The 72,089-nt window shown below is 48.3% G+C and overlaps 1 pseudogene; it reads right to left on the bottom strand.

Annotated features, from left to right (window-relative positions):
* Window positions 1-15,769: 15,769 nt before the first annotated feature.
* Window positions 15,770-70,222, bottom strand: LOC142920808 (putative RNA-binding protein 46 pseudogene; annotated as a pseudogene).
* Between the last annotated feature and the right edge of the window lie 1,867 nt (window positions 70,223-72,089).

Raw genomic sequence — 72,089 nt, 5'->3', positions numbered from 1 at the left:
TCCAATGTAGCTACTACCACAGAGGCACTTTAGTTTGTAAACGCCCGGGTACTGTATGTCTGGAACAGCAACTTTTACAGATGGAACCAGATCATGGATTTTATGTACTGTGTTGAATCGGACCTGGATCTTGTGTTTATTCAGGATTTTGGAGATCTTTTTAGTGACCCCTGCAATGTAGGGTAAGGTGATGGTTTTGAGTGGCTCCACAAGAGGATCCTTCTTCATGACTGGAGTGATGGCTTTGCGGATTGTGTAGTCGGAGCAACCATTAGCCCTGCGAGCCTGGTGTACGTGCTTGAGTTCACTGGTAATGTGTTCCTGGACGGAAATGCATTGGGCTCTATGGTATAGAGTCTTGATGAGGGAGTTCTTCTGGGATGGATGGTGGTGGGAATCCGGTTTCAAGTAAGCATCTGTATTTACACTAACCTCTGCTGCTGCAACTTCTCTCAATGGAAAACCAATTCTAGCTAGAACTTGCTTCGCTCTTATCTCGGAAAAAATCAGACTTACATGCACCGAACTCGATCAGTTAGACAAGACACTCTACAAATCACACTTAACATTGACAACAACAATGTCTACATCGGATTGGGAACATGTAGACAATATGACTACCTTTTGATTTAAAGCTTTCGTGACTGCAGTAATTCATATTCTTAGTTTTTTCGGTAAAGTCACGTTGAAAAGAAACAACAAAATAACAAAATATATATAAAACAATAAAAAAATTCTCACGACGTTTCGACCATAACTCAAACGGTCATCATCAGGTGTGTTGGTTTGCATAAATTTATTTTTAAACGGCACATTTATTTATTTATAAAAAAAAACATTGGCGTCACGCGCAGCGATTTGGCAGTTTGCCCAGGACTAGTCCATCTATTTTTTTTTTTTTTTAAAAGAGGAGGGGGGAGACGAAATTTTTTATAATGTATGCTGTCTGAAAGCCACTGTAAGCGTGAACAATCAATTAAGAACTGAAATGATTTATCAAATCTTTCCAATGATTGCTAAGATAGAATCCATCTTCTCGGTTGAAATTGTCTCTGTGCTTGTATATGTGGATAGCCTCATGAAAATAGATGGACTAGTCCTGGGCAAACTGCCAAATCGCTGCGTGTGACGCCAACGTTTTTTTTATAAATAAATAAATGTGCCGTTTAAAAATAAATTGATGCAAACCAACACACCTGATGATGACCGTTTGAGTTATGGTCGAAACGTCGTGAGAATTTTTTATTGTTTTATATATATTTTGTTATTTTGTTGTTTCTCTTCAACGTGACTTTACCGAAAAAACTAAGAATATGAATTACTGCAGTCACGAAAGCTTTAAATCAAAAAAACATTGAGGTAATTTATATTTTAGTTTTTTTATTGGTTTACTATGTAGTATTCATTATATAGTGTAGTGTATACCAAGTTACTGTTAATAGTTCAGATGTGTAGGCTTTGACTTTAACATAGCCATTTCTGTGACCAGTCACAAGCTAATCACTCAGTTATTTCAATGCTAAATTCTCCTGTTTGATTTGTACTAGGTGCATCTGTAGATGTGTAGGCTTTGACTTTACCATAACTATTTCTTTGACCAGTCACAAGCTAATCCCTCAGTTATTTCAATACTAAATTCTCTTGTTTGATTTGCACTAGGTGCCTCTGTGAATGTGTATGCTTTGACTTTAACATAGCCATTTCTGTGACAAGTCACAAGCTAATCACTCAGCTATTTCAATGCTAAATTCTATGCTAATTCCTTTGTCAAGGGGTGCCTCTGTGGATGTGTATGCTTTGACTTTAACATAGCCATTTCTGTGACCAGTCACAAGCTAATCACTCAGCTTTTTCAATGCTAAATTCTATGCTAATTCCTTTGTCAAGGCACTCTGTTTCTTATAACACAGCTTAAAGGTCGCGGTCTGAGCTTGGCTGTGTTCGCTCCAGCGCTGTCCTCCAGACAGTCTCGTCCCTTCACCTGATGAAGGCCGCTTGTGTTGTGACCGAAACGTCATGAGAATTTTATTGTGTTATTTTATTTGATCAATTTATTATTTTGTTCTCATTCTACGTGACTTTACCGAAAGAACCAAAGAATGAACCCAGGCAGGTGCTTAGTTTTGGTGGGGCTGATGGTAATTCCTCCGGTACAGCCATTGAAGGTTTCACGAACTACATGGCCGAAATAGATGTTAAATAATGTGGGAACCAGAGGACATCCCTGTCGCACCCCAAGGTGAATAGGGAATGGCTCTAACTCCCAGCCACGTAGTTTTACCCGGGCCAGCCCACCATCATGAAGGTGCTTAATGGTCGTGAGCAGAGAGTCCAATAGCACGAAGAACAAAGCCAGAGCCCAAGCCTACTGATGGTGCCACCCCTCATGGTGGCAGGAGCCAGCGCCAGTCTACCGGACCTCCCAAATACGGCAGAGATGCAGGCAGTGCCGGGCCACCTTCCGATAGGAGAGTGGCAGCCTCTCCTCCGCAGCGAGCGTTCGAACATTCCACGTGGCCAGCCAGGAGATTGAATCTCTACCCTCGGGGCTCCTCCAGAAACAACGTAAAGCCACTACGTGTGGCAACGTGGCATGTTCGAATGCTCACTGCGGAGGAGAGGCTGCCACTCCTCTGTCGGGTGTTGGACCGGTACTGCCTGGATTTCTGCGGCATTCAGGAGGTCCGGTGGACCGGCTCTGGCTCCTGCCACAATGAGGGGTGGACAGTCCTCTACTCGGGGCAGGAGACTGCCAAACAACAGGGTGTGGCTCTTCTTTTGAACAAAAGAATGAAGGGGGCGTGGGAGCGTGGGGGTGAGGTGTGGGAAGCTCTAATCCCCAGGCTACTTTGGGCTCGCCTTCCCATCAACTGGAGGCGAGGAGTGGTGGTCGTGGTTACTTATGCCCCCACCGAAGATGAACATCCGTGGAGGGATGCAGGCAAAGCCGATGAGTCAGATGCCTTCTATGACCTCCTGTAACAGGTGCTGGCTAAAGTGGCCCCTCGGGATAGAGTCATCTTGTTCGGTACTTCAATGCCCGAGTTGGTCATGATGCTGGTACCTGGTCTGGAGTGATTGCAGGGCATGGGTCAGATCAGCTCAATAACAACGGTAGGAGGCTGCTAGATTTTTGTGCAGTCCATGGGCTTGTAATTACCAACACGCTGTTCCGGCATTGGCGCATCCACACAACATCATGGATGCATGCCGGGTCCAAGCAAGAACATCTGCTGGACTACATAGTGACGGATCAGCGGATGCGAGCCCATGTCCTTGACACCAGGACCTACCGTGGAGCTGATCTGCCCTCTGACCATCGACTAGTCATCTGTAAGATGCGCCTGCCATTCTTCCACTCCGGTGGTGGGTGTACACCCAGGACCCCATTCCAACATAAAGTAGCCTGGTCTCAATTATCTGATGAAAGTTGCAAGCGAGAATTTCATCATCGCTTGCGGCTGGGATTGGCATCGTCCCAGACTCCTCCTGATGTCGAGGGTAAATGGGCGAGGTTTAGGACTGTGACTCATGCAGCTGCAATGGCTGCTTTGGGTACGCGGTCCAGACCTCCCCAGAGACCCTGGCTGACAGAGGAGGTGTTCAGGATGGTTGAGAAAAAGCGACAGGCCCACTGTCATCGGCTACAGAATCCCACGTCAGAGAATGAGGAGGCTTACCGCAGCCTTCGCTCGGAGGTTCGGAGAGCCGTGAGGCGCTGCAAGGATGGGTGGTGGTCGCGGGTTGCTGAGGAGATGGAGTCTGCCTCAGTGGCCCGTGATCACAAATCTCTATTTAACTCCATCAAAAAAGTAACCTGCAGTGCCACACCTATTACCATCATTAGGGGAAAAAACGGTGATCCAATCTCCGACCCCCAGGAACAGGTTCGCAGATTTGCTGAGCATTTCTGTGAGGTCCTGGGGGAGGGAAAATCCCTCAGCCAGGAAAACATCGTGGCACAAAGTGAGGATGACCCTGCTGAGGCTGCGGTGCCTCAAATATTGGAAGAAGTCACCCCCTGTGAGTGGCTGGCTGAGGTGCCATCTGCTAAGGAAGTATTGAAGGCGATCCGGAGTCTGAGACCAGGAAAGGCAGCGGGCAGAGATGATCTCCCAAGCTAAATGCTGAGGGAGGGTGGCGTTTGTGCACAGACTGCCCTATATGACATCATAACAGTCTGGACCACCGGACGGGTTCCGCAGGATTGGAAGGATGCCCTGGTGGTCCCCCTTTTTAAGAAGGGGGACCGCACAGACTGTAACAACTACAGGGGCATCTCACTCCTCAGTGTGCCGGGAAAGGTCCTGGCAAGGATTATTCAGCATCGCCTTGCCAGGCACGCTGAGGAGAGGCTTGCGGAGCCCCAATGCGGTTTCAGGAAAGGGCGGTCCTGCACAGATGCCATATTTTCTGTCCGTCTGCTACAGCAGAGGTGTAGGGAATTCCAACAAGACCTACATCTCTGCTTTATTGACCTGGTCAAGGCCTATGATACCATCAGTAGGCCTGGGCTCTGGGTCGTTCTTCGTGCTTTTGGAGTACCTGACCCTCTGCTCACGATCATTAAGGACCTTCATGATGGTGAGCGGGCCCGGGTAAAACTACGTGGCCGGGAGTCAGAGCCATTCCTTGTACACCTTGGGGTGCGACAAGGATGTCCTCTGGCTCCCACATTATTTAACATCTATTTTGACCACGTAGTTCGTGAAGCCTTCAAAAGCTGTACCGGGGGAATCTCCATATGGTACAGATATAATGGGAGGCTAATCGATGCCCGGGTGCGGTCAAGGGATGGCTCCCTATTGCTCAACCACGTTATGTATGCTGATGATTTGGTAATAGCTGCTCAGTCAGAGGAGGAGTTGGAGACGCTGCTGCTGAGACTGGAGCGTGCCACTAAGAGGTGGGGCCTTACCATCAGCCCCACCAAAACTAAGCACCTGCCTGGGTATTTTGTACCATCGGACACTCCACCCCCACAACTCCCAATCGGTGATGGGGCAGTTGTGGAGAGAGTGGAGAGTTTCCCATACCTGGGCAGTGTGCTTATGACTGGCTCCAGTTTAACAGCAGAGGTCTCACTCCGAATCAGTCGAGCGGCAATATCTTTTCATCGGTTGCGTAACGCTGTGTGGAAGCTACCTGGTCTGTCGCTCCGCACTAAGCTTCAGGTCTTCTCGGCCACGGTCATTCCCCCCCTTCTCTACGCTTGCGAAACGTGGACCCCCCTAATGGAACATCTTCGCCGGTTAGAAACATTTAGGCTGGCCTGCCTACGATCCATCCTGGGTTTAACCAGACTGGATTGTGTGAGGAGCTCACAAATCCTTGAAAGATCTGGGCAGGGTCCCATCGGTGAGCTCCTCCGGCAGGCAAGGCTGCGATGGCTGGGTCATGTAGCCCGCATGCCCAGCCACCGCATGCCGAAACAGCTTTTGTTTGGCCGGATTGAGGGGGCTAAGCGGGCGCGGCACGGGCTAGAGAAGAGATGGAGTGATGTGGTACAGGAGGACGTGGAGCTGAGTGGACTTGCCGGTGACTGGTACCAGCGGTGTCAAGATCGGCCTCTGTGGAGGAGGCTCGTGAAGGATGCTACTGGGCAGTTGGAGGCAGTCGCCCTCCAACAACAACGGAGGGCGGAGAAGCGACGCTCAGAACAACGAGCGGAGCGCCGGGTGGCTAAAGCACAGCAGGTTGGCACAGTAGGGGGCACAGGTGGTGCATCAGCCAGTCATCTCAGTCAGTTGACCCGTGGCACCTGGGTCTGCCCAGTGACCTCCTGCCAGCGGGCGTTCGACACTTCACGTGGCCTCACGGTGCACATAGCCTGGCACAAGCGTCGTGGTGACGTCACCGCCACTTAGTGGCGAATGGCGGTTGTTGTTGTATGTATATATGTGCGTATGTATATATGTGTATGTATATATGTGTATGTATATATGTGTGTGGGGAGCGGTAGTGTAGTGGTTAGCGCGCTGCGCTATGAACCTGGCGACCCGGGTTCGATTCCCGCTCACGGCCAACAGAAGTGACGATTATCTGAACCGGTCCTGGGCCTCCCCTAGGTCGACTCAGCCTCAAATGAGTACCTGGTGCGGTGTGTAAACATCGCCACTGGGAGACAAAGGCGGTCGGGCGTGGTGCTGGCCACCCACCCCCTCGTGTACCGTTGCGGCCTTCATAGGTGCTCGCTAACAGCACTTGCCCCTACAGTCTGTTAAGGCTATACGGGGGATGTTTGTTTGTTTGTATATATGTGTGTATGTTTATATGTGTATGTATTTGTGTATGTGTTCATATGTGTGTATGTATATTGTGTATGTGTTTATGTGTGTATGTATTTGTGTATGTGTTTATGTGTGTGTATGTATATTGTGTATGTGTTTATGTGTGTATGTATTTGTGTATGTGTTTATATGTGTGTATGTATATTGTGTATGTTTATGTGTGTATGTATTTGTGTATGTACCTGGTTCCAAGTGTGAGGGGGAGCCACGGCTGCCCCCCTCCCGTGTGGGAATGGCATCGGAGCAGGGGGTGGTGGTTATAAACCACCACACAAAGTCACCCTCCACCTCGTCCTTCTACTCAACCACCTTCCCCTCATCCTTCTCATCCACCGCCTCCTCATCCACATTCTCATCCACCTTCTCATCCACCTCCTCCTTCTCATCCACCTCCTCCTTTTCATCCACCGCCTCCTTCTCATCCACCTCATCCACCTCCTCCTTCTCATCCACCTCCTTTTCATCGCCCTCCTCCTCCATCACCACCACCACCACCTCCTCCTCCTCGCCCTTTGTGGTCCCGCCACCGCCAGCGGCCACGGCAGCGCCCTGTCGCTCACGGGACAGCAGCGGCCGTGGGACGACGACGCCGCTGATGCTGCCGCCGCTCGACGTTGTCCGGTGACCGCAGTGCAGCCCGGCCTACCACCGCCATCGCCACCACCACCACCACCATCACCACCACCGCCATCACCACTACTGCCAGGAGGATTCGACTTGGTGAGGATGTTGTAGTCGAGCTGACACGCCACCTCCCGTGCTCCCTCCACGCTTGAGCTCAGAAATTCGGGGAAGATGATGGCGCCTTCTCCCACCCCGGAAACCGACACCTTATAGAGGAGGCCCACGGGCATCCCGGGCTCCGAGTGAGCGTGCAGCTCGAAGATTGGGTAGCTGATGCCGGCGGTCCGGCACAGCATCCGCAGCCGCATATCCCACGACAGCATGGCCGCCTCCGGCAGCGCCTCGAGAGCAATGGGCATGGGCCGCAGGTGGAGAGGTACCCACCACAGGCGCGTGCGTGCCCCCCAGCCCTCAAACAGGCTGTGTGCGGCTTTGCCGGTGCCCGTGCACTCCGGCTGCAGCAGGTCTGGCACCGCCGCCTCCATCTCGTCCTCGTCTTCCGTTGTCGCAGCCGCAGCCACCGTGTGCCACTCCGCCTTGATGGTCCGGCCCCATGGCCGGAAGTTGATTCGAAGGAGCTTCTTCCGGGCCATGGCGGCCGCGTGATGGCTCCCGTACTCGATGAACGCGTAGCCTCGGTTGAGGGTTTTGTCCCAGCGACAAACGCTCATCTTGACGTCCACCACGCCCTCCGTGGCACCGCTCATCGCCATCATCACCTCCGCTCGCTTCTTGTCCTTTGGCAGCCCCCCAATGAAGAGGCGGCGATTGTCCACGCTGATGCAGACTGCAATGCGGCGTCCGGGACGGATCTCTACCTTGTCGAGTTTCTTGATGGCACCCGTGGCTTGGGCGAGCGTGGCGTAGGTAGCGAACGCATAGCCGCGGGTCTCTCCGCTATAATCCATCATGAGGCGGAGCTGGTAGAGCTTCCCCACCGTCTCCAGCACGGGCACCAGCTCATCCTCGTAGAGGTCGCGCGGGATCCTCCCCAGAAACACCTCGCAGCCATGGGCGGGAGGGGGCCCCTGCCAGTCAGGCGGTGGTCCGAACTTCCTCTGTCCGTTCTCCTGGACAATGTTGTACCCCGTGCGCAACATGAGGTCCAGCAGGACCTTCATGCAGGCCATGCCGAGCACCGGTGGTTTGGCTACTACGGTGGTGCTGGGGCAGCGGCTTGGGGCCCGGTGGAGCCCTTGACACTCTGCGCGGTCGCCTCGTGCCGACAAAGCCACGGGGGGAATCAGCTCCTGAAAAGCCAAATTCCCGGCAGGAACTCGCTCGGCCCAAACCTACAGGCCAACAGTGAAGAGAGGAAGAGAGAGTGGAGACGGATGGAGGAGAGACGCGTTTGTTCGGTCCATGGGCCTAAATGTGGCGTTAGCGTAGCCTGTGCAGTATGCATACAGCGCTTTTGTCAATCCACTGCTGGATGAAGCCCTCCCCCACATTCCGCAGAGGAAACAAGAAACACAAACACACACGGTTCCCGGCATGCGTTTGTTTGTCCACGGAAATGTTCACCGAGCGATGATTTTGCGTTTCGAGCGGCGCTCACGAGGCGGCGTTTGACTTCGCGCGGTGAACTTCGCCCGTGATGACGTCACTGGGCACGACAGGAGAGGTCGGCACTGACTTTTAGCGCCGGTTTATTTCTCCCCATCCAATAGTCCAAGAGACGCTTCAAAATGAGACCGTTTTGCCGGTATCAAAGTATGACAAAATAAGAATAGATTTGATCCTTTTTTGGCAACAAAACGGGTGTTTAGATGTTCAAACACCAAACAGAAACCTTCTTCAATGAATCTTAAGATCTGTTTTATTGCCAGAAAGGATACAACCTATTCTTATTTTTCCATAGCCCATGAGATGTCTCCTTTGTCGGTACCACGTGAGGTGGCCTAAATTGAGCAGTTGCAATTTCTCTACGTGGCCAGTGATAAACAAATTCAATGAGTGAGACTATCAAGTAATTTACTTTCATTTTCCATTCAAATAAATGGGTACGACTGAAGTTTTGCTAACTTAGGTGGTACCGAGTTCTGCTCTGGACCATGAGTGGGCCGTTTAATCAATTGTGGCCAGTTTTCAACATTGTATGGTCCCTAACAGCAACAGAGCTGTTGTATTACAATTGTGTTCATATTGGATCATCTTTACAACAGAGCAGACATGCAGACAGATCTTAATGCTTAATGCTTTCAAACCCTCGTTGTTAAAATGTGAGTTTACTTGCAAATGGAATCACAGTCCCAAATCATGACCGCAGAATGGTTGGAGCGAGTTGTTGGGGAGGGTGGTGGGTCGGGGGTTGAATTGCCATCATCAAAGCAGCACACGCCCCACCTTATGAACCACACAGAGTAATCACGCGAGCCAGACGTTGTATAGAAATGAGTATTGTTGTTAGTGTAGCGTTCACCAAAACGATCCAGGATATATTTTATTTCGTCACGCCATTCATATTCAGATATTCATTTTGCTTGTGTTTCAGAGTGGGCCGATTCATCTTTGATCTCATGAAGATGCGAAATCGCAAATAGGTTTTGATCAAGTTGCTAAAAGGATACGATTTTTAAATGGATATTTTAAATCAATGGAGTGCATGTTTTACAATTCACGCAGCTCAATAACGAAATAAATAATATCGCATGGTTTTAATTAAGTAAAATATTTTATATATATCAGAATTTATAAATGTGTCATGAATTAGGGTGATGAATTTTGCTTTGACCATCTCTTAAATAACCGCAGTTATAATTAGAGCTGGGATATCATCATATTTCTCAAGTCGTCGATCACTCAACCAAATATATCGGTTTCATTACTCGACAAATTGGATAACAATTAGCTTTTTTTTTAATTTGTCCGCATATGTGCCACTGGATGGGAGGTTATGGGCGCGGCATAATCAGTTGTATCATGCTGGGCGTGGCTTGTAAGGGGTTTCCTACCTTCGGGAAGCATGACGCTGAAACGGTCGCTGTTTTTTAATCCACCCGAGTTACTGACCACACGTTCCTCTGGTTAAGGAACCTTCACGCAAACTGCGGTCACCCTCGCAGTGCCTTTTGGTTCAGCCACCGAACAAAGACGGTCACGGTGTCGCACGCTGTCAGGTGTGTTTCTGCAGCCGCCTGGAATATTTTTTATTACTATATTAGGAAGCCACTGGAGCTATGCACATTCACATCTAGATTTCAAACTCATTTCTTTAGAACTGCTTTTTGTGTTCTTAGCTCTTTCGGTAAAGTCACGTTGAACGGAAACAATAAAATAATAAAATATATAAAACACAATAAAAATTCTCAAGACGTTTCGACCATAACACAAACGGTCATCATGATTTGTATTGTTATATATATTTAATTATTTTATTGCTTCCCTTCAACGTGACTTTACCGAAAGAGCTAAGAATATGAATTACTGCAGTCACGAAAGCTTTAAATCAAAATTTAACTGCTTTGTGTTTAGTCTTTCGTCCTTCCCCCACATCTCTGATTGGCACGGTTAACTACCGTACAGCGTGAAAGAAGTTCAACAACATACATGCACACAAAAGTTATAAGTTTGATCAATTCACTTAATCGACTAATCATATCAGCTCCTAGCTATATTGCACTCTTTGTAGGTGAGTAGGTCGGTAGCTGCGCTACTGTTGTGACATTGCCTACATGATTAACTCTGCCGTGGCGAATAGCGCGAGTGGTGTGTGTGTGTGTGTGATAATTATACATGACGACAGTGGTGTGGCTTGTACAGAATAAGTTAACACGATTTTTAATTTAGAGAGCATCTACATGCAACCGAATCTCACGACGCTATACCACAACAGACGCGTGCACCTAACCGGTAACAACGAGGCGTGATATTTGTCCGGTATTTTAAGAGAGAGACGGCCATAGGCAGAGAAGAGGAGGAAATGTATTTAGCTTGGACGTGGAGAGATGGTTGAGGGAAGTAAGTTCCAGATCTTGGAGGCAGCAAGAGAAGGCGAGGCAAATGACGAATCGAGGGTTGACCTCTACACAAGAAGGTCAACTCGCCGCTTCGATCAAAAAGCTTCGGCTCCTGCAGCGCAGAGCGCACGGAGGCGGTGCCTGGTGTAAGAGGGGAGATGAGGCTTGCACGTTGGAACCGGCGACAGTTCAATCCATATTCAGAGACGTTCAATTTGTGTAGAGGATACATCACGTGAAAGCCCGGAGTGCAGCGGAGGGGGGCGAGGCTGATTCATTCGGCCTCAGAGGAACGCCGTGACCCTCAACCGGTCCGTCATCAGTCTCAGCCGTGGTCTATCCGCTGCGGGGTGAAGGGCACCCCCCTCGTGAGGCGTTCACGGTACTGCAAGGGCCACGTCACACTTCACTCCTGCGTCACGAAGCGATCCCGTAGCTCCGTTTCTACACGGGTTAGGCCAGACGTGGGCAAAGCACGGCCCGTTGGGCTTTTTAATCCGGCCTGCCAAACTTGTCCAAATATTGTTATTATTGTTGTTAAATTAAATTTTACCTTTCTCCTGTAATGCCCCCGTTTCCCAGATTACACGGCGCACTTTGACCGGGAGTGTGGTAATTGTTTTGGGCGCAGGCCTCAGACGTTTTCGTGATGTTTGATCAGTCACGTTACGACACGTTTTTGAATGGTTCATGTTCGTGCAATTTGTTAAATTGCCTTGCAAATAAATGCTTTGCTACGTTTTAAAGGCCAAATCCTTTAACGTAATGATTTTTGACACCGTCATTTATATTAGTTCACACAAACGCTCCATCCACCACCATCACCACCACCATCACCACCACCAGCATCACCACCACCATCACCACCACCAGCATCACCACCAACATCACCACCACAAACATCACCATCACCAACATCACCACCACCAACAGCACCATCACCACCACCAACATCACCATCACCACCACCAACATCACCACCACCACCAACATCACCACCACCACCAACATCACCACCACCAACATCACCACCACCAACATCACCACCACCACCACCAACATCACCACCACTAACATCCCCACCACCACCAACATCACCACCAACATCACCACCAACATCACCACCACCATCACCACCACCATCACCACCACCAACATCACCACCAACATCCCCACCACCACCATCACCACCAACATCACCACCATCACCACCACCACCAACATCACCACCACCACCAACACCACCACCACCAACATCACCACCAACATCCCCACCACCACCAACACCACCACCAACATCACCACCACCACCAACATCACCACCAACATCACCACCACTAACATTCCCACCACCACCAACATCACCACCACCACCAACATCACCACCACCATCACCACCACCATCACCAACATCACCACCAACATCCCCACCACCACCAACATCACCACCAACATCACCACCAACATCACCACCACCAACATCACCACCACCACCAACACCACCAACATCACCACCAACATCCCCACCACCACCAACACCACCACCAACATCACCACCACCATCACCACCAACATCACCACCAACATCCCCACCATCACCACCACCAACATCACCACCACCAACATCACCACCACCAACATCACCACCACCATCACCACCAACACCACCACCAACATCACCACCACCAACATCACCACCACCACCACCAACATCACCACCATCACCACCACCATCACCACCACCAACATCACCACCAACATCACCATCACCACCATCACCACCACCATCATCACCACCACCATCATCACCACCACCATCACCACCACCACCATCAACATCACCACCATCACCACCACCATCACCACCACCATCACCACCACCAACATCACCATCACCACCACCACCAACATCACCACCACCACCAACATCACCACCACCACCATCACCACCACCACCACCACCAACATCACCACCACCACCATCAAAGACAAACTATAGAGATTCCCCCCCCCACCGTACAAGCCCTGGAACATGACCCTTGGGGGGCAAGCCGCTGTTCAGTCTCCAGCAGCAGCAGCCGTCGTGTGGCGCACGATGGGGTGACCAAGCGCCTGAGCGCGCGGCCGCCTTTGTCTCCCCAGGGAGCCCCAGGCGGCCAACATCGCCACCCTGGGCCGGGTGAGCAATCTAGCCGAGACCGGCGAGCCTCCCGGGGACCAGGCCTCACTACGGCACTTACCGGCGCAAAGCTCCGTAGGTGTCTGGGGGAGGGGTCTTGATGAGGTTACACACTAAAACTATTTCCTAGTGCGCTGGTGGAAGAGGAGGTCGCTTATGTCCGACGTTCCGTGTCACTACCACGGACGGGTGACCGCGCGCGTGCCTGTGATCACGTCAGAGGCCTTAGCTTGACGCTTTCAGAAAACGTAGCGCGGATAGGCGATTACGTGGGGGAGGGCGAGGCTCAGATTCCGTAGAACTGATAAGCACTGCCCGTAGACCCAGCACTGCCCATAGACTCATCACTGCCCATTCGCTAGGAGAAAACCCAATAAGCTGAAATAGAAACCGAATAAACTTAGAAAGAAACCTGCGAAACGTAAAAAGCTATTGAATGCATGGTTGTGTGTGCTGCTTTGCATTGTCGTAGCTACGTATGCAGTCTGCAAGTTTTTTTTTATGTGGGCACGTGCAAATATTGTCTGGGTACATGAAAATATTTCTTTGAAAATGTGTCCTAGACAGTATATTTGTAAGTGTGTGAGTTAATAAAAGTAGAATTGAAACATTAGCACCAATATTATTCATAATAAAGGTTCTTGGGCTAGATCGCGTTATTTATAAATGTGTCGTAACCCTCCACCACCCGACACGGCCAATCAGCAAAAAAAGTGTCACGTTGACAAAAGACAATTAGTTCACTACTTTAGCCCACCGGTGTGTTGAAGAGTGAATCCACATTTACAGTTTGAGTACGACGTTTCGCTGCTAATTACATCCAGCATCATCGGGCAATAAGTTACTCTAAAGTGCATGGCCATGGGAACGTTGGTAATGATCAGGAAAATGCCCTAACAAAACAGGAAAGTCTGAAATATGTTGGCGTGTAAATCAGCATATCAAATTAAATCCACAGAGGAGGGAAAGAAGGATCCCAAGCATGCGACACTCAAAACCAGAAGTGGCAGAGACTCGGCCGAGAAAGTGGAGATAGAGAGGAAGAGACTTTTCAGGACTTTATTTCCACTAAAAAAGTAACAAAAAGACATTACAGGAAAAAACACCTAAATTGAAAATCAATAAAACATCAAACTCTTAACAGCAGTATGTGCATGAAATACAAATGGCACTAGGATAGAGGCTGTGGAAACAAGGCGGTGCACGGACATCTCCGTGTGCAGCAAAGTTGTTCAAGGGTTTTTCAATTTTATAAAGAATCAAATGTTTTGACATCAGAATGCGATGTGAACAATATATATTTTTCTCCCGTACAAAAAGAAATGTCAAACACCTGAATTCGTTTTTTTCTTCAAGGATTCTGTTGTCGTAGCTACGTATGCAGTCTGCAAGTTTTTTTATGTGGGCACGTGCAAATATTGTCTGGGTACATGAAAATATTTCTTTGAAAATGTGTCCTAGACACTATATTTGTAAGTTAATAAAAGTAGAATTGAAACATTAGCACAATGTAGATTTGTATATTGTAGGGTAGAAATATATTTATCATAGCGATGATCTAATATTGGTTTAATACAATTTATATTTTTACTTAGAATACTTTAGCCATGCAATAGACTAAATATAATGCTTGTGTTTTTAAAGAAAATAATATATTTACCAGGATTAAAGTTGTGCGAAATATGTTATAAAATCTGAGGCTTGGAGAATTGCATGCTGGGAATTAAATTGAGACAGAAAGGGGTTAATGCATGGCTTGCAGAGCAGTCGCACGTTACAGAGATCATTGACAAAACAGAATGCGATGTGAACAATATATATTTTTCTCCACTACATTTTCAAAACGAAATGGCGTCGACATGTCAAACACCTGAATTCGTTTTTTCTTCAAGGATTCTGTTGTCGGTTTTCATTAAAGTGCAATGACAGGGTGACACCTGCTGACATCACAGGGTGACACCTGCTGACATCACAGGGTAACACCTGCTGACATGACAGGGTGACACCTGCTGACATCACAGGGTGACACCTGCTGACATGACATGGTGACACCTGCTGACATCACAGGGTGACACCTGCTGACATCACAGGGTGACACCTGCTGACATCACAGGGTAACACCTGCTGACATGACAGGGTGACACCTGCTGACATGACAGGGTGACACCTGCTGACATCACAGGGTGACACCTGCTGACTTCACAGGGTGACACCTGCTGACATGACAGGGTGACACCTGCTGACATCACAGGGTGACACCTGCTGACATCACAGGGTGACATGCTGACATCACAGGGTGACACCTGCTGACATCACAGGGTGACACCTGCTGACATCACAGGGTGACACCTGCTGGCATGACAGGGTGACACCCGCTGGCCTGGCAAGGGCTTCACGGTACGGCCACAGAGGTAACAACCAATCAGGGAAGGAGGCGCATCTGGGGCAAAGGCAACAGGTGGGGCTAGCCGAGTTACTCCGGTCACCTGCTCGAAAGGTTCCACGAGAGGGCGTGGCCGGAGGCGGGGCCTAGCCACGCCTCCGGCCACGCCCTCTCGTGTAACCTGCTCCAAGGTTCCACGAGAGGGCGTGGCCGGAGGCGGGGCCTAGCCACGCCTGGGGGGATATAAGGGGGAGCGGACCCGGAGCTCGGGCCTCGTCGGTGGGGTCCCGGGTCCTGGCGTGTCGCCGTTCGCCGACATCTCTCTCCATCGCCGTCACGCCTTTTGGTGCAGGTACAGCACGTGGCGACCGGCGGCTGGGTCACGGGGAAGGAGCCGGGTTACGCATAGAGGTCCTGGAAGAGGCAGCTGGGAGGCGGTGTCGCGGCAGGGGCTGGGCACATTCTCAGAGGATTCGCTTTGGTGAGGATGTTGTAGACGTGCTGACACGCCACCTCCCGTGCTCCCCCCTCGCTGGAGCTCAGAAATGCGGGGAAGATGCCGGTGCCTTCTCCCATCCCGGGAACTGACACCTTATAGAGGAGGCCCGCGGGCATCCCGGGCCCCGAGTAAGCGTGCAGCTCGAAGCTTGGGTAGCTGATGCCGGCGGTCCGGCACAGCATCCGCAGCCGCACCTCCCACGACAGCATGGCCGCCTCCGGCAGCGCCTCGAGAGCAATGGGCATGGGCCGCAGGTGGTGAGGTACCCACCACAGCTGCGGGCGTGCCCCCCAGCCCCCAAATTGGCTGTGTGTGGCTTTGCCGGTGCCCGTGCACTCCGGCTGCAGCAGGTCTGGCACCGCCGCCTCCATCTCCACCGCCGCGGCCGCAGCCACCCGTTCCGGGATGGCCTAGTCCACCTTGATGGTCCGGCCCCATAGCTGCAAGTTGATTCGAAGGAGTTTGCTCCGGGCTATGGCGGCCGCGCGATGGCTCCTGTACTCGATGAACGCGTAGCCTCGGTTGAGGGTTAGGTCCCAGCAACAGATGCTCATTGTGACGTCCACCGCGCCCTCCGTGGCACAGCTCATCGCCATCATCACCTCCGCTCGCTTCTTGTCCTTTGGCAGCCCCCCAATGAAGAGGCGGCGATTGTCCACGCTGAAGCAGACTCCAATGCGGCGTCCAGGACGGATCTCGAATTTGTCGAGTTTCTTGACGGCATCCGTGGCTTGGGCGAGCGTCGCGTAGGTAGCGAACGCATAGCCGCGGGTCTCTCCGCTATAATCCATCATGAGGCGGAGTTGGTAGAGCTTCCCCACCATCTCCAGCACGGGCACCAGCTCATCCTCGTAGAGGTCGCGCGGGATCCTCCCCAGAAACACCTCGCAGCCATGGGCGGGAGGGGGCCCCTGCCAGTCGGGCGGCGGTCCGAACTTCCTCTGTCCGTTCTCCTGGACGATGCTGTACCCCGTGCGCAACATGCGGTCCAGCAAGACCTTCATGCAGGCCATGCCGAGCACCGGTGGTTTGGCTACTACGGTGGTGCTGGGGCAGCACCTTGGGGCCCGGTGGAGCCCTTGACACTCCGCGCGGTCGCCTCGTGCCGACAAAGCCACGGGGGGAATCAGCTCCTGAAAAGCCAAAACCCCGGCAGGAACTCGCTCGGCCCAAACCTACAGGCCAACAGTGAAGAGAGGAAGAGAGAGAGAGAGTGGAGACGGATGGAGAAAGAGAGACGCGTTTGTTCGGTCCATGGGCCTAAATGTGACGTTAGCGTAGCCTGTGCAGTATGCATACAGCGCTTTTGTCAATCCACTGCTGGATGAAGCCCTCCCCCACATTGCGCAGAGGAAACAAGAAACACAAACTCACACGGTTCCTGGCATGCGTTTGTTTGTCCTCGGAAATGTTCACCGAGCGATGATTTTGCGTTTCGAGCGGCGTTTGACTTCGCGCGGTGAACTTCGCCCGTGATGACGTCACTGGGCACGACAGGAGAGGTCGGCACTGACTTTTAGCGCTGGTTTTTTACTCCCCATCCAAAAGTCCATGAGACGCTTCAAAATGAGACCGTTTTGCCAGTATCAAAGTATGACAAAATAAGAATAGATTTGATCCTTTTTTGGCAATAAAACGGGTGTTTAGATGTTCAAACACCAAACAGAAACCTTCTTCAATGAATCTTAAGATCTGTTTTATTGCCAGAAAGGATACAACCTATTCTTATTTTTTCATAGCCCATGAGATGTCTCCTTTGTCGGTACCAGGTGAGGTGGCCTAAATTGAGCAGTTTCAATTTCTCTAGGTGGCCAGTGATAAACAAATGCAATGAGTGAGACTATCAAGTAATTTACTTTCATTTTCCATTAAAATAAATGGGTACGACTGAAGTTTTGCTACCTTAGCTGGTACCGAGTTCTGCTCTGGACCATGAGTGGGCCGTTTAATCAATTGTGGCCAGTTTTCAACATTGTTAAGTCCCTAACAGCAACCGAGCTGTTGTGCTACAATTGTGTTCATATTGGATCATCTTTACAACAGAGCAGACATGCAGACAGAGCTAATGTTAATGCTTTCAACCCTCATTGTTGAAATGTGAGTTTACTTGCAAATGGAATCACAGTCCCAAATCATGACCACAGAATGGTTGGAGCGAGTTGTTGGGGAGGGTGGTGGGTCGGGGGTTGAATTGCCATCATCAAAGCAGCACATGCCCCCCACCTTATGAACCACACAGAGTAATCACGCGAGCCAGACGTTGTATAGAAATGAGTATTGTTGTTAGTGTAGCGTTCACCAAAACGATCCAGGATATGTTTTATTTGGTCACGCCATTCATATTCAGATATTCATTTTGCTTGTGTTTCAAAGTGGGCCGATTCATCTTTGATCTCATGAAGATGCCAAATCGCAAATAGGTTTTGATCAAGTTGCTAAAAGGATACAATTTTTAAATGGATATTTTAAATCAATGGAGTGCATGTTTTACAATTCACGCAGCTCAATAACGAAATAAATAATATCGCATGGTTTTAATTAAGTAAAATATTTCATATATCAGAATTTATAAATTTGTGTCATGAATTGGGGTGATGAATTTTGCTTTGGCCATCTCTTAAATAACTGCAGTTATAATTAGAGCTGGGATATCATCATATTTCTCAAGTCGTCGATCACTCAACCAAATATATCGGTTTCATTACTCGACAAATTGGATAACAATTGGTTTTTTTAAAAAATTGTCCGCATATGTGCCACTGGATGGGAGGTTATGGGCGCGGCATAATCAGTTGTATCATGCTGGGCGTGGCTTGTAGGGGGTTTCCTACCTTCGGGAAGCGCGACGCTGAAATGGTCGCTGTTTTTTAATCCACCCGAGTTACTGACCACGCGTTCCTCTGGTTAAGGAACCTTCACGCAAACTGCGGTCACCCTCGCAGTGCCTTTTGGCTCAGCCACCGAACAAAGACGGTCACGGCGTCGCACGCTGTCAAGTGTGTTTCTGCAGCCGCCTGGAATACTTTTTATTACCGTATTAGGAAGCCATTGGAGCTATGCACATTCACATCTAGATTTCAAACTCATTTCTTTAGTACTGCTTTTTGTGTTCTTAGCTCTTTCAGTAAAGTCACGTTGAAGGGAAACAATAAAATAATAAAATATATATAAAACAATAAAAATTATCACGACGTTTCGACCATAACACAAACGGTCATCATGATTTTTATTGTTTTATATATATTTTATTATTTTATTGTTTCCCTTCAACGTGGCTTTACCGAAATAGCTAAGAATTTGAATTACTGTAGTCACGAAACTTTTAAATCAAAATTTAACTGCTTTGTGTTTAGTCTTTCGTCCTTCCCCCACATCTCTGATTGGCACGGTTAACTACCGTACAGCGTGAAAGAAGTTTAACAACATACATGCACACAAAAGATATAAGTTTGGTCAATTCACTTAATCGACTAATTATATCAGCTCCTAGGTATATTGCACTCTTTGTAGGTGAGGTCGGTAGCTGTGCTACTGTTGTGACATTGCCTACACAATTAACTCTGCCGTGGCGAATAGCGCGAGTGGTGTGTGTGTGATAATTATACATGACGACAGTGGTGGAGCTTGTACAGAATAAGTTAACACGATTTTTAATTTAGAGAGCATCTACATGCAACCGAATCTCACGACGCTATACCACAACAGACGCGTGCACCTAACCGGTAACAACGAGGCGTGATATTTGTCCGGTATTTTAAGAGAGAGACGGCCATAGGCAGAGAAGAGGAGGAAATGTATTTAGCTTGGACGTGGACAGCTGGTTGAGGGAAGTAAGTTCCAGATCTTGGAGGCAGCAAGAGGAGAAGGCGAAGCAAAAGACGAATCGAGGGTTGACCTCTACACAAGGACAAGGTCAACTCGCTGCTTCGATCAGAAAGCTTCGGCTCCTGCAGCGCAGAGCGCACGGAGGCGGTGCCTGGTGTAAGAGGGGAGATGAGGCTTGCACGTTGGAACCGGCGACAGTTGAATTCATATTCAGAGACGTTCGATTCGATATCGTGCATAGTCTCACGTGTACAGGATGCATTACGTGAGAGCCCGGAGTGCAGCGGAGGGGGCGAGGCTGATTCATTCGGCCTCAGAGGAACGCCGTGAGCCTCAACCGGTCCGTCATCAACCTCAGCCGTGGTCTATCAGCTGCGGGGTGAAGGGCACCCCCCTCGTGAGTCGCTCACGGTACTGCAAGGGCCACGTCACACTTCGCTCCTGCGTCATGAAGCGATCCCGTAGCGCCGTCTCTACACGCTTTGGGCCAGACGTGGGCAAAGGACGGCCAGTTGGGATTCCTAATCCGGCCTGCCGAACTTGTCCAAATATTATTATTGTTGTTGTTGTTAAATTAAATTTTACCTTGCTCCTGTAATGCCCCCGTTTCCCAGATTAGACGGCGCACTTTGACCGGGAGTGCGGTAAGTGTTCTGGGCGCAGGCCTCAGACGTTTTCGTGATGTTTGATCAATCACGTTATGACACGTTTTTGAATGGTTCATGTTTGTGCAATTTGTTAAAATTGCCTTGCAAATAAATGATTTGCTACCTTTTAAAGGCCAAATCCTTTCACGTAATGATTTTTGACACCGTAATTTATATTAGTGCACACAAACGCTCCATCCACCACCATCACCACCAACATCACCACCACCACCACCAGCATCACCACCACCGTCACCACCACCAGCATCACCACCACCAACATCACCACCACCAACAGCACCATCACCACCACAAACATCACCACCACCAACATCACCACCACAAACATCACCACCACCAACATCACCACCACCACCAACAGCACCATCACCACCACCAACATCACCACCACCAACATCACCACCACCACCAACATCACGACCAACATCACCACCAACATCACCATCACCACCACCAACATCACCACCACCACCAACATCATCACCACTAACATCCCGACCACCACCAACATCACCACCACCAACAGCACCATCACCACCACAAACATCACCACCACCAACATCACCACCACCAACATCACCACCACAAACATCACCATCACCAACATCACCACCACCACCAACAGCACCATCACCACCACCAACATCACCATCAACACCACCAACATCACCACCAACATCACCACCACCACCAACATCACCACCAACATCACCATCACCACCACCAACATCACCACCACCACCAACATCACCACCACTAACATCCCGACCACCACCAACATCACCACCACCACCAACATCACCACCAACATCACCACCACCATCACCACCACCAACATCACCACCAACATCCCCACCACAACCAACATCACCACCACCATCACCACCACCAACATCACCATCACCAACATCACCACCAACAACCCCTAAACCACCAACATCACCACCAACATCACCACCACCAATATCACCACCAACATCACCACCACCAATATCACCACCACCACCAACACCACCACCACCAACATCACCACCAACATCCCCACCACCACCAACATCACCACCAACATCACAACCACCATCACCACCACCAACATCACCACCAACATCCCCACCACCACCATCACCACCAACATCACCACCACCAACATCACCACCAACACCAACATCACCACCACCACCACCACCAACATCACCACCACCAACATCACCACCAACATCCCCACCACCACCAACATCACCAACATCACCACCACCACCAACATCACCACCACCAACAGCACCATCACCACCATCAACATCACCACCACCACCACCAACATCACAACCACCACCAACACCACCACCACCAACATCACCACCAACATCACCACCAACATCCCCACCACCACCAACATCCCCACCACCAACATCACCACCACCACCAACATCACCACCACTAACATCCCCACCACCACCAACATCACCACCAACATCACCACCACCAACATCACCACCAACATCCCCACCACCACCAACATCAACACCAACATCACCACCACCACCATCACCACCAACATCACCACCACCACCAACATCACCACCACCACCACCAACACCACCACCACCACCAACATCACCACCAACATCCCCACCACCACCAACATCACCACCACCATCACCACCACCAACATCACCACCAACATCCCAACCACCACCAACATCACTACCACCAACATCACCACCACCACCAACCCACCACCAACATCACCACCACCACCAACATCACCACCAACATCACCACCACCATCACCACCACCAACATCACCACCAACATCCCCACCACCACCAACATCACCACCACCATCACCACCACCAACATCACCATCACCAACATCACCACCAACATCCCCACCACCACCAACATCACCACCAACATCACCACCACCAACATCACCACCAACATCACCACCACCAATATCACCACCACCACCAACACCACCACCACCAACATCACCACCAACATCCCCACCACCACCAACATCACCACCAACATCACCACCAACATCCCCACCACCACCAACATCACCACCAACATCACCACCACCATCACCACCACCAACATCACCACCAACATCACCACCACCAACATCACCACCAACACCAACATCACCACCACCACCACCAACATCACCACCACCAACATCACCACCAACATCCCCACCACCACCAACATCACCAACATCACCACCACCACCAACATCACCACCACCAACAGCACCATCACCACCACCAACATCACCACCACCACCACCAACATCGCAACCACCACCAACACCACCACCAACATCACCACCAACATCCCCACCACCACCAACATCCCCACCACCAACATCACCACCACCACCAACATCACCCCACTAACATCACCACCACCACCAACATCACCACCACCACCAACATCACCACCACCAACATCACCACCACCAACATCCCCACCACCACCAACATCACCACCAACATCACCACCACCACCATCACCACCAACATCACCACCACCACCAACATCACCACCACCACCAACACCACCACCACCACCAACATCACCACCAACATCCCCACCACCACCAACATCACCACCAACATCACGACCACCATCACCACCACCAACATCACCACCAACATCCCACCACCACCAACATCACTACCACCAACATCACCACCACCACCAACACCACCAACATCACCACCACCACCATCACCACCAACATCCCCACCACCACCAACATCACCACCACCATCACCACCACCAACATTACAACCAACATCACCATCACCACCAACATCACCACCACCAACATCACCACCAACATCACCACCACCAACATCACCACCACCAACAGCACCATCACCACCACCAACATCACCACCACCAACATCACCACCACCACCACCAACATCACCACCACAAACATCACCATCACCAACATCACCACCACCATCAACAGCACCATCACCACCACCAACATCACCATCAACACCACCAACATTACCACCACCACCAACATCACCACCACTAACATCCTCACCACCACCAACATCACCACCACCAACATCACCACCACCACCACCAACATCACAATCACCACCACCAACATCACAATCACCACCACCAACATCACCACCACCACCAACATCACCACCACCATCACCACCAACATCACCACCAACATCACCACCACCACCATCACCACCAACATCACCACCAACATTCCCACCACCACCAACATCACCACCACCATCACACCAACATCACCAACACCAACATCACCACCAACATCCCCACCACCACCAACATCACCACCACCACCAACATCGCCACCAACATCCCCGCCACCACCAACATCACCACCAACATCACCACCACCATCACCACCACCACCATCCCCACCACCACCAACATCACAACCAACATCACCACCACCAACATCACCACCACCATCACCACCACCACCAACACCACCACCAACATCACCACCACCATCACCACCACCACCATCACCACCAACATCCCCACCACCACCAACATCACAACCAACATCACCACCACCAACATCACCACCGCCATCACCACCACCAACATCACCACCACCAACATCACCACCAACATCCCACCCACCACCAACATCACCACCAACATCACCACCAACATCACCACCACCAACATCACCACCACCACCAACACCACCACCACCAACATCACCACCACCACCATCACCACCACCAACATCACCACCAACATCCCCACCACCAACATCACCACCACCAACATCACCACCAACATCACCATCATCACCAACATCACCACCACCAACATCACCACCAACATCACCACCACCACCAACATCACCACCACCAACAGCACCATCACCACCACCAACATCACCACCACCAACACCACCACCACCACCAACATCACCACCACAAACATCACCATCACCAACATCACCACCACCAACAGCACCATCACCACCACCAACATCACCATCAACACCACCAACATTACCACCACCACCAACATCACCACCAACATCACCACCATCACCACCAACATCCCCACCACCACCAACATCACCACCAACATCACCACCACCAACATCACCACCAACATCACCACCACCACCATCACCACCAACACCACCACCACCATCACTACCACCACCATCACCACCAACATCACCACCAACATCCCCACCACCACCAACATCACCACCACCACCACCAACATCACCAACATCACCACCAACATCACCACCACCAACATCACCACCAACATCACCACCACCAACAACATCACCACCACCAACAGCACCATCACCACCACCAACATCACCACCACCAACATCACCACCACCAACATCACCACCACAAACATCACCATCACCAACATCACCACCACCACCACCAACAGCCCCATCACCACCACCAACATCACCATCAACACCACCAACATTACCACCACCACCAACATCACCACCACTAACATACCCACCACCACCAACATCACCACCACCAACATCACCACCACCACCATCACCACCACCAACATCACCATCAACACCACCAACATTACCACCACCACCAACATCACCACCACTAACATACCCACCACCACCAACATCACCACCACCAACATCACAACCAACATCCCCACCACCACCAACATCACCACCAACATCACCACCAACATCACCACCACCACCAACATCACCACCACCACCAACACCACCACCACCACCAACATCACCACCACCATCACCAACATCACCACCAACATCCCCACCACCACCAACATCACCACCACCACCAACATCACCACCAACATCCCCACCAACATCACTACCACCAACATCACCACCACCACCAACACCACCAACATCACCACCACCACCATCACCACCATCATCACCACCAACATCCCCACCACCACCAACATCACCACCACCATCACCACCACCAACATTACAACCAACATCACCATCACCACCAACATCACCACCACCAACATCACCACCAACATCACCAAGACCAACATCACCACCACCAACAGCACCATCACCACCACCAACATCACCACCACCAACATCACCACCACCACCACCAACATCACCACCACAAACATCACCATCACCAACATCACCACCACCATCAACAGCACCATCACCACCACCAACATCACCATCAACACCACCAACATTACCACCACCACCAACATCACCACCACTAACATCCTCACCACCACCAACATCACCACCACCAACATCACCACCACCACCACCAACAGCACCATCACCACCACCAACATCACCACCACCACCACCACCAACATCGCAACCACCACCAACACCACCACCAACATCACCACCAACATCCCCACCACCACCAACATCCCCACCACCAACATCACCACCACCACCAACATCACCCCACTAACATCCCTACCACCACCAACATCACCACCACCACCAACATCACCACCACCACCAGCATCACCACCACCAACATCACCACCACCAACATCCCCACCACCACCAACATCACCACCAACATCACCACCACCACCATCACCACCAACATCACCACCACCACCAACATCACCACCACCACCAACACCACCACCACCACCAACATCACCACCAACATCCCCACCACCACCAACATCACCACCAACATCACGACCACCATCACCACCACCAACATCACCACCAACATCCCCACCACCACCAACATCACTACCACCAACATCACCACCACCACCAACACCACCAACATCACCACCACCACCATCACCACCAACATCCCCACCACCACCAACATCACCACCACCATCACCACCACCAACATTACAACCAACATCACCATCACCACCAACATCACCACCACCAACATCACCACCAACATCACCACCACCAACATCACCACCACCAACAGCACCATCACCACCACCAACATCACCACCACCAACATCACCACCACCACCACCAACATCACCACCACAAACATCACCATCACCAACATCACCACCACCATCAACAGCACCATCACCACCACCAACATCACCATCAACACCACCAACATTACCACCACCACCAACATCACCACCACTAACATCCTCACCACCACCAACATCACCACCACCACCACCAACAGCACAATCACCACCACCAACATCACAATCACCACCACCAACATCACCACCACCACCAACATCACCACCACCATCACCACCAACATCACCACCAACATCACCACCACCACCATCACCACCAACATCACCACCAACATTCCCACCACCACCAACATCACCACCACCATCACCAACATCACCAACACCAACATCACCACCAACATCCCCACCACCACCAACATCACCACCAACACCACCACCAACATCGCCACCAACATCCCCACCACCACCAACATCACCACCACCACCAACATCACCACCAACATCCCCACCAACATCACTACCACCAACATCACCACCACCACCAAACCACATTCACTCACCAACATCCACACCACCCACCTCCACCAACATCACCACCACCATCACCACCACCAACATTACAACCAACATCACCATCACCACCAACATCACCACCACCAACATCACCACCAACATCACCACCACCAACATCACCACCACCAACAGCACCATCACCACCACCAACATCACCACCACCAACATCACCACCACCACCACCAACATCACCACCACAAACATCACCATTACCAACATCACCACCACCATCAACAGCACCATCACCACCACCAACATCACCATCAACACCACCAACATTACCACCACCACCAACATCACCACCACTAACATCCTCACCACCACCAACATCACCACCACCAACATCACCACCACCACCACCAACAGCACAATCACCACCACCAACATCACAATCACCACCACCAACATCACCACCACCACCAACATCACCACCACCATCACCACCAACATCACCACCAACATCACCACCACCATCACCACCAACATCACCACCAACATTCCCACCACCACCAACATCACCACCACCATCACCAACATCACCAACACCAACATCACCACCAACATCCCCACCACCACCAACATCAACACCACCACCACCAACATCGCCACCAACATCCCCGCCACCACCAACATCACCACCAACATCACCAATACCATCACCACCACCACCATCACCACCAACATCCCCACCACCACCAACATCACAACCAACATCACCACCACCAACATCACCACCACCATCACCACCACCACCAACACCACCACCACCAACATCACCACAACCATCACCACCACCAACATCACCACCAACATCACCACCACCAACATCACCACCAACATCCCACCCACCACCAACATCACCACCAACATCACCACCAACATCACCACCACCAACATCACCACCACCACCAACACCACCACCACCAACATCACCACCACCACCACCATCACGACCACCAACATCACCACCAACATCCCCACCACCAACATCACCACCACCACCACCAACATCACCATCATCACCAACATCACCACCACCAACATCACCACCAACATCACCACCACCACCAACATCACCACCACCAACAGCACCATCACCACCACCAACATCACCACCACCAACACCACCACCACCAACATCACCACCACAAACATCACCATCACCAACATCACCACCACCACCAACAGCACCATCACCACCACCAACATCACCATCAACACCACCAACATTACCACCACCACCACCAACATCACCACCAACATCACCACCATCACCACCAACATCCCCACCACCACCAACATCACCACCAACATCACCACCACCAACATCACCACCAACATCACCACCACCACCATCACCACCAACACCACCACCACCATCACTACCACCACCATCACCACCACCAACATCACCACCAACATCCCCACCACCACCAACATCACCACCACCACCAACATCACCACCAACATCACCATCACCACCAACATCACCACCACCAACATCACCACCAACATCACCACCACCACCAACATCACCACCACCAACAGCACCATCACCACCACCAACATCACCACCACCAACATCACCACCACCAACATCACCAGAACAAACATCACCATCACCAACATCACCACCACCACCACCACCAACAGCCCATCACCACCACCAACATCACCATCAACACCACCAACATTACCACCACCACCAACATCACCACCACTAACATACCCACCACCACCAACATCACCACCACCAACATCACCACCACCACCATCACCACCACCAACATCACCATCAACACCACCAACAATAACACCACCACCAACATCACCACCAACATCACCACCAACATCACAACCAACATCCCAACCACCACCAACATCACCACCAACATCACCACCAACATCACCACCACCACCAACATCACCACCACCACCAACACCACCACCACCAACATCACCACCACCATCACCAACATCACCACCAACATCCCCACCACCACCAACATCACCACCAACATCACCACCAACATCACCACCACCAACATCACCACCAACATCACCACCACCACCAACATCACCACCACCAACAGCACCATCACCACCACCAACATCACCACCACCAACATCACCACCACCACCAACATCACCACCACAAACATCACCATCACCAACATCACCACCACCACCAACAGCACCATCACCACCACCAACATCACCATCAACACCACCAACATTACCACCACCAACATCACCACCACTAACATCCCCACCACCAACAACATCACCACCACCAACATCACCATCACCAACATCACCACCACCAACAGCACCACCACAAACATCACCATCACCACCACCAACATCACCACCACCAACATCACCACCACTAACATCCCCACCACCACCAAAATCACCACCAACATCACCACCACCACCATCACCACCAACATCACCACCAACATCCCCACCAACATCACCCCCACCATCACCACCACCAACATCACCACTACCAACATCACCACCAACATCCCCACCACCACCAACATCCCCATTACCACCAACATCACCACCAACATCACCACTACCAACATCACCACCAACATCACCACCACCACCACCAACATCACCACCAACACCACCACCACCAACATCGCCACCAACATCACCACCACCATCACCACCACCAACATCCCCACCACCACCAACATCCCCATTACCACCAACATCACCACCAACATCACCACCACCAACATCACCACCAACACCACCAACAATAACACCACCACCAACATCACCACCAACATCACCACCACCAACATCACAACCAACATCCCCACCACCACCAACATCACCACCAACATCACCACCAACATCACCACCACCACCACCAACATCACCACCACACCAACACCACCACCACCACCAACATCACCACCACCATCACCACCAACCAACATCACCACCAACATCCCCACCACCACCAACATCACCACCAACATCACCACCACCAACATCACCACCAACATCACCACCACCACCAACATCACTACCACCAACAGCACCATCACCACCACCAACATCACCACCACCAACATCACCACCACCACCAACATCACCACCACAAACATCACCATCACCAACATCACCACCAACAGCACCATCACCAACATCACCATCAACACCACCAACATTACCACCACCAACATCACCACCACTAACATCCCCACCACCACTAACATCACCACCACCAACATCACCACCACCAACATCACCACCACCAACAGCACCACCACCAACATCACCATCACCACCACCAACATCACCACCACCAACATCACCACCACTAACATCCCCACCACCACCAACATCACCACCAACATCACCACCACCACCATCACCACCAACATCACCACCAACATCCCCACCAACATCACCCCCACCATCACCACCACCAACATCACCACTACCAACATCACCACCAACATCCCCACCACCACCAACATCCCCATTACCACCAACATCACCACCAACATCACCACCACCAACATCACCACCAACATCACCACCACCAACAACAACATCACCACCAACACCACCACCACCAACATCGCCACCAACATCACCACCACCATCACCACCATCAACATCGCCACCACCACCAACATCCCCATTACCACCAACATCACCACCAACATCACCACCACCAACATCACCACCAACATCACCACCACCACCACCACCAACATCACCACCAACACCACCATCACCCCCACCAACATCACCATCAACACCACCAACATTACCACCACCACCAACATCACTACCACTAACATCCTCACCACCACCAACATCACCACCACCAACATCACCACCACCACCACCAACAGCACCATCACCACCACCAACATCACAATCACCACCACCAACATCACCACCACCACCAACATCACCACCACCAACATCACCACCAACATCACCACCAACATCACCACCACCACCATCACCACCAACATCACCACCAACATTCCCACCACCACCAACATCACCACCACCATCACCAACATCACCAACACCAACATCACCACCAACATCCCCACCACCACCAACATCACCACCAACACCACCACCACCAACATCGCCACCAACATCCCCGCCACCACCAACATCACCACCAACATCACCACCACCATCACCACCACCACCATCACCACCAACATCCCCACCACCACTAACATCACCACCACCAACATCACCACCACTAACATCCCCACCACCACTAACATCACCACCACCAACATCACCACCACCAACATCACCACCACCATCAACAGCACCACCACCAACATCACCACCACCAACATCACCACCACCAACATCACCACCACTAACATCCCCACCACCACCAACATCACCACCAACATCACCACCACCACCATCACCACCAACATCACCACCAACATCCCCACCAACATCACCCCCACCATCACCACCACCAACATCACCACTACCAACATCACCACCAACATCCCCACCAACATCCACATTACCACCAACATCACCACCAACATCACCACCACCAACATCACCACCAACATCACCACCACCACCACCAACATCACCACCAACACCACCACCACCAACATCGCCACCAACATCACCACCACCATCACCACCACCAACATCCCCACCACCACCAACATCCCCATTACCACCAACATCACCACCAACATCACCACCACCAACATCACCACCAACATCACCACCACCACCAACATCACCACCAACACCACCATCACCACCACCAACATCACCATCAACACCACCAACATTACCACCACCACCAACATCACCACCACTAACATCCTCACCACCACCAACATCACCACCACCAACATCACCACCACCACCAACAGCACCATCACCACCACCAACATCACAATCACCACCACCAACATCACCACCACCACCAACATCACCACCACCAACATCACCACCAACATCACCACCAACATCACGACCACCACCATCACCACCAACATCACCACCAACATTCCCACCACCACCAACATCACCACCACCAACATCACCACCAACATCACCACCACCACCAACATCACTACCACCAACAGCACCATCACCACCACCAACATCACCACCACCAACATCACCACCACCACCAACATCACCACCACAAACATCACCAACATCACCACCAACAGCACCATCACCACCACCAACATCACCATCAACACCACCAACATTACCACCACCAACATCACCACCACTAACATCCCCACCACCACCAACATCACCACCACCAACATCACCACCACCAACATCACCACCACCACCAACAGCACCACCACCAACATCACCATCACCACCACCAACATCACCACCACCAACATCACCACCACTAACATCCCCACCACCACCAACATCACCACCAACATCACCACCACCACCATCACCACCAACATCACCACCAACATCCCCACCAACATCACCCCCACCATCACCACCACCAACATCACCACTACCAACATCACCACCAACATCCCCACCACCACCAACATCCCCATTACCACCAACATCACCACCAACATCACCACCACCAACATCATCACCAACATCACCACCACCAACAACAACATCACCACCAACACCACCACCACCAACATCGCCACCAACATCACCACCACCATCACCACCATCAACATCGCCACCACCACCAACATCCCCATTACCACCAACATCACCACCAACATCACCACCACCAACATCACCACCAACATCACCACCACCACCACCAACATCACCACCAACACCACCATCACCCCCACCAACATCACCATCAACACCACCAACATTACCACCACCACCAACATCACCACCACTAACATCCTCACCACCACCAACATCACCACCACCAACATCACCACCACCACCACCAACAGCACCATCACCACCACCAACATCACAATCACCACCACCAACATCACCACCACCACCAACATCACCACCACCAACATCACCACCAACATCACCACCAACATCACCACCACCACCATCACCACCAACATCACCACCAACATTCCCACCACCACCAACATCACCACCACCATCACCAACATCACCAACACCAACATCACCACCAACATCCCCACCACCACCAACATCACCACCAACACCACCACCACCAACATCGCCACCAACATCCCCGCCACCACCAACATCACCACCAACATCACCACCACCATCACCACCACCACCATCACCACCAACATCCCCACCACCACTAACATCACCACCACCAACATCACCACCACTAACATCCCCACCACCACTAACATCACCACCACCAACATCACCACCACCAACATCACCACCAACAGCACCACCACCAACATCACCACCACCAACATCACCACCACCAACATCACCACCACTAACATCCCCACCACCACCAACATCACCACCAACATCACCACCACCACCATCACCACCAACATCACCACCAACATCCCCACCAACATCACCCCCACCATCACCACCACCAACATCACCACTACCAACATCACCACCAACATCCCCACCAACATCCACATTACCACCAACATCACCACCAACATCACCACCACCAACATCACCACCAACATCACCACCACCACCACCAACATCACCACCAACACCACCACCACCAACATCGCCACCAACATCACCACCACCATCACCACCACCAACATCCCCACCACCACCAACATCCCCATTACCATCAACATCACCACCAACATCACCACCACCAACATCACCACCAACATCACCACCACCACCACCAACATCACCACCAACACCACCATCACCACCACCAACATCACCATCAACACCACCAACATTACCACCACCACCAACATCACCACCACTAACATCCTCACCACCACCAACATCACCACCACCAACATCACCACCAACACCACCACCACCAACATCGCCACCAACATCCCCGCCACGACCAACATCACCACCAACATCACCACCACCATCACCACCACCACCATCACCACCAACATCCCCACCACCACTAACATCACCACCACCAACATCACCACCACTAACATCCCCACCACCACTAACATCACCACCACCAACATCACCACCACCAACATCACCACCACCACCAACAGCACCACCACCAACATCACCATCACCACCACCAACATCTCCACCACCAACATCACCACCAATAACATCCCCACCACCACCAACATCACCACCAACATCACCACCACCACCATCACCACCAACATCACCACCAACATCCCCACCAACATCACCCCCACCATCACCACCACCAACATCACCACTACCAACATCACCACCAACATCCCCACCACCACCAACATCCACATTACCACCAACATCACCACCAACATCACCACCACCAACATCACCACCACCAACATCACCACCACCACCACCAACATCACCACCAACACCACCACCACCAACATCGCCACCAACATCACCACCACCATCACCATCACCAACATCCCCACCACCACCAACATCCCCATTACCACCAACATCACCACCAACATCACCACCACCAACATCACCACCAACATCACCACCACCACCACCAACATCACCACCAACACCACCATCACCACCACCAACATCACCATCAACACCACCAACATTACCACCACCACCAACATCACCACCACTAACATCCTCACCACCACCAACATCACCACCACCAACATCACCACCACCACCAACAGCACCATCACCACCACCAACATCACAATCACCACCACCAACATCACCACCACCACCAACATCACCACCACCAACATCACCACCAACATCACCACCAACATCACCACCACCACCATCACCACCAACATCACCACCAACATTCCCACCACCACCAACATCACCATCACCATCACCAACACCAACATCACCACCAACATCCCCACCACCACCAACATCACCACCAACACCACCACCACCAACATCGCCACCAACATCCCCGCCACCACCAACATCACCACCAACATCACCACCACCATCACCACCACCACCATCACCACCAACATCCCCACCACCACCAACATCACCACCAACATCACCACCACCAACATCACCACCACCATCACCACCACCACCAACACCACCACCACCAACATCACCACCACCATCACCAACATCACCAACACCAACATCACCACCAACATCCCCACCACCACCAACATCACCACCAACACCACCACCACCAACATCGCCACCAACATCCCCGCCACCACCAACATCACCACCAACATCACCACCACCATCACCACCACCACCATCACCACCAACATCCCCACCACCACTAACATCACCACCACCAACATCACCACCACTAACATCCCCACCACCACTAACATCACCACCACCAACATCACCACCACCAACATCACCACCACCACCACCAACAGCACCACCACCAACATCACCATCACCACCACCAACATCACCACCACCAACATCACCACCACTAACATCCCCACCACCACCAACATCACCACCAACATCACCACCACCACCATCACCACCAACATCACCACCAACATCCCCACCAACATCACCCCCACCATCACCACCACCAACATCACCACTACCAACATCACCACCAACATCCCCACCAACATCCACATTACCACCAACATCACCACCAACATCACCACCACCAACATCACCACCAACATCACCACCACCACCACCAACATCACCACCAACACCACCACCACCAACATCGCCACCAACATCACCACCACCATCACCACCACCAACATCCCCACCACCACCAACATCCCCATTACCACCAACATCACCACCAACATCACCACCACCAACATCACCACCAACATCACCACCACCACCACCAACATCACCACCAACACCACCATCACCACCACCAACATCACCATCAACACCACCAACATTACCACCACCACCAACATCACCACCACTAACATCCTCACCACCACCAACATCACCACCACCAACATCACCACCAACACCACCACCACCAACATCGCCACCAACATCCCCGCCACCACCAACATCACCACCAACATCACCACCACCATCACCACCACCACCATCACCACCAACATCCCCACCACCACTAACATCACCACCACCAACATCACCACCACTAACATCCCCACCGCCACTAACATCACCACCACCAACATCACCACCACCAACATCACCACCACCACCAACAGCACCACCACCAACATCACCATCACCACCACCAACATCACCACCACCAACATCACCACCACTAACATCCCCACCACCACCAACATCACCACCAACATCACCACCACCACCATCACCACCAACATCACCACCAACATCCCCACCAACATCACCCCCACCATCACCACCACCAACATCACCACTACCAACATCACCACCAACATCCCCACCACCACCAACATCCACATTACCACCAACATCACCACCAACATCACCACCACCAACATCACCACCACCAACATCACCACCACCACCACCAACATCACCACCAACACCACCACCACCAACATCGCCACCAACATCACCACCACCATCACCAACATGCCCACCACCACCAACATCCCCATTACCACCAACATCACCACCAACATCACCACCACCAACATCACCACCAACATCACCACCACCACCACCAACATCACCACCAACACCACCATCACCACCACCAACATCACCATCAACACCACCAACATTACCACCACCACCAACATCACCACCACTAACATCCTCACCACCACCAACATCACCACCACCAACATCACCACCACCACCAACAGCACCATCACCACCACCAACATCACAATCACCACCACCAACATCACCACCACCACCAACATCACCACCACCAACATCACCACCAACATCACCACCAACATCACCACCACCACCATCACCACCAACATCACCACCAACATTCCCACCACCACCAACATCACCATCACCAACACCAACATCACCACCAACATCCCCACCACCACCAACATCACCACCAACACCACCACCACCAACATCGCCACCAACATCCCCGCCACCACCAACATCACCACCAACATCACCACCACCATCACCACCACCACCATCACCACCAACATCCCCACCACCACCAACATCACCACCAACATCACCACCACCAACATCACCACCACCATCACCACCACCACCAACACCACCACCACCAACATCACCACCACCATCACCACCACCAACATCACCACCAACATCACCACCAACATCACCACCACCAACATCACCACCAACATCCCCACCACCACCAACATCACCACCAACATCACCACCACCAACATCACCACCAACATCACCACCACCATCATCACCACCACCACCAACACCACCACCACCAACATCACCACCAACATCACCATCATCACCAACATCACCACCACCAACATCACCACCAACATCACCACCAACATCACCACCACCAACAGCACCATCACCACCACCAACATCACCACCACCAACACCACCACCACCAACATCACCACCACAAACATCACCATCACCAACATCACCACCACCACCAACAGCACCATCACCACCACCAACATCACCATCAACACCACCAACATTACCACCACCACCAACATCACCACCACCATCACCACCAACATCCCCACCACCACCAACATCACCACCAACATCACCACCACCAACATCACCACCAACATCCCCACCACCACCAACATCACCACCAACATCACCACCACCAACATCACCACCACCATCACCACCACCACCATCACCACCAACATCCCCACCACCACCAACATCACCACCAACATCACCACCACCACCATCACCACCAACATCCCCACCACCACCAACATCACCACCAACATCACCACCACTAACATCACCACCACCATCACCACCACCACCAACACCACCACCACCAACATCACCACCACCATCACCACCACCATCACCACCAACATCACCACCAACATCACCACCACCAACATCACCACCAACATCCCCACCACCACCAACATCACCACCAACATCACCACCACCAACATCACCACCAACATCACCACCACCAACATCACCACCACCACCAACACCACCACCACCAACATCACCATCATCACCAACATCACCACCACCAACATCACCACCAACATCACCACCACCACCAACATCACCACCACCAACAGCACCATCACCACCACCAACATCACCACCACCATCACCACCACCAACATCACCATCAACACCACCAATATTACCACCACCACCAACATCACCACCACCACCATCACCACCAACATCCCCACCACCACCAACATCACCACCAACATCACCACCACCAACATCACCACCAACATCACCACCACCACCATCACCACCAACACCACCACCACCAACATCACTACCACCACCATCACCAACATCACCACCAACATCCCCACCACCACCAACATCACCACCACTACCACCACCAACATCACCACCAACATCACCATCACCACCAACATCACCATCACCACCAACATCACCACCAACATCACCACCAACATCACCACCACCAACAGCACCATCACCACCACCAACATCACCACCACCAACATCACCACCACCAACATCACCACCACAAACATCACCATCACCAACATCACCACCACCACCACCAACAGCCCCATCACCACCACCAACATCACCACCACCAACATCACCACCACCACCAACATCACCACCACAAAGATCACCATCACCAACATCACCACCACCAACAGCACCATCACCACCACCAACATCACCATCAACACCACCAACATTACCACCACCAACATCGCCACCACTAACATCCCCACCACCACCAACATCACCACCACCAACATCACCACCACCAACATCACCACCACCACCAACAGCACCACCACCATCATCACCATCACCACCACCAACATCACCACCACCAACATCACCACCACTAACATCCCCACCACCACCAACATCACCACCAACATCACCACCACCACCATCACCACCAACATCACCACCAACATCCCCACCAACATCACCCCCACCATCACCACCACCAACATCACCACTACCAACATCACCACCAACATCCCCACCACCACCAACATCCCCATTACCACCAACATCACCACCAACATCACCACCACCAACATCACCACCAACACCACCACCACCAACATCGCCACCAACATCACCACCACCATCACCACCACCAACATCACCACCAACATCCCCACCACCATCACCACCACCACCAACATCACCACCAACATCCCCACCACCACCAACATCACCACCAACATCACCACCACCACCATCACCACAACCAACACCACCAACATCACCATCACCACCAATATCGCCACCAACATCACCACCAACATCACCACCACCACCAACATCACCACCACCAACACCACCACCATCACCACCACCACCAACATCACCACCACCACCACCAACATCACCACCACCAACAACATCACCACCACCATCAACATCACCACCAACATCCCCACCACCACCAACACCACCAACATCACCACCACCATCACCACCACCAACATCAACACCATCACCACCACCATCATCACCAACACCATCACCACCACCATCACCACCACCAACATCACCACCACCACCAACATCACCATCACCACCAACATCACCACCACCAACATCACCACCACCACCATCACTACCACCACCACCAACATCACCACCATCACCACCAACAACATCACCACCACCATCAACATCACCAGCATCACCACCACCAACATCACCACCACCACCAACATCACCACCAACATCACCACCACTAACATCACCATCACCACCACCACCATCAACATCACCACCATCACCACCACCATCACCACCACCATCACCACCAACATCACCACCACCACCAACACCACCACCACCAACATCACCACCACCATCACCACCACCAACATCACCACCAACATCCCCACCACCAACATCACCACCACCACCACCAACATCACCACCAACATCACCACCAACATCACCACCACCAACATCACCACCAACATCACCACCAACATCACCACCAACATCACCACCAACATCACCACCACCAACATCACCACCAACATCACCACCAACATCACCACTTACCGGCGCAAAGCTCCTGTAGGTGTCTGGGGGAGGGGTCTTGATGAGGTTACACATGAAACTGTTTCCTAGTGCGCTGGTGAAAGAGGTCGCTTATGTCCGACGTTCCGTGTCACTACCACGGACGGGTGACTTGCGCGCGTGCCTGTGATCGCGACAGAGGCCTTAGCTTGATGCTTTCAGAAAACATAGCGCGGATAGGCGATCACGTGGGGCGAGCGAGGCTCAGATTCCGTAGAACTGATAAGCACCGCCCGTAGACTCATCACTGCCCATAAACTCATCACTGCCCATTCACTAGGAGACTGAAAACCCCAATAAGCTGAAATAGAAACCGAATAAACTTAGAGAGAAACCCGCGAAACGTAAAAAGCTATTGAATGCATGGCTGTGTGTGCTGCTTTGCATTGTCGTAGCTATGTATGCAGTCTGCAGGTTTTTTTACGTGGGCACGTGCAAATATTGTCTGGGTACATGAAAATATTTCTTTGAAAATGTGTCCTAGACAGTATATTTGTAAGTGTGTGAGTTAATAAAAGTAGAATTGAAACATTAGCACAATGTAGATTTGTATGTTGTAGGGTAGAAATGTAGCTATGATCTAATATAGGTTTAATACAATGTATATTCATCATAAAAGGTTTTTGGGTTAGATCGCGTTATTTATAAATGTGTCGTAACCCTCCACCACCCGACACGGCCAATCAGCAAAAAAGTGTCACGTTGACAAAAGACAAATAGTTCACTACTTTAGCCCACCGGTGTGTTGAAGAGTGAATCCACAACATTTAGAGTTTGAGTACGACGTTTCGCTGGTAATTACATCCAGCATCATCGGGAAATTCGCCAGAATGGTAAAGCCCTCGCTTGCTCCCGGTCTTAAATAGAGGAGCAGCAGGCTGACGTCATCATTTAACTCATTTCAAGTGCAGTGATTTGAGGCAGAGAGGGGGTATTGTAATTATATAATCGATTGGTAATCAGTCAATGGTTATGATTAGTAATGAGTTGTAGATTAGTAATTAGTTGTAATGTGTGTTATTGTGATTATATGCTACGTTAGTAATCCGTTAATTAGTACGTGTTTTCCCAATAAGGAATTGTAATATGTATTATTTAATAATACGCTTCCAAGCCGCACTAAGCCTGTAGCTGTCAGAGCGATTAAAGTTATTTCTATTCCTCTCAATTTCAATGGATTTTCTAATTAGTCTTTGCCAGTAATAATTAGTTTTACACAACACTTCAACGTTATCAAAATCAATTGAGTGTCCTTGTTGACAAGCATGTTCTGCCACTGCCGACAGTTGTGTTTGAGATAATTTAATATTTCTTTGATGTTCTTTTAGTCTTATGCTGATGTTACGTCCCGTCTGTCTAATACAGCATCTGCCACATAAACAATTGATCCGATATACACCTTCTGTTGATAATTTAGGTAATGCGTCTTTAGTGCAAGATACTAGTTTATTTATTTTGTGTACTGTACCAAATCTTACTGTAATGTTTTGCTTTTGGAAAACACGGGCTAATTTGTCAGTTACTCCTGAGATATATGGAATTTTTATTGTTTTTACAATCTGATCGCTTTCAGCAGTATTGCTTTGCGATCGTGATTTGGCATTCAGTGCACTGTTAATTTGAGCATTATTGTAGCCATTCTGTCGTAGTGCGTCTTTAACGTGTTTGATCTCTCTCACTAGACTTTCACCATCTGACACTGTTTTAGCCCGAAGTATGAGCGTCTTGATAAGAGAGGATTTCTGAGCAGGATGATGCGAATCTGCATTCAGATAGGCATCAGTGTGCGTTTGCTTTCTGTAAACGCTGTGTTATTTTACCGTTTAGGCCATGTCCAAGCAAAATATCTAGGAACGGGAGTGTGTTATTCACGTCCATTTCCATGGTGAACTGGATGGCCGGGTTTTGTGCACTGAGATGATTTAGAAAATCATTAAGTGTATCTTTACCATGTGGCCAGACAACCAAAGTGGCATCCACATATCTAAACCAAAAAGATGGTTTTAATGTGCTCGAGGCAAGTACTCTTATTTCAAAGTTTTCCACGTACAAATTTGCTATAGCAGGGGATAAAGGAGAGCCCATTGCTGCTCCTTCCTTTTGTTTAAAGAAATCCCCTCTACATAAGAAGTGTTATTTAAACAATGGTCAGCAAGTTTCGGAATATATTTTGGTAAACCGGTATTCTTTACTAGTGTATCAAGTAATTTAAGCGATTCATCCACTGGAACCTTAGTGAATAGAGAAATCACATCAAAACTTACCAAAATATCATCAGGAGTAAGTTTAATATCTTTAATCACATTCACAAGATGTTCTGAATTTTTTATGAATGAAGATGTCCTACCGATGTAGGGCTGTATTTGTTTGGTTATATATTTTGCTAATTGATATGTGGCAGAGCCAATTGTACTATGGGTCGTAATGGGATGCCGATTTTATGAATCTTTGGTAGCCCATAGAGTCTAGGTGGTTTTGAGGCCTTTGGCTTAATTTGGTATTGCTCATTTTTAGGGATTAATGAATTTGCAATTATTGCAGTGGTCTTACGTTCTAAACTATTAGTTGGATCTCGTTTAATTTTAATGTAGGTACTTTCCTCTCGTAAATTTCTAATTTTATTATCATAATCGGCTCGTGACATCACTACAGTAGTGCGGCCTTTATCAGCTGCTAGGATTTGGATATCCTTGTTTACACGCAGCTCTCTTAGGGCTTTTGCCTCGTTAGAGCTAATATTTACTTTTGGAACTTTGCTATTCTCAATTATTTTAGCAACCTCATGTCTAGTCATCTCTGCCTCATTATGTGGAAGGAGTCGAACTGCTGATTCTACCTCAGCAATTATCTCATCCACTGGAATTGTGCGTGGGGTAACGACAAAGTTAAGGCCTTTAGAAAGGATAGAGACCATGTCACCGGTTAATAGTGTTAGTCAAGTTCAGTACGGTATTGTTTTTAAATGTTTTTTTTGGTTTTCAGTAGGGATTTGTTTATTATGTAGTCTAGAAAATTTATGAATTTGGTTAGTTTTTGCTAGTTTAAACACATTATCAGCCGATTGTTGTGTTATGTTATCGATTATATTCCAATAATGCATAGATACACTATTGCTTATATCTAAGTGTAACTGCTTTAGCGATTCCGAAATGTAAGATAATTCACTCCTATTGTGCTGTATTCTCTCTATTAATAATAATTCGATAGCTTTGTGTAGTATTTGGTTAGCTTTAGAAGACTTTATGTGATGTGTTATTTTAACTGCGTTTGGTATTACCTTTGAATCTCTGCACCTTTTGAGGAACGCCAGTGAAGATATCAATTTCATCCGCTTAATGCGGAGCTTCTCCAATTTTCTGGTTTTAAGAAAAGTATCCTCCCCATAGAGGTTAGTCAGTTTAACACGTAGGCTTTCGCGACCAATATTATTCATAATAAAGGTTTTTGGGTTAGATCGCATTTATTTATAATTCAGAACATCTTGTGAATGTGATTAGAGATATTAAACTTACTCCTGATGATATTCTGGTAAGTTTTGATGTGATTTCTCAATTCACTAAGGTTCCAGTGTACGAATCGCTTAAATTACTGGATACACTAGTAAAGAATACCGGTTTACCAAAAGATATTCCGAAACTTGCTGGCCATTGTTTAAATAACACTTATTTCTTATGGAGAGGGGATTTCTTTTAAACAAAAGGAAGGAGCAGCAATCGGTTCTCCTTTATCCCCTGCTATAGCAAAATTGTACATGGAAAACTTTGAAATAAGAGCACTTGCCTCGAGCACATTAAAACCATCCTTTTGGTTTAGATATGTGGATGACACTTTGGTTGTCTGGCCACATGGTAAAGATACACTTAATGATTTTCTAAATCATCTCAATGCACAAAACCCGGCCATCCAGTTCACCATGGAAATGGAGGTGAATAATACACTCCCATTCCTAGATATTTTGCTTGGACATGGCCTAAACGGTAAAATAACACACAGCGTTTACAGAAAGCAAACGCACACTGATGCCTATCTGAATGCAGATTCGCATCATCCAGCTCAGAAATCCTCTCTTATCAAGATGCTCATACATCGGGCTAAAACAGTGTCAGATGGTGAGAGTCTAGTGAGAAAGATTAAACACGTTAAAGACGCACTACGACAGAATGGCTACAATAATGCTCAAATTAACAGAGCATTGAATGCCAAATCACGATCGCAAAGCAATACTGCTGAAAGTGACCAGATTGTTAAAACAATAAAAATTCCATATATCTCAGGAGTAACTGACAAATTAGCCCGTGTTTTGCAAAAGCAAAACATTACAGTAAGATTTGGTACAGTACACAAAATTCAAAAACTAGTATCTTGCACTAAAGACGCATTACCTAAATTATCAACAGAACGTTTATATCGGATTAATTGTTTATGTGGCAGCTGCTACATTGGACAGACGGGACGTAACATCAGCATAAGACTAAAAGAACATCAGAGAAATATTAAATTATGTCAAACACAACTGTCGGCAGTGGCAGAACATGCTTGTCAACAAGGACACTCAATTGATTTTGACAATGTTGCAGTGGTGTGTAAAACCAATTATTACTGGCAAAGACTAATTAGAGAATCCATTGAAATTGAGAGGAACAAGAATAACTTTAATCACTCTGACAGCTACAGGCTTAGTCCGGCCTGGAAGCGTATTATTAAATAATACACATTACATTTTGATTTAAAGAATTACTAATCTACAACTCATTACTAATCATAACCAATGACTGATTACTAATCGATTATATAATTACAATACCCCCCCTCCGCCTCTATTCACTGCACCTGATATGAGTTAAGTGATGACGTCACCCTGCTGCTCTATATAAAACCGGGAGCAAGCGAGGGCTTTACCATTCTAGCGAATTGCCCGATGATGCTGGATGTATTTACCAGCGAAACGTCGTACTCAAACTGTAAATATGGATTCACTCTTCAACACACCGGTGTCTAAAGTAGTGAACTATTTGTCTTTTTGTCAACGTGACACTTTTTTTTGCTGATTGGCCATGTCGGGTAGTGGAGGGTTACGACACATTTATAAATAAACGTGATCTAACCCAAAAACCTTTATTATGGGTCTTAATTTAAATAAATTATGTTAATGAGCCCGGCCCATACGTGGAGGGATGGGGCGTGGGTGCTGAAACCCGTCGCAATAAACTCGCGACGGCCTTCACGAATACATTATGTTAATGAGCCGCCAGTCACCGGGCGTAGCTTTACCCAAATAAGGATTGTACTTGAACAGATAACGGAAGTTGACCCAGGCAGAGGTGACGTCACGCTCAAGGGCGCGGTAGACGGTGGAGTGAATACCTTGGTGACATGACGTCACTAGCGAGGGACACCTCCCCCTGGCGTTTCACGCCGATGAGGTGATGCTGAGTAGTGACGTCACAGAGCGGGGTTGGAGTTGAAGTTGATTTAGATTCATTTTCCATTGCTCCCTCCCTTGAACTCAGCAACAACAACGTGGACATTGCATCCCACTGGGATTTTTAGCACAGCGTTGGTGTACGGTGCTTTTTTCAGGAACATTTTGCTGTTTTTTTCATGGATTTTCTGTTTGCAGAGTCACACAAAGTAGTCACTTTAAGATGAGTTTCTTGTTTGTGTTTGTTGTGGTTGCACTTGATTCAAGAGCCGAATGGCTCACAGGGGTATACCAAAATATATTAACTGAAATTATTGTGTACACTCTGTGTGTGTACACTGTGTGTGCACACTGTGTGTGTACACGTACACACTGTGTGTGTGTACAGTGTGTGTGTACACTGCGTGTGTGCACTGTGTGTGTGTACACTGTGTGTGCACTGTGTGTGTGTGTACACTGTGTGTGCACACTGTGTGTGTACACGTACACACTGTGTGTGTACAGTGTGTGTGTACACTGTGTGTGTGCACTGTGTGTGTGTGTACACTGTGTGTGTGCACTGTGTGTGTGTGTGTACACTGTGTGTGTGCACTGTGTGTGTGTGTGTGTACAGTGTGTGTGTGTGTGTGTACACTGTGTGTGTGTACACTGTGGGGGGCACAGTCATCTCAGTCGACCAATGGGCATCTTTTCATCAATTTATTTTCCAATTTTCTTGTTTTTGTTATTTTCTATCTACGTGACTTTACCGAAAGAAGCAAGACTATAAATGTTAACGAGCTGCACCACGCTGTGTGGGAGCTGCCTGGCCTGTCGCTCCGCACAAAGCTGCGTGGAGCCTCTGAGTGGAAGTTCTGCGCCGGTGAGAAACTCTCTCAGGCTGACCCCCACCACCACGCCTCCACGCAGATTGAGGCGAGCCGAGTGGTGGCACATTCTATTTTGACTCAAAACGTTCGCGACTGCAGGAATTAATGTTCTGGGTTCTTTCCGTCAAGTCACGTAAATTCATATTCTTAGCTCTTTCCATCAAGTCACGTTGAAGGGAAACAATAAAATATATATAAAACAATAAAAATTCTCACGACGTTTCGACCATAACACAAACTGATGACCGTTTGTGTTACGGTCGAAACGTCGTGAGAATTTGTATTGTTTTATATATATTATTATTTTATTGTTTCCCTTCAACGTGACTTTTACCGAAAGAGCTAAGAATATGAATTACTGCAGTCACGAAAGCTTTAAATCAAAATTTAAAGAGTCACGTCAATTAAAATGTTTCATTAAAGAAAAAAATAATATGACGATTTAAATAATAAAAATAAACGCATTTTTTCTTTATTTTTGTTTTCTATCTACGTGACTTTACCGAAAGAACCAAGAATGTGGTAGCACATTCTCTATTTGTTGCAGAGGTTCAAGGTTAAAATCCGACAGGCATATCTGGCTACCCCAGTAACATTCACAATATGCGCGCGCAGTCTGCTAAACGGCAGATGTAAAACATAACGTTGTGTCATTCACAACGCACAGGTCATTGCATCATTGGAAACCTCATTTGCCGGTAACAAAATATAATTGGTTTTACCCTTTTATCTGGCAACAAAACTGATACCTTTTTTACAAGGAGTCATGTTTACATTGACCACAATACCTGCGGTCAGAACGCAAACAAAAGACAACAACTCTGATAATGTATTGGCACTGTCCTTGAAATTGATTGGTCCACACCCGAGACAACTTTCTTTTTGGCGTCTTCTGGTCCAACACCAACGTGAGACTAGGGCTCTAAAGAAAGCCGTCTCGGGTGTGGACCAATCAATTTAAAGGACAGTGCCACATACATTATCAGAGTTGTTGTTTTGTGTTTGCGTTCCGACCGCAGGTATTGTGGTCAATGTGAACATGACTCCTTGTAAAAAAGGTGTCAGTTTTGTTGCCGGATAAAAGGGTAAAAAACAATTATCAAGTCCCACCTTGTTGTTGTTATTGTTGTTGTGGGCAGGTCGCTTCTGATAACAAGAGCGGTATAGCAGCTCAAGCGGGCTTGGCCTGGTGAAAAAAATAAAAACTGCGTGAATATTTACAATAAAAAAGTTACAAAGTGGCGAGCCGGGTGAAGACAAATTAAACTTAAGCGAGATAATTAAAGTGAATGCAATCAGGCGAGGGCAGGAGGCAAGGCCCCGCGTGGCTAGGCCCCGCGTTGTAAAGTTCCAACCTGGACATCGATTCCCATGCTCGCTGCTACTCAACTGACATCCCTACAAGGGAGAGAACGAGGCTCTACCTTGGTAAACAGCAACCACCACAACCACCACCACCACAACAACCACAATCGCAATGAGAAGTTCTCACCTCGGATTTCAGTGCAGTGTTACCTCGTGACGTCACGCGGCAGCAGGTGACATGACGTCGATTCCGGGGAACGATACACGCTCCTCCCACAATGAGCAGCTCCGTAACTAAATAGAGAATAAATCATGTTAATGTGCCTCGTCCCATGTGTCGTGGGCAATGAACTCGTCGGCTTTAACGAATAAATTATGTTAATCAGTTGCTATCACTGGGCGTAGCTTTGCCCAAATAAGGATTGGCACTGGAACGCAATCGGCAGTGACACAAGCGGAGGTGACGTCACGCTCAAGAGCGCGGTGTAATACCTTGGTGACATGACGTCACTAGCGAGGTACACCTCCCCCTGGCGTTTCATGCCGATGAGGTAATGCTGAGAGGTGACGTCACAGAGCGGGATTGGAGTTTAAGTTGATTAAGATTCATTTTCATTGCTCCCTCCCTTGGGTGCGTGGGCTCAGCTACAACAACAACGTGGACATTATTTTGTATACACTGTGTGTGTGCACTGTGTGTGTGTACACTGTGTGTGTGTACACAGTGTGTGTACACTGTGTGTGTACACTGTGTGTACACTGTATGTGTGTGTACACTGTGTGTGTACACTGTGTGTGCACAGTGTGTACACTGTGTGTGTGTACACTGTGTGTGTACACAATGTGTGTACATAATGTGTGTGTACACAATGTGTGTGTGCACTGTGTGTGTGTGTACACAATGCGTGTGTGTGTACACTGTGTGTGTACACTCTGTGTGTGTACACTGTGTGTGTTTACACTGTGTTTACTCTGTGTGTGTTTACACTGTGTGTACACTGTGTGTGTGTACACTGTGTCTGTGTACACTGTGTGTGTGTACAGTGTGTTTGTGTACACTGTGTGTATGTACACTGTGTCTGTGTACACTGTGTGTGTTTACACTGTGTGTGTGTGTACGGGAGCGGTAGTGTACCGGTTAGCGCTACGCTGCGCTATGCACCTGGCGACCCGGGTTCGATTCCCGCTCACGGCCAACACCAGTGACGATTATCTGAACCGGTCCCAGGCCTCCCCTAGGTCAACTCAGCCTCAAATGAGTACCTGGTGCGGTGTGTAAACATTGCCACTAGGGAGACAAAGGCGGTCGGGCGTGGTGCTGGCCACCCACCCCCTCGTGTACCGTTCCGGCCTTCATAGGTGCTCGCTAACAGCACTTGCCCCTACAGTCTGTTAAGGCTATATGGGGGATCTTTGTTTTTTTTGTTTTGTGTGTGTACACTGTGTGTGTGTACACTGTGTGTATGTGTGTACACTGTGTGTGTGTACACTGTGTGTGTACACTCTGTGTGTGTACAATCTGTGTGTGTGTACACTGTGTGTGTTTACACTGTGTGTGTGTACAATGTGTGTGTGTGTACACTGTGTGTGTTTACACTGTGTCTGTGTGTACACAGAGACACAACCTCTACCGTCAGCAGTGGATGGGTGTAGCGAGGTGCAATGCCCCCCCCCCCCATCTCTGTGATTAAAACACAAACACCACTAGCCTATAATAATAAAGTGACCAAAAAGGACAAAGAGTACGTTTGACCTGTCAACTGATATAAATTCCACATTTATATGGCATGGCCCAGTCTCTCCATTGGATGACTCCTGTTAACCTCACACAGAGTAGTACTCAATTTATTGAGCTCTGATGCCCAAACTGTATCTTGAAATTGCAACCTTTAAAACTGCGAGACAAACGTTTTAACCACATCACTTTCCAGCCAGATATCTCTGCCCAAGTTGGAGCACTCTACCAATGAATCCAGTCATCTGAAATTAACGTTATTGTAACATGCATTCGGAATTCCTTTGGTCGCCCAAATGAGCCTCCGCACCTTGGCATGGATAGCGAGTCCTGCACTCACGTCAGAAGCAATAACGTCCAGCTATTTTATTTCAGCATGGCAGATTTTAAGCCATGTTGACTTGGAATAAACCTCCCCAGGTACTTGGTCCGATTGAAACTGTAAAAATAAAATTGTACCCTTAGGGGTTAGCCTGAATTGAACCCATGAGATCGGATCCAAGCGTAATGCATCAAAGCAGCACTCCCATCTCACTGGGTTTGTACAAAATATCTGTGCTATACACCATACTACTTTACAGTAATATACTACTATACTTTAGCTGGAATGTAGCATGTTTATGGTAGAGTGGATTATTTGTAAATTTTGATTGAAAATCCAAAGTGTCTTCAGTTATAAGACTCCATCATTCTTCAAGCTGCATACCAATGTTGAACAAACATTTGCATTGCTAAAGGACATTTGCAGATGATACATTATTAATGTTTGAGACAGAGGGACATGCCAATGCACGTGAATGTTTTTCAATAAAACATATAAAAACTATACAGTTGCAATGATATTAAAATTAAATCCAAGCGACATTACCATTTTCCCTGCTCCTTGAGTTTGTGCTCAATACTTTAACGTGTACAGGGCCATGGCGGTGTGGGGGCCGACGTCCACCCCACCGCCCTCGCTGGGCAGGTGGGGCGCGACATCGGCCCCTTCCGCCGCCTCCTCCACCGCGTCGGTCGGCTCCCGCCGGGCCCCCGCCGACCGAGCAATCGGGCCCCCCGCGCTAGCGCCCTCTCCGAGGGACAGACTCGTGCTGCTGGCTCACGGCCGCACGGCGTAAACCCACGCACCCCCGCGCGCACCGCGGCTATCGCTAATGCAGCGGACAGCGGCACGCTAGCGCCTACACCGGGGAGCGATTACCTCCACGAGCATCCGCGCGCACCGCAGCCGTCGTTAACACGGGGCCCGAACGGTCTCGCACCTGCGGGCGATGATCTCAACGCGCGAGCTCCGGCTGCGGCTCCGCCCTCGCTCTCGCCGCGCATCCGCCCACGGAGCCGCTCCGCGCGGGAATCACACGCGCACCACACCAATGCTCTCTGCTGACTTTTATTCGTGGCGCAAACCCCGCACCGCCCGGAGGGAATATTCTACGAGCGGAGCCTAGGCCTACCGCTACCCAAGTCCGCAAATGCTCGCAGGCCCCATCACGTACCTCGCGGCCGTGCTAACGGCGTCGCGCGGACGCCGTGAGAGTCGGAGGGACGAAGACGAAAGGGAACTTTGCCTATCGCCGCCTCGTAGCGGCGCTCGCCGGCGTCACACAGATGCCGCGAGCGGCTCGAGAAGGCGGGGAGCGTCGCGCGCGACTCGTCGCCGCCGACCCGGCAAACCTTCGCGCGCCCAAACAATTTGAAGCCAACTCAGGGGCGCCGCAATGTGACTCGCTCTGCGAGGGTCGGCCATTCTCCTGGCACCGGGAAACCGCGGGACTTTCATCCCAGAGACCCTTCGGATGAAAACCCGTCGTGACGGGCAATCCCCCGCCAGGACGCTATGTGCGGGCGCTGCAGGTGCGTGCTCGGTGTGGGGGGCCACGGGGGAGTCGAGGCGCCGGCAGAGTTGCTCCGAGACCGTGACACCACAACGGATCGGGAATTGCGTTGAAATCCGGCTCGCGCAAAAGCACAAAAGGGGCGACCCAACGGAGCCCGAAATCATGTCGATTCGCCGAGTCGACAAATGTGCATATTGCCCCCTGGGATGGCAACTGACAGTCGAATACGGAAAATCGTGATGTGAACAGATTCTGTTTATGTGCGACACAACTTCACGCCACATGGTCCCACAGGGAAAGAGGGTGACATAAATTAATCTTTGGTTTTTTCGATAAAGTCACATATAAATAAGAAATAACAAAACATAATTATGTTGTTTTGTTATTTCTTATTTATACGTGACTTTACCTAAAAAACAAAGATTAATTCCTGCAGTCACGAAAGCTTCGAACCAAGTTTAGGGTGGCATAAGTAAATACAAAAACGAACCAGTAAACCATTGGTGATTGATCAAAGCTATGAAGGTGATGATCCAGGAAAATGATATTATGATGCTGTGGTAAAAGGTAATAAGTTACTCGAAAGTGCCTGGCCGTGGGAACGTTGGTAATGATCAGGATAATACCCTAACAAAACAGGGAAGTCTGAAATATGTTGGCGTGTAAATCAGCATATCAAATTAAATCCACAGAGGAGGGAAAGAAGGATCCCAAGCATGCGACACTCAGAACCAGAAGTGGCAGAGACTCGGCCGAGAGAGTGGAGAGAGAGAGAGGAAGAGACTTTTCAGGACTTTATTTCCACTAAAAAAATAACAAAAAAACATTACAGGAAAAAAACACCTAAATTGAAAATCAATAAAACATCAAACTCTTAACAGCGGTATGTGCATGAAATACAAATGGCACTGGGATAGAAGCTGTGGAAACGAGGCGGTGCACGGACATCTCCGTGTGCAGCAAAGTTGTTCAAGGGTTTTTCAATTTTATAAAGAATCAAATGTTTTGACATCAGAATGCGATGTGCACAATATATATATTTTTCTCCTGTATAAAACGAAATGTCAAACACCTGAATTCGTTTTTTCTTCAAGGATTCTGTTGTCGTAGCTACGTATGCAGTCTGCAAGTTTTTTTTTATGTGGGCACTTGCAAATATTGTCTGGGTACATGAAAATATTTCTTTGAAAATGTGTCCTAGACACTATATTTGTAAGTTAATAAAAGTAGAATTGAAACATTAGCACAATGTAGATTTGTATATTGTAGGGTAGAAATATATTTATCATAGCGATGATCAAATATTGGTTAATACAATTTATATTTTTACTTAGAATACTTTAGCCATGCAATAGACTAAATATAATGCTCGTGTTTTTAAAGAAAATAATATATTTACCAGGATTAAAGTTGTGCGAAATATGTTATAAAATCTGAGGCTTGGAGAATTGCATGCTGGGAATGAAATTGAGACAGAAAGGGGTTAATGCATGCCTTGCAGAGCAGGCGCACATTACAGAGATTATTGACAAAACAGAATGCGATGTGAACAAAATATATTTTTCTCCGCTACATTTTCAAAACGAAATGGCGTTGACATGTCAAACGCATGAATTAGTTTTTTCTTCAAGGATCCTGGAAGAGGCGGCTGGGAGGCGGTGTCGCGGCAGGGGCTGGGCACATTCTCAGAGGATTCGCCTTGGTGAGGATGTTGTAGGCGTGCTGACACGCCACCTCCCGTGCTCCCTCCTCGCTGGAGCTCAGAAATGCGGGGAAGATGCCGGTGCCTTTTCCCATCCCGGGAATCGACACCTTATAGAGGAGGCCCACGGGTATCCCGGGCTCCGAGTGAGCGTGCAGCTCGAAGATTGGGTAGCTGATGCCTGCGGTCCGGCACAGCATCCGCAGCCGCACCTCCCACGACAGCATGGCCGTCTCCGGCAGCGCCTCGAGAGCAATGGGCATAGGCCGCAGGTGGAGAGGTACCCACCACAGCCACGTACGTGCCCCCCTCAAACAGGCTGTGTGCGGCTTTGCCGGTGGCCGTGCACTCCGGCTCCGGCAGGTCTGGCACCGCCGCCTCCTCCTCCGCGTCTTCCGTTGCCGCGGCCGCAGCCACCGTTTCCCACTCCGGGATGGCCCAGTCCACCTTGATGGTCCGGCCCCATGGCCGGAAGTTGATTCGAAGGAGCTTCTTCCTGGCCATGGCGGCCGCGCGATGGCTCCCGTACTCGATGAACACGTAGCCTCGGTTGAGGGTTTTGTCCCAGCGACAGACGCTCATCTTGACATCCGCCACGCCCTCTGTGGCACCGCTCATCGCCATCATCACCTCCGCTCGCTTCTTGTCCTCTGGCAGCCCCCCAATGAAGAGGCGGCGATTGTCCACGCTGAAGCAGACTGCAATGCGGCGTCCGGGACGGATCTCGAATTTGTCGAGTTTCTTAACGGCATCCGTGGCTTGGGCGAGCGTCGTGTAGGTAGCGAACGCATAGCCGCGGGTCTCTCCGCTATGCTCCATCATGAGGCGGAGCTGGTAGAGCTTCCCCACCGTCTCCAGCACGGGCACCAGCTCATCCTCGTAGAGGTCGCGCGGGATCCTCACCAGAAACACCTCGCAGCCACGGGCGGGAGGGGGCCCCTGCCAGTCGGGTGGCGGTCCGAACTTCCTCTGTCCGTTCTCCTGGACAATGTTGTACCCCGTGCTCAACATGAGGTCCAGCAAGACCTTCATAGAGGCCATGCCGAGCACCGGTGGTTTGGCTGCTACGGTGGTGCTGGGGCAGCGGCTTGGGGCCCGGTGGAGCCCTTGACACTCCGCGCGGTCGCCTCGTGCCGACAAAGCCACGGGGGGAATCAACTCCTGAAGAGCCAAAACCCCGGCAGGAACTCGCTCGGCCCAAACCTACAGGCCAGCAGTGAAGAGAGGAAGAGAGAGAGTGGAGACGGATGGAGAGAGAGACACGTTTAAGCAGAGCTACCTATATAAACTCGCAAAATCACAATAAACTTAAAGATAAACCCAAGAAACTGTGTCCTGACTTTAGTACCGCCCTGTATAATAATCATTACCCCTCACCCTCTGTACACTCCCCCACCCCGCAGTGCCCCTCCTCACTCATCCACTCACTGATCCACCCACGCACTCACTCACCGAGTCGCTCACACACTCACCCACCCACTCACTTACCCACTCACCCATTCACTCACCCACATGCCCACTCACTCAGCCACTCACTCTCTCTCACCCACCCACTCACTCACCCAATCACTCACCCAGTCGCTCACACACTCACCCACCCACACACTCACCCAGAAACTCACACACTCACCCACCCACTCACCCAACCACTCACCCACACACTCACCCACCCACACACTCACCCAGTCGCTCACTCACTTACACACTCACCCAGTCGCTCACACACTCACCTCAACAACAACAACCGCCATTCACCACTAAGTGGCGGTGACGTCACCACGACGCTTGTGCCAGGCTATGTGCACCCTGAGGCCACGTGAAGTGTCGAACGCCCGCTGACAGGTCACGGGGCAGACCCAGGTGCCATGGGTCGACTGACTGAGATGACTGGCTGATGCACCACCTGTGCCCCCTACTGTGCCAACCTGCTGTGCTTTAGCCACCCGGCGCTCCGCTCGTTGTGGTGAGCGTCATTCCTCCACCCTCCGTTGTTGTTGGAGGGCGACTACCTCCAACTGCCCACTAGCGTCCTTCACGAGCCTCCTCCACAGAGGCCGATCTTGACACCGCTGGTACCAGTCATCGGCAAGTCCACTCAGCTCCACGTCCTCCCGTATCACATCACTCCATCTCTTCTCTAGCCCGGGCCGCGCCCGTTTAGCCCCCTCGATCCGGCCGAACAAAAGCTGTTTCGGCATGCAGTGGCTGGGCATGCGGGCTACATGACCCAGCCATTGCAGCCTTGCCCGCCGGTGGTCCCCCTTCTTAAAAAGGGGGACCACCAGGGCATCCTTCCAATCCTGCGGAACCCGTCCAGTGGTCCAGACTGTTGTTATGATGTCATATAGGGCAGTCAGTGCACAAACGCCACCCTCCCTCAGCATTTCGCTTTGGAGATCATCTCTGCCCGCTGCCTTTCCTGGTCTCAGACTCCGGATCGCCCTCAGTACTTCCTCAACAGATGACACCTCAGCCAGCCACTCACAGGGGGTGACTTCTTCCAATATTTGAGGCACCGCAGCCTCAGCAGGGTCATCCTCACTTTGTGCCACGATGTTTTCCTGGCTGAGGGATTTTCCCTCCCCCAGGACCTCACAGAAATGCTCAGCAAATCTGCAAACCTGTTCATGGGGGTCGGAGATTGGATCACCGTTTTTTCTCCTGATGGTAATAGGTGTGGTGCTGCAGGTTACTTTTTTGATGGAGTTAAATAGAAATTTGTGATCACGGGCCACTGAGGCAGACTCCATCTCCTCAGCAACCCGCGACCACTACCCATCCTTGCAGCGCCTCACGGCTCTCCGAACCTCCGAGCGAAGGCTGCGGTAAGCCTCCTCATTCTCTGACGTGGGATTCTGTAGCCGATGACAGTGGGCCTGTCGCTTTTTCTCAACCATCCTGAACACCTCCTCTGTCAGCCAGGGTCTCTGGGGAGGTCTGGACCGCGTGCCCAAAGCAGCCATTGCAGCTGCATGAGTCACAGTCCTAAACCTCGCCCATTTACCCTCGACATCAGGAGGAGTCGGGGACGATGCCAATCCCAGCCACAAGCAATGATTAAATTCTCGCTTGCAACTTTCATCAGATAACTGAGATCAGGCCACTTTAGGTTGGAATGGGGTCCTGGGTGTACACCCACCACCGGAGTAGAAGAATGGCAGGCGCATCTTACAGATGACTAGTCGATGGTCAGAGGGCAGATCAGCTCCACGGTAGGTCCTGGTGTCAAGGACATGGGCTCGCATCCGCTGGTCCGTCACTATGTAGTCCAGCAGATGTTCTTGCTTGGACCCGGCATGCATCCATGATGTTGTGTGAATGCGCTGATGCCGGAACAGCGTGTTGGTAATTACAAGCCCATGGGCTGCACAAAAATCTAGCAGCCTCCTACCGTTGTTATTGAGCTGATCTGGTCCATGCCCTCCAATCACTCCAGACCAGGTGCCAGCATCATGACCAACTCGGGCATTGAAGTCACCCAACATGATGACTCTATCCCGAGGGGCCACTTTAGCCAGCACCTGTGACAGGAGGTCATAGAAGGCATCTGACTCATCGGCTTTGCCTGCATCCCTCCACGGATGTTCATCTTCGGTGGGGGCATAAGTAACCACGACCACCATTCCTCGCCTCCGGTTGATGGGAAGGCGAGCCCAAAGTAGCCTGGGGCTTACAGCTTCCCACACCTCACCGCCATGCTCCCACGCCCCCTTCATTCTTTTGTTCAAAAGAGCCACACCCTGTTGTTTGGCAGTCTGCTGCCCCGAGTAGAGGACTGTCCACCCCTCATGGTGGCAGGAGCCAGAACTGGTCCACCGGACCTCCTGAATGTCACATAGATCCAGGCGGTACCGGTCCAGCTCCCGACAGAGGAGTGGCAGCCTCTCCTCCGCAGTGAGCGTTCGAACATTCCACGTGGCCACCCGTAGTGGTTTTTCGTTGTTTATGGAGGAGCCCCGAGGGTAGGTATTCAATCTCCTGGCTCCGCCAATTGGGGTTTGGCCAGGAGACGTCATAGACGCCTGGCCCCCGGGGCCTCCGGCACAAGCTTATTAGTTACATATTTCAGTTTAACTCGTGGTTTAGTGGTAATTAATTGAAGGTGGAGGGGTTACCAGCCCCTCGCACCCGTCCAGAGCCCCCGTTTAGCCCCTGTGGTGGACACAGATGCCATGAGGGGAGGAGCCAATCGAAATTGGACCTCCCCCCACAGCACTGTCCACGACAGAGTTACCCGTCCGGCACTCACACTCACTACCCACTCACCCAGTCGCTCACTCACTCACACGCTCACCTACCCACTCACAGACACACACTCACTTACCCAGTCGCTCACACACTCACCTCACACACTTACTCACACACCCACCCACTCACCCAGTCGCTCACTCACACACACTCACTCACCCAATCGCTCACATACTCACCCAGTTGCTCACACACTCGCTCACACACTCACCCACACACTCACTACCCACTCACCCAGTCGCTCACTCACTCACACGCTCACCCACCCACTCACACACACACATTCACTTACCCAGTTGCTCACACACTCACCCACCCACACTCTCACCCACTCACCCACCCACTCGCTCACTTACTCGCCCACTCACTCAGCCACTCACCCACCCACACACTCACCCAGAAACTCACACACTAACCCACCCACCCACTCACCCAACCACTCATACACTCACTCACCCAATCCCTCGCCCAGTCTCTCACATACTCACCTACACACTCACCCACCCACACACTCACCCACCCATATACTCACCCAGTCGCTCACTCACTCACACACTCACCCAGTCGCTCACACACTCACCTCACACACTCACACACCCACCCACTCACCCAGTAGCTCACTCACACACACACTCACTCACCCAGTCGCCCACATACTCACCCAGTTGCTCACACACTCACCCACACACTCACTACCCACTCACCCAGTCGCTCACTCACTCACATGCTCACCCACCCACTCACCCACCCACACACTCACCCAGAAACACACTCACCCACTCACCCAACCACTCATACACTCACTCACCCAATCACTCGCCCAGTCGCTCACATACTCACCTACACACTCACCCACCCACACACTCACCCACTCACCCAGTCGTGTTCCGTGTGTGTGTTCCGTGTGTGTGTTCCGTGTGTGTGTGTGTTCCGTGTGTGTGTTCCGTGTGTGTGTTCCGTGTGTGTGTGTTACGTGTGTGTGTGTTCCGTGTGTGTGTGTTATGTGTGTGTGTGTTCGGTGTGTGTGTTCCGTGTGTGTGTTCCGTGTGTGTGTGTTCGGTGTGTGTGTTCCGTGTGTGTGTGTTACGTGTGTGTGTTTTCCGTGTGTGTGTGTTCCGTGTGTGTGTTCCGTGTGTGTGTTCCGTGTGTGTGTGTTCCGTGTGTGTGTGTGTTCCGTGTGTGTGTTCCGTGTGTGTGTTACGTGTGTGTGTTCGGTGTGTGTGTTCCGTGTGTGTGTGTTACGTGTGTGTGTTCGGTGTGTGTGTGTTACGTGTGTGTGTCCCCTGTGTGTGTTCCGTGTGTGTGTTCCGTGTGTGTGTTACGTGTGTGTGTGTTCGGTGTGTGTGTTCCGTGTGTGTGTTCCGTGTGTGTGTGTTCCGTGTGTGTGTTCCGTGTGTGTGTGTTACGTGTGTGTGTCCCGTGTGTGTGTTCCGTGTGTGTGTTCTGTGTGTGTGTCCCGTGTGTGTGTTCCGTGTGTGTGTTCCGTGTGTGTGTGTTACGTGTGTGTCCCGTGTGTGTGTCCCGTGTGTGTGTTCCGTGTGTGTGTTCCGTGTGTGTCCCGTGTGTGTGTTCCGTGTGTGTGTGTTTTATGTGTGTGTGTTTGTTCCCCAGTGTGTGTGTGTGTGTGTATTCCGTGTGTGTGTCCTCACTCGCGTGTGTGTTGAGACACGTGTCACACACGAGATGTTAACTACGTCGCCTGGTCTACAGGAGGTAGTGGGTTCGATCCCAACCCTGACGCCTGCTGCTGCTGCTGTATATTTAGAGTTTGCGTCTCTCCCCATGGTCGCGTGGATTTCTCTCCGGGCCCTCCGGTTTTTTCGCCCCACATTTAAAGTCAACATCACCACGGCGCATTCACGGTGTTTGGCTGCCGACGTTGTCCACGCCGCTTGCTTGGAGGGGCGATCATTTGTGGACAGGTCGCTCCTAAAAGAAGAGAAGCTAACAGCTCAGTGGACCCCTTGCTTGTAGGTAAGTTTCAAGGGCTTGCGCCGAAGGTTTTTTAAGGTTAAATTGTCGATTTAAAGCTTTCGTGACTGCAAGGATTCATCTTCTTTGGTTCTTTTGGTAAAGTCACCACGTAGAATGAGAATAAAATAATAAATTGATCAAATAAAATAACGCAATAAAATTATCACAACGTTTCGGCCAGACAGTCTCGTCCCTTCACCTGATGAAGGCCGCTGATGAAGGCCGCTTGTGTTGTGGCCGAAACGTCGTGAGAATATTATTGTGTTATTTTATTTTATCAATTTATTATTTTATTCTCATTCTACATGACTTTACCGAAAGAACCAAAGAAGATGAATCATTGCAGTCACGAAAGCTTTAAATCGAAATTTAACCGCCTCTACGGGGAGGGATTCCACACATCCTTAAGATCATTCAACAGACTTCGGGATAAGAAGGCTCAACTAATCGAGTCTCTCACCTTTCTGAAGAGATGCCGCGACTCTAAGGTAATACCAACCGCATTTACACTAACCTCTGCTGTTGCAACTTCTCTCAATGCAAAACGAATTCTAGCTAGAACTAGCTTCGCTCTTATCTCGGAAAAAATCAGACTTACACGCACCGAACTCGATCAGTTAGACAAGACACTCTACAAATCACACTTAAAATTGACAGCAACAATGTCTACATCGGATTGGGAACATGTAGACAATGTGACTACCTCTTCGGCTGCCACTATGTCGAACAAATGTAGGGACAATTTGATTTCCAAATTCAATCACCTCTCCAGCAAAAAATCGGATCCACACACCGAAAAGATAGACGTCAACAAAGTCGTAATTAATCGCAGTAACAGTTCCATTTCTGATGGTCTGAAATCCGTTTTAGCTAAAGGTCTAAACTTTGCTGTCACACCGAGACACTTACCGGTTAATGATATCATTGCCCATGTCGACGTTGCACTCAAGGGCTTGAGTCACATCTCTGCAGGCGTAGCAAGATCTGAAATCGCTGCAACCCTCAAAAACGCTAAGTTGCCACCTAGCAACATCAGCAAAGACGAACGTTTTGAATTATCTCAATTAAAAAATAGGGATGATATTGTCGTTCTCTCAGCCGACAAAGGCAATGCCACTGTCATCATGGACAAAACAGAATATAACAACAAAATTCAAGAACTACTCAACGATGGCAGCTATACAAAAATAAAAAGAGATCCCACCAACAGCCTGGTCACCAAAACGAACAAAATTATCTCTGATTCAACAGCATTAATTGATGAGAACAAACAGTTCTTGTTGAAACCCTCTGCTGCCAGACCACCAAGATTATATGGCCTTCCAAAGATACACAAAGAAGATACACCCCTTCGTCCCATCGTCTCTACTATCAGCTCCCCCACCTACAAACTGGCACGTTTTCTGGCTGATATACTGCGACCTTTCACTGGAAAAACCACCTCTGCGGTACTAAATTCTACTCACCTGGTATCGACAATCAAAGACATTTCCCTGTCCCCAAACGACCTGCTTGTCAGTTTTGATGTGGTGTCCTTGTTCACCAAAGTCCCGGTACCTGACACCATCGCTATCATTGAAGACCTGGTTCATCAAGGACTGCATACTGATGTACCCCCCCTGGTGAGACATTGCTTAACCAACACATACTTCACCTGGAATGGAACTTTCTACAAACAAACTGAGGGCACCCCAATGGGCTCCCCCCTATCTCCGGTTGTAGCCAACGTATTCATGGAAAAATTTGAAAGTGACGCCATCCAGACTGCCACTCTACGCCCGACCTTAGGGAAGAGGTACGTTGATGACACCTTTGTCATCTGGCCACATGGCCAGCCTGCTCTAGACCAATTCCGCGACCACATCAATTCCATACACTCAGCCATCAGATTTACCATGGAGGTCGAAAAAGATGGCAAACTACCCTTTCTGGATGTCTTAATTAAAAGGAGACATGATGGTTCAATGAGCCACTCTGTCTACAGGAAAGCTACCCATACAGATGCTTACTTGAAACCGGATTCCCACCACCATCCATCCCAGAAGAACTGCCTCATCAAGACTCTATACCATAGAGCCCAATGCATTTCCGACCAGGAACACATTACCAGTGAACTCAAGCACGTACACCAGGCTCTCAGGGCTAATGGCTACTCCGACTACACAATCCGCAAAGCCATCACTCCAGTCATGAAGAAGGATCCTCTTGTGGAGCCACTCAAAACCATCACCTTACCCTACATTGCAGGGGTCACTAAAAAGATCTCCAAAATCCTGAATAAACACAAGATCCAGGTCCGATTCAACACAGTACACAAAATCCGTGATTTAGTTCCATCTGTAAAAGATGCTCTTCCAGACATACAGTACCCGGGCGTTTACAAACTAAAGTGCCTCTGTGGTAGTAGCTACATTGGAGAAACCAAAAGACATATCTCGGATCGCATCCGCGAACATAAAGCAGACTTGAAACACGGTAAGACGAACTCCTCTGCCGTGGCAGATCACTGTTACAATTCAGTGGGCTCACATGACATTGACTTCTCCAAGACGGAGGTTCTTTGCAAACCAACTGGCTACCATGAGAGATTCGTTCATGAGGCCATTCACATATACAAGCACAGAGACAATTTCAACCGAGAAGATGGATTCAGGCTCAGTAACCACTGGAAAGATGTGTTAAATCATTTCTGTTCTTAATTAATTGTAATTTTACGATGACCTTCAGACCGCAGCTCTTTCGCCAGCATTGCCTCTTAATACCTCTCACACCACGGTTAATGGTATGGTTTACAACATGGAGTATACTAGGGCTTCGCAGCTGTCTCTCTCCCCCTCCTCTGTTCCGACCATGGACGAACTCGTCCGTCTGAACGGGGCCCGTAGCTATCCGTGGTACGGAAATTTGAGGGTAAGAATCCACCCATTTTTTCGCCATATAGCATTGTGATATATAACGACTTATGGTTGGTAGCTTAGCTGATTGGAGAATATAGAGTTTATTGATAACATGAAGGTAATTTACATTTTAGTTTTTATTGGTTCACTATATAGTACTGTGAATAGCTCAGATGTGTAGTCATTTCTGTGACCAGTCACTAGCAAATCACCCAGTTATTTCAATGCTAAATTCGCCTAGTTATTTCAATGCTAAATTCTCCTGTTTTGATTTGTACTAAGTGCCTCGGTGAATGTGTATGCTCTGACTTCAACGTAACTATTTCTGTAGCAGTTACAAGCGAATGCCTTAATTTAGCTATTTCAATGCTAAATTCTATGCTAATTCCTTTTAACAATGGGTGCCTCTGCGGATGTGTATGCTTTAACTTTTAACATAGCTATTTCTGTGACCAGTCACAAGCTAATCATTCAGCCTTTTCAATGCTAAATTTTATGCTAATTCCTTCGTCAAGGCTCTTTGTTCCTCTCACACAGCTTAAAAGCCGTGATCTGAACGTGGCTCTCTCACTCCAGCGCTGTCCTACCAGACAGTCTCGCTCCCTTCACCTGATGAAGGCCGCTTGTGTTGTGGCCGAAACGTCGTGAGAATATTATTGTGTTATTTTATTTTATCAATTTATTATTTTATTCTCATTCTACGTGACTTTACCGAAAGAACCAAAGAAGACTATCATTTCTGGCCAGGTCGCTTGTGAAAAGGGCCTGTACACTACTACAGCTTTTCCTGGTAAAATAAAAAGTATATATAGTTTCGTTTAATTGTTTACTTTAACCGCAAATACATCTCTAATAAAGAAGGGATATTGCTCTCTGCCATGAATAAAGCCTCAATGCCCAAATATTGTCTTAAATAATTCCGGAGAGATCTCTCTGCTGTACGAAGAATTGCCATTTCCCCAAAACGTGAATTAATATTCACAATCTTTGCCTCGTTGGGGAAGTGATAGAGGCCCCTCCCCCTCCTCCTCCCTCTGTCCAATCGCGGCGTTGCCTCGCTGGTTGGCCCCTCCCCCCGCCCCAATGCGACCCGAGCTAACCGCTCGGGTCGCAGTCGCCTCGCTGACGATCTGAGTGCGAAGTTCAACACAGAGAGAGACACAGAGAGAGACAGAGAGACACAGAGAGACACACAGACAGACACAGAGAGACACAGAGAGAGACACACAGAGAGAGACACACAGAGAGAGACAGAGACACACAGAGAGAGACACACAGAGAGAGACACAGAGAGAGACACAGAGAGACACACACAGAGAGACACAGAGAGAGACACACGGAGAGAGAGACACAGAGACACACAGAGAGACACAGAGAGAGACACACAGAGAGAGACACAGAGAGAGAGACACAGAGAGACAGAGAGAGACACAGAGAGACACACAGAGAGAGAGACAGAGACACACAGACACAGAGAGAGACACACAGAGAGAGACAGAGAGACACACAGAGAGAGAGACACAGAGATAGACACAAAGAGAGAGACACAGAGAGACAGAGAGAAACAGCGAGAGACAGAGATAGATAGAGAGACACAGAGAGACAGATAGAGAGAAACAGAGAGAGACAGAGACACAGGGAGACAGACAGAGAGAGAAACACAGAGATAGACAGAGAGACACACAGAGAGACAGACAGAGAGAGAGACAGAGACGGAGAGAGAGATAGACAGAGAGAGAGACACAGAGAGAGAGACACAGAGAAAAACACAAAAGACACAGACAGAGACACAGAGAGAGAGACAGAGACACCGAGGCACACAGGGATAGACAGAGAGACAGACAGACAGGGATAGACACAGAGACAGAGAGAGACAGAGAGAGGGATAGACAGAGAGAGAGAGAGACACAGAGAGACACACAGGGATAGACAGAGAGAGAAACAGAGAGAGAGAGACGGGGATAGACAGAGAGAGAGAGACAGGGATAGACACAGAGAGAGACACAGACAGAGAGAGGGATAGACAGAGAGAGACACACAGAGAGACACACAGGGATAGACAGAGAGAGAGACACACACAGAGAGAGAGACGGGGATAGACAGAGAGAGAGACAGGGATAGAAACAGAGACAGAGAGAGGGATAGACAGAGAGAGACACAGAGAGACACACAGGGATAGACAGAGAGAGAGACACACACAGAGAGAGAAACTGACTGACTGCTGCTGCCCGCTTGATCGTTGCCCCTGCCGCGTGTTGTAGACGGGGTGGCTGTTTGCGTGAAGAAGTTGCCGCGTGCAAAGCGTCGCTAAGACTGCCGCCACGTTTGGTGAGTCCCTGTGCCGAGTCGGGCGACTGCCGCCGTTCGTCGGCGTTCGTCATCATCGTCGTCATCAGTAGACACGTGGCATCGTCATCACCGTCGTCATCAGGTAGACACGTGGCATCGTCATCGTCGTCATCAGTAGACACGTGGCATCGTCGTCATCGTCGTCATCAGTAGACATGTGGCATCGTCATCATCGTCATCAGTTGACACATGGCATCGTCATCATCGTCATCGTCAGTAGACACGTGGCATTGTCATCATCGTCATCAGTTGACACATGGCATCGTCATCATCGTCATCATCAGTAGACACGTGGCATCGTCATCATCGTCATCAGTAGACACGTGGCATCGTCATCATCGTCATCGTCAGTAGACACGTGGCATTGTCATCATCGTCATCAGTTGACACATGGCATCGTCATCATCAGTAGACACGTGGCATCGTCATCATCGTCATCAGTAGACACGTGGCATCGTCGTCATCGTCATCATCAGTAGACACGTGGCATCGTCATCATCGTCGTCATCAGTAGACACGTGGCATCGTCATCATCGTCGTCATCAGTAGACACGTGGCATCGTCATCATCATCATCAGTAGACACGTGGCATCGTCATCATCATCGTCAGTAGACACGTGGCATCGTCATCATCAGTAGACACGTGGCATCGTCATCATCGTCGTCATCAGTAGACACGTGGCATCGTCGTCATCGTCATCATCAGTAGACACGTGGCATCGTCATCATCGTCGTCATCAGTAGACACGTGGCATCATCATCGTCGTCATCAGTAGACACGTGGCATCGTCATCATCGTCATCATCGTCGTCATCAGTAGACACGTGGCATCGTCATCATCGTCGTCATCAGTAGACACGTGGCATCGTCATCATCATCATCAGTAGACACGTGGCATCGTCATCATCATCGTCAGTAGACACGTGGCATCGTCATCATCAGTAGACACGTGGCATCGTCATCATCGTCGTCATCAGTAGACACGTGGCATCGTCGTCATCGTCATCATCAGTAGACACGTGGCATCGTCATCATCGTCGTCATCAGTAGACACGTGGCATCATCATCGTCGTCATCAGTAGACACGTGGCATCGTCATCATCGTCATCATTGTCGTCATCAGTAGACACGTGGCATCGTCATTATCAGTAGACACGTGGCATCGTCATCATCGTCGTCACCAGTAGACACGTGGCATCGTCATCATCGTCATCGTCATCAGTAGACACGTGGCATCGTCGTCATCGTCATCAATAGACACGTGGCATCGTCATCATCGTCATCGTCAATATACAGTTTATATACACACGTGATATACAGTTTATATACACACATAATATACAGTTCATACACACACATAATATACAGTTTATATACACACATAATATACAGTTTATATATACACATAATATACAGTTTATATACACACATAATATACAGTTTATATATACACATAATATACAGTTTATATATACACATAATATACAGTTTATATACACGTAATATACAGTTTATATACACACATAATATACAGTTTATATACACACGTAATATACAGTTTATATATACACATAATATACAGTTTATATACACACATAATATACAGTTTATATACACACATAATATACAGTTTATATATACACATAATATACAGTTTATATACACACGTAATATGCAGTTTATATACACACTTAATATACAGTTTATATATACACATAATATACAGTTTATACATACACATAATATAGAGTTTATATACACACGTAATATGCAGTTTATATACACACATAATATACAGTTTATATACACACATAATATACAGTTTATATACACACATAATATACAGTTTATATACACACGTAATATACAGTTTATATACACACATAATATACAGTTTATATACACATAATATACAGTTTATATACACACGTAATATACAGTTTATACACACATAATATACAGTTTATATACACATAATATACAGTTTATATACACATAATATACAGTTTATATACACACGTAATATACAGTTTATATACACACGTAATATACAGTTTATATAACACATAATATACAGTTTATATATACACATAATATACAGTTTATATACACACGTAATATACAGTTTATATACACACATAATATACAGTTTATATACACACGTAATATACAGTTTATATACACACATAATATACAGTTTATATATACACATAATATACAGTTTATACACACGTAATATACAGTTTATATACACACGTAATATACAGTTTATATACACATAATATACAGTTTATACATACACATAATATACAGTTTATATACACACATAATATACAGTTTATATACACACATAATATACAGTTTATATACACACGTAATATACAGTTTATATACACACATAATATACAGTTTATATAGACACATAATATACAGTTTATATATACACATAATATACAGTTTATAAACACACGTAATATACAGTTTATATACACACTTAATATACAGTTTATATACACACATAATATACAGTTTATATACACACATAATATAGTTTATATATACACGTAATATACAGTTTATATAACACGTAATATACAGTTTATATATACACATAATATACAGTTTATATACACACGTAATATACAGTTTATATACACACATAATATACAGTTTATATACACACGTAATATACAGTTTATATACACACATAATATACAGTTTATATATACACATAATATACAGTTTATACACACGTAATATACAGTTTATATACACACGTAATATACAGTTTATATACACATAATATACAGTTTATACATACACATAATATACAGTTTATATACACACATAATATACAGTTTATATACACACACATAATATACAGTTTATATACACACGTAATATACAGTTTATATACACATAATATACAGTTTATATACACACATAATATACAGTTTATATATACACATAATATACAGTTTATATACACACGTAATATACAGTTTATATACACACATAATATACAGTTTATATACACACATAATATACAGTTTATATATACACATAATATACAGTTTATATACACACGTAATATACAGTTTATATACACACATAATATACAGTTTATATACACACACATAATATACAGTTTATATACACACGTAATATACAGTTTATATATACACATAATATACAGTTTATATACACACATAATATACAGTTTATATACACACATAATATACAGTTTATATACACATAATATACAGTTTATATACACACATAATATACAGTTTATATACACACGTAATATACAGTTTATATACACACGTAATATACAGTTTATATACACACGTAATATACAGTTTATACATACACATAATATACAGTTTATATACACACATAATATACAGTTTATATACACACATAATATAGTTTATATACACACATAATATACAGTTTATATACACACGTAATATACAGTTTATATACACACATAATATACAGTTTATATACACACATAATATACAGTTTATATACACACATAATATACAGTTTATATACACACGTAATATACAGTTTATATACACACGTAATATACAGTTTATATACACATAATATACAGTTTATACATACACATAATATACAGTTTATATACACACGTAATATACAGTTTATATACACACATAATATACAGTTTATATACACACATAATATACAGTTTATATACACACGTAATATACAGTTTATATACACACATAATATACAGTTTATATACACACATAATATACAGTTTATATATACACATAATATACAGTTTATATACACACGTAATATACAGTTTATATACACACATAATATACAGTTTATATACACACATAATATACAGTTTATATACACACATAATATAGTTTATATATACACATAATATACAGTTTATATATACACATAATATACAGTTTATATACACACATAATATACAGTTTATATACACACGTAATATACAGTTTATATACACACGTAATATACAGTTTATATACACACATAATATACAGTTTATATACACACATAATATACAGTTTATATACACACATAATATACAGTTTATATATATATACACATAATATACAGTTTATATACACATAATATACAGTTTATATACACACATAATATACAGTTTATATACACACGTAATATACAGTTTATATACACACGTAATATACAGTTTATATACACACATAATATACAGTTTATACATACACATAATATACAGTTTATATACACACGTAATATACAGTTTATATACACACATAATATACAGTTTATATACACACATAATATACAGTTTATATACACACGTAATATACAGTTTATATACACATAATATACAGTTTATATACACACATAATATACAGTTTATATACACACATAATATACAGTTTATATACACACATGATATACAGTTTATATATACACATAATATACAGTTTATATACACATAATATACAGTTTATATACACACATAATATACAGTTTATATACACACGTAATATACAGTTTATATACACACATAATATACAGTTTATATACACACATAATATACAGTTTATACATACACATAATATACAGTTTATATACACACATAATATACAGTTTATATACACACGTAATATACAGTTTATATATACACATAATATACAGTTTATACACACGTAATATACAGTTTATATACACACATAATATATAGTTTATATATACACATAACATACAGTTTATACATACACATAATATACAGTTTATATACACATAATATACAGTTTATATACACATAATATACAGTTTATATACACATAATATACAGTTTATATACACATAATATACAGTTTATATATACACATAATATACAGTTCATATATACACATAATATACAGTTTATACATACACATAATATACCGTTTATATACACACATAATATACAGTTTATATACACACGTAATATACAGTTCATATACACATAATATAGAGTTCATACACACACATAATATACAGTTTATATACACACATAATATACAGTTTATATATACACATAATATACAGTTTATACATACACATAATATACAGTTTATATACACACATAATATACAGTTTATATACACACGTAATATACAGTTTATATACACACGTAATATACAGTTTATATACACATAATATACAGTTTATATACACACATAATATACAGTTTATATACACTTAATATACAGGTTATACACACACATAATATACAGTTTATATACACACATAATATACAGTTTATTTACACTTAATATACAGTTTATATACACACTTAATATACAGTTTATACATACACATAATATACAGTTTATACACATAATATACAGTTTATATACACACACATAATATACAGTTTATACACACGTAATGTACAGTTTATATATACACACATAATATACAGTTTATGATGTATAAAAGGGAAATTTGTGAATGTGTGTCTGTTCGAAATGTTTAGCTTACTTTCCAACATGCAACAAACTTGAAATTTGGCACCTGGGTAGCTTCCAGACTGTACACAATGCAACAAGTATAAAAATAGACTTTTGTATATATTAATATTAGTCACGGCAAGTGAGCGGTGACGTCACATCTGTGATGTCACCTGATGACGTCACGCATCCCCCCACCCTCCGCGTAGGCCGTGTGATCCAAGCCAACCATCATCATCACACATCACATCACAAGCATTTGAATTTGACCAGGTAAGGTCCCACACTGAGTGAGACCCATAGAGACCCATACTCACAGAGAACCACACCCACAGAGACCCATACTCACAGAGACCCACAGAGACCCATACTCACAGAGACCCATACTCACAGAGACCCATACTCACAGAGAACCACACTCACAGAGACCCATACTCATAGATACCCACAGAGACCCATACTCACAGGGACCCATACTCACAGAGACCCATACTCATAGAGACCCATACTCATAGAGACTCACTGAGAACCACACTCACAGAGACCCATACTCACAGAGAACCACACTCACAGAGACCCATACTCATAGAGACCCACAGAGACCCATACTCACAGAGACCCATACTCACAGAGACCCATACTCATAGAGACCCATACTCATAGAGACTCACAGAGAACCACACTCACAGAGACCCATACTCACAGAGACCCACACTTATAGAGACCCATACTCATAGAGACCCATTCTCACAGAGACCCCTACTCACAGAGAACCACACTCATAGAGATCCATACTCATAGAGACCCACAGAGACCCATACTCACAGAGAACCACACTCACAGAGACCCATACTCACAGAGACCCATACTCATAGAGACCCACAGAGACCTATACTCACAGAGACTCATACTCATAGAGACCCACAGAGACCCATACTCACAGAGACCCATACTCACAGAGAACCACACCCACAGAGACCCATACTCACAGAGACCCACAGAGACCCATACTCACAGAGACCCATACTCACAGAGACTCATACTCATAGAGACCCACAGAGACCCATACTCACAGAGACCCATACTCACAGAGACCCATACTCATAGAGACCCATGCTCATAGAGACTCAGAGAAAACCACACTCACAGAGACCCATACTCACAGAGACCCACACTTATAGAGACCCATACTCATAGAGACCCATACTCACAGAGACCCATACTCATAGAGACCCATACTCACAGAGACCCATACTCACAGAGAACCACACTCATAGAGACCCATACTCATAGAGACCCACAGAGACCCATACTCACAGAGAACCACACTCACAGAGACCCATACTCACAGAGACCCATACTCATAGAGACCCACAGAGACCCATACTCACAGAGACCCATACTCACAGAGACCCATACTCACAGAGACCCACACTCACAGAGACCCACAGAGACCCATACTCACAGAGACCCACACTCACAGAGACCCATACTCACAGAGACCCACAGAGACCCACACGCACAGAGACCCATACTCACAGAGACCCACAGAGACCCACACTCACAGAGACCCACAGAGACCCATACTCACAGAGAACCACACTCACAAAGACCCCTACTCACAGAGACTCACAGAGACCCACATTCACAGAGACCCACAGAGACCCACAGAGACCCACACTCACAGAGACCCACAGAGACCCACAGAGACCCACACGCACAAAGACCCACAGAGACCCACACTCACAGAGACCCACAGAGACCCACACTCACAGAGACCCACAGAGACCCACACTCACAGATACTCACAGAGACCCACAGAGACCCACACTCACAGAGACCCACAGAGACCCACACTCACAGAGACCCACAGAGACCCATACTCACAGAGACCCACAGAGACCCATACTCACAGAGACCCACAGAGACCCACCCTCACAGAGACCAACCCTCATAGAGAACCATACTCACAGAGACCCACCGAGACCCACACTC

This window comes from Petromyzon marinus, unplaced genomic scaffold (genome assembly GCF_048934315.1).
Source record: "Petromyzon marinus isolate PM22_M1 ecotype Great Lakes invasive population unplaced genomic scaffold, UKy_Petmar_22M1.pri1.0 PM_G_Scaffold_77, whole genome shotgun sequence".
In the NCBI taxonomy this organism is placed as follows: Eukaryota; Metazoa; Chordata; class Hyperoartia; order Petromyzontiformes; family Petromyzontidae; genus Petromyzon; species Petromyzon marinus.
This window is presented reverse-complemented; position numbering and strand designations above follow the sequence as displayed.